Consider the following 72089-nt stretch of genomic DNA (forward strand, 5'->3'; position numbering starts at 1 on the left):
TTGGGTGAATGGGCACTACTGGAGCCCTCGCCAGCTCCGGTATTATCCGGGTTGGTGTTAAGTAATCTATATAACTCTGCCTTCCTGGCAGTGGCAGGGTAGGGAATATTCCTGCGTCTTAATTTGGCCATAATCCTGGGTACAGGCTGGCATTGTCCCCTCCCTGAGATGGAGAGATGGACCTTGCAGGAGTACTGGGAATGGAGACATCCTCATTAACTTCTGGTAGTTCAGACATGCTAGAATAGGACAGAAGATTCATAAGTAACCAAAGTGATAGCAATGTACTGGCTAGCTTATCTAATGCCAAGTGGCGAAGAAATTATCTACAAATGGGAGAGGGGAGCCCTCACTAGTTGCTAAGTGGCATGAGAGGCTCTAGCTATGTGTTGGCCCAAGGGGATTTTAGAGGCCACTGACATTGTGGTGGGGTGGCGGCCTCTTGGTGAACAGTTAAGCAAAAGACAGCATGGGAGTGACAGGGGAGGCCTTTTCTATACCACTATGCGAGGCGACTAACTATGTGTTGGCTGTTTGGGCGTGAGTACCTCCGAATAGGAGGATGGGTGTTGGCCTTGCGGGAACACTAAGACTTGTCAAGAAGGCCAGAAAATCAACTAGGTTGACTCTGAACCCTATCCGCCAGTAGACCAAAGTCTTACCCTAGTAGGTAGTGCAGGATGGGTAGGGGAAAAGTATAACGACCTCCTGGGTACACCTACCTGAGATGAATAGGGTAGGAAAGCGTAGATGACTTTGAGTAATACCTACGAGAGTAAATAGCCATTATGTAGTACCCATCACGTGACTGTAAATAGTGGTAAGTAGTATGAAACAATATGGGATACCTACCAGTTAATAGACGAGGCTTAAAAATGAACCCGGTGGAGCATAATTGGTAGTATAACCAGTAGTGCCTAGCACCTAGTAACATAAAGGAACAGTTAGATTATCCGAGCAATGAGGGGCAGAATGTGGAATCGTAAGACAAATCCAAAACACTAACCAACGTAATATTGTAGGAATCGAAAGACAGGAGATGATAGTGAATATGCAGAGTGACTTCAATCTGTAATATATAATATGGCCAACATTAGAACTTCAAGAGAGCATAGCTGATTACTAATCGACCAAATTAACAGAACCCACCTAAAGAGTGTGACAATTGAAACCAAAGGCAACCAGAAATTATAAGCCTTGACAACATCAGAGGTACAACAAAAAGGGGTTTCAGGCTCGGCAACCTTTGAAGACATGTTTATAACGTATAAAAAATAGACATAAAATAGCGACAAGGTGCTGCTGAATTTAACTTGTGAAAAACACTTTTATTCGATAAATTGGAATACGTGCAGTACTTCCCTATGACCTCTAGGGGTCATACAGCCTACCAAGCCTATTCGTGTAATTTAACCTAATGGACGCATGGACTCTAGGAATTCCTATAAGTTAAAATAGTGCGTTTGGCAGTAATCATACGAACAGGTCCAAAAGAGGAACAAAGTCGAATCATACGAACGCTCCAGTACAATGAAACACTATGACATCTTTGTTGTGAGAATTGTGAGTATTGTTCGTGCGTGCGAACTAACTGCCGAACAGGTGAGTATGATCCCACAAAAGACAACCGATAGCACATAGAGGGCAACTACCAAAACCGTTTGTTCATATGAAATGTAAACTAAAGACTTTTAGGAAAGCATATAAACAGAGGGAAGTATGTGAAAAAGAGTTGGCCTGTGATGACGTTGTGCGCCTGTGATGGGGGTCAACCAACTCACTGTTACTGTAGCTTCACGACCGTGTGGTAGTGCCCGGAGGAGAGGGTAAAAATCCCGGAGGCCTTGAACGGTAGAAGAACTTGATCCAGGAACGGGCAGACACTCTGAAAACAGGTAAGGTCTCCACGAGGAAAGGAAGCAAGATGGTGGTCTGCTGCAGCCAGAAATCCAGGTATGCAAATCGCCAGACCATCAATGGTAATGAGGAGGGGTCTGGCGGTCCTTAAGTAGGGAAATCATGCCCCTCCCACAACTATTGCTTTTGCTTTTTCTAATATAAAATATTGGTCCTTTCAGAGTAAAACACTTAATTATACAGTGAGCATACACACAAGCTCATTGATACACAGCCTCATAGACAAACAATCTCACTGATATTCATAAGCTCATTGACATAAAAATACAAGGTCACTCACTAGCAGACACACACACACGCAAGCAAACTCACTCACTAGCAGGTACACACAAAGCTTAATGTAGTGGTTCGGGTGTTTATAGCCTGTCCCTGCAGGCTTTTCAATGTAAACACTGACTTTTCATAGAAAAGGCAGTGTTTACATTGCTTCCTAGTGACACCTCTAGTGACAGTCACTCAGACCATATACCATCTAAACAAAATTTTTGTGAAAGTCTCTAAAATATTCAGATTATGTATATATATTTCCTCGTCATCATAAATGCTTTACACCAATTATTGTAAGGAATAGAAATAACTAAATCTTCTTCCCATTTAGTTAAAGCATTGGGTGTATCCGGGATCCCCGTGAGTTTTATCAGATCTATCGCGAGAGAGAAAACCTTCTTTACAGCTAGGCCTGAAAAAATCTTCCTAAACAAATTGCCCCTACCACCAACTAAGGAAATAATATGATCTTTAAGGAAACTCCTAAGATGCAAGTAGTTAAATATTTCTTTAGAGGGTAAGTCCAGCTCCTTCCTAAGAACTTCAAAACTTTTCAGATGCTGTCCGATATATAGATCTTTTATTCTGTAATTAAAAATTTTCTACCAATGCCCTAAATTTATCTCTAACATAAACTGTTCTAAAGAGTGTACAGTAAGATTCTCATGGAATTTTTTTTTTTGATTTTTAAGATATTTTTTATATTTGACCATTCTTTGAGCGTTTGTGATAGGGACAGAACAGACAAGACTGAGATCTTATGCAAATCTTTATTCTGGCTTACTTCTCTCCACAAAAGAAGCTCCAAATTATCCAAACCAATTCTAGCTGACTCAATTTTATACTAGGCTTGTTTTTTTTTACTAGGCAAGCATGGAACTTATTATAAACAGTAAATGAGGTTTGGCGCCTAAATGACGTCATCAGGTAAGGTGCATTTTCAAAATACAAAATAAACTATATATATATATATATATATATATATATATATATATATATATATATATATTAGTAGTCAGGGCAGCTTCCCCTAAAGTTTGAAGTTAAAACGAGGGTTATAAATAGGGTAAAAATTATATTTTCGTTGGTCACGTGATCAGCTTCCATTTTGGAAAACGGACCGATCGTGTGACGTGCCGCTAGGGGTATTGGGAAATGTAGTGTGCAGAAAGGACTGCTACAAATGGCATACTGGTGGGAGGGAGTAAGCAGGGATAGACAGGATGGGCGTGTCGATCGGCTGGGGGCGTGGTTATAATGCCGACGGCCGGGAGGTGTATACAGCTGATGTTGCTGTAGGGGAAGGAGGGGGAATGTGTGTGTAAAGACTTTGTTTTGGCACCACTTACACTTTGGACTTTGTTCATTTTAGCTGCACTTTAGTCAGCTTTGGCACAACTTTCTTCTGTTTTGTCTTGTATATTACCTTTGTTCATAGGGCTTAGAGGGAACCCTATTTTTAGGTTGCTGCCTCCTACTTTAACTATTTATAGGATTGGTCTATTTTAGTGCTGTTTTCTTCTTTTGTACAATCCTATGATGATGAATCCTTTGTTGATCTCAGCCATAGAGGCAGGGCCAGTCGAGGGGAGATCAGCAAGGTGTGAGGGCAAAAAAGGTGAGTAAAAACACTTTTTAAACACACACACACACATATACCATGACACACACCAAGACTCACACACACATACCATGACAGACACAGACAGACCATGGCCATGACACACACCATGACAGACCTACATAATTGCTACCTGTGGGTGACCGGCCAGGGGGTCGTGCGGGGCAGACAGCTGTCTTTGCTGGCAGCCGCAGGGGGAGCTGTGTCTCTGCTCCCCAGCGCGCAGCTTAATGTGACCAGGGCTGGAATATGACATCATATTCCGTCCCCGGTCTCATTAAGTAGCGCGCAAGGGCGAGGAGCAGAGCAGAGCAGAGACAGCACAGCTCCCCCTGCGGCCGCCAGCACAGACAGCTGTCTGCCCGGCCCCAGGTGCCGACGGCCCACCGGGAAATTTGCTGGTGGGCCAGTCGGGCCGTGATGGCAGGTGCTCTGGGCATTTGGTGCCTCTTGAGTTTGGATCCAATGAGTTAAACTACCAGGAAATAACAAGTACTGTGTCTGACTGCCAAGGCTGGTTAACAAGGTTAATGTTATAAAAGTATTTAAACAAATGTAGGTTATTTAGTTCCTCCAATGGCCATGAGAGACTTTACTAACCTACACTAACCTTTCACCTTGCTTCCTTGAGCTTCTGGCATATTTATCTCTAATAAGACAGAAAGGGGTATTTTTAAAAAAAAATTTATATACATGTATAGTGGGTAGGGGGACTGTCTGTGAGGTGGGGGGGGGGGTCTGAATGGTGGGTAGTAGGCTGTAAAAAGGTAAATACCTTTTAGTTTCCTGTTGGTTCGGTAGGCAGCTTTCCAGCAATGTGCGTGCGGGGCAGAGCTTCTGTCTGGGAGGCGGAGCTTCAGTGTGGGGGCGGGGCATGCGGCCAAAATGGTTTTAGACTGTGCAGGGAGACTGACAGGTCTCCCTGCAGCCACTGGCAGCCACACCAGCCCCCAGATCCTCCCTCCTTTATCATAATGATCATTAGGGCTGTCAGCCCAGCCCCAGCTTGCTGCAGCCCACCGGGAAATTTCCCAGTATCCCGGTGGGCCAGTCCGGCCCTGGCTAAACCCTCTCATGGCCAATAGAAAAACTAAATAACCTCAATTTGTTTAAATATGCATAGGGATTTGGGAAGAGCACAGGTAACTGTTTTCTTTGGTTTTTACTGTATGTATTGGGACTGTTGTGTACTATGGTTGTTACTGCTGCCCAGGAGTGATGGGCGTTTGAGCGCAGGATCTGTTTTTTTGTAATTTTATAAGTGTCAAATTCTAAAAAAAATCTGTACTTTTTGTCAAATGAAAATAGTTGCACCCCCAGCACACGTGGCATTGGCAACCCAGACCTCTTTTCCAGGTTGCCTAATATAAATTCTGTACATATTTTACATTTGTAATCAGTGTGCACTGCATATTGACAACAGGTGTAATCTGTTTTTCACCCCATATTCGAGGCAACGCACAACTGGGATGGATTCCCTGTCTGGATAGGAAAAGTCAGGCAGATACCTAGAAATCTAAAAGTTAGGCTCTTCCTAATACTCTATTGGTTATAAAACGGCAATCTGCTCCCATAACCAAAGTTCTCTGCCTATGTCAGGAACATGTATTTTAATGTTATTGTCTCTGTAATTAATTCTGTTGTTTCCCACAACCTATTTAAGACTACCCTGTCAAAGAACCTGGGCACTCGTAATGAGCTGACATCAGCCTGTCATGCTCCTGTGCCTTGCATGTTTCTACTAACTAATTTTTCAGGTCTCAGAATCTCCAGCTCAACTCAGAACTGATTTTCCTCTTACCTCACCAGGAATTCCTTCAGAATCTATAAATTGGATCCTTATACTCACCTTGTTTCCTGCATCTCTCTAATGGACTTCAAATGTTTTTAACTCAGTTGCTGAAAGCTAAGTTAACCTTTTGCACTCCGCTACAGCCAGCCCGTTTAACAGCCTGTACTGTATATTTGTTTTTTTCCACATGGGAATTGTTTTGTGCAGGAATCAATTACATGCGTACATTTTCTATTACTTTCTTAAATTTGAACAATCTGCCAAGAACTTTTTGTTTTCTTACTGCTAATTGGCCAATTAATTTACAAGGTGAAACAATCTATTTTATTTAGCAAGGATTGCTTTCTTTAGTTCAAAAAGGTTCTGATTCAGACTTTCATTTAAAAAATACTTTTTTTTTTTTCCTTTTTCCAATAAAAGTCTCTGAAATTTGATATACCATTTTCCTGCTTGATCTTTAATGAACAAACGTGAATATGACAGCCTACCTTCGTTGGGATAAGATAAGCACTCATTATTTTATTTCGTTCCAGGGGCAAGGTGAGACGACTGAGGCTGGGGAGGGCTCTGCTTCAGGGTTAAGTGAGATCTCCTAGCAGGCCCGGCTCTTCCTTCTACAGGATAGCCCACAAGTTCCTAACCATCCAACACACAGATACACTGGATACATACCCTATAGGGATTTACGGGTTATCCTGTACATGCTTCAGTGGAACGCACTCCAGACACGTATATGCTTTCCTATTTAATAAATATATTTTAAGTTAATTGGCTTGTGTATTTTCTAGGGTTATGTGAGCAGATTGATGTTTTATACCAAAGAGAGGAGTATTAGGAGGAGCTTAACCCCTTAAGGATTCCCTTTTATTCCAGAAGTTTGGTCCTTAAGGGGTTAAAGGACCACTATAGTGCCAGGAAACCATACTCGTTTTCCTGGCACTATAGTGCCCTGAGGCCTCTACTGGGCTGGATGGAGAGGAAGGGGTTAAACTTACCTCTTTCTCCAGCGCCGGGTGGGGAGCTCTCCTCCTCCTCTCCTCCTCTTCGGCTTAATGTGCATGCGCGGCAAGAGCCGTGCGTGCATTCAGCCAGTCCATAGGAAAGCATTCTCAATGCTTTCCTATGGACGCTGGCGTCTTCTCACTGTGATTTTCAATGAGACAGCCACTAGAGGCTGGATTAACCCATTTATAAACATAGCAGTTTCTCTGAAACTGCTATGTTTATAGAAAAAAGGGTTAATCCTAGCTGGACCAGGCACCCAGACCACCTCATTAAGCTGAAGTGGTCCTTTAACGTTTACATTTCTAGGTGTCTGCCAAACTTTTACTGTCCATACAGCAGATATCCTAGTTGTTGTGCACAGCCTCTATTCCTCAGAAAAATTGTCTTGTGTCTCCCTCCCTGCAGCCCTAACGCCTCCTGGTCCCATAGTTTAATATATTTTTTTAAGATTCTCCCATTCCTACTCCCTTTCCACTTGCCAATCAAAAGCTTCTCTGGATCAAGTATTTAACCCCTTAAGGACAGACGACGGATATATTCCGTCATGATTCCCTTTTATTCCAGAAGTTGTGTCATTAAGGGGTTAAGGTTCGTAGAACCCGTTTAAAAGATTACTCCAACCAAAAAAGTTTTAAGATAACACTGTGTTTGGCCACAGTAATGCTTCCTACACTGGTCCCCATACTGATGCCATCCCCCTCACTAGTCACCAGTCACAGGCTGAGAGGAGGACAGGGACAAGATGGAGAGGGGGCATACCACCATTGGCAGTCTGGCACAAGAATGTTCTTGATGTTGGCACCAGACCCCAACTTTGCACAGAATTCACATTAGCTAGCCCAGAACTTTGGCTAATATGTACCGATTTTGTATTTTCAGCTCAATACAGACCTGCAATCCTTAAATGACTAGTGTATCATTTTGATATAGGGTCTTTAAGTGCAGTTTATTATAAAATATATTCTGTAATTTGCCCTTAAGCGGTTAATATATTTGTTTTGGTGCACAGACCGAAAGATCTATTGTCTCTAGAAAAAAAAAAACATTGCCATTTCAGAGAAAAAGCAATATTGACATCTGTTAGACTGTCGGACAGTAGAGGCACTTCCTCATGACAACCTTTGAAAATCTAATGTCTGAATACAAAATAAAACCACTCTCTGCAATCAAAATTTGCCTGTTTTTAATTATGCATTTATTAATTGGGGGATATAAATAAAAACAGCTTGCAAGACCTGCAGATATTTTATCTACTGCCTTCGCAAACCGTCTTCAAACCCCACCCAGACTTTCTGAGGCTGACCAATCACAGACTTCCCCATGCAGCTCAATCAGAAGGCTTTGCTTTGCGCAATTGCTGCCTCTTCAGTTTAGCTCCACTGAGCTAACCAAACCAGGAAGTAGAAGGACTGGTTATCTGCCTGACAGCCAAAGTAGTGTAACCAGTATAATCTATAAAAGTGTCAATTTCTATTGAAATCTGTACTTTTTTTTTTCATTAAGCTGAAGTGGTCTGGGTGCCTATAGTGGTCCTTTAACAACAAAATATTTCCCCTCATGTTATTCATATGTTGTGTATGCATACATAAAGGGTATGAAAGAAAGCCATATTTGTTCTTTAGAAGAAAAAAAATATATATATACTCACATATACTATGAATGGGTGCACTTAACCCCTTAAGGACCGGCCTGTTTTTGCGAGGTTGTACTGTGGGGATATTTATGGGATGATAATATTAACCCTTTAAGTCCGGCGGGCGTATATTTACGTCCTTTTAAAAGCGGCTCTAAACGCCGCAGGACGTAAATATACGCCCGCCGTTTTTTTTTAACTTACCCGGTCGCCGGTGGTCCAACGCCGGCGATCGCGGTTGGGGGGACTCCCAGGGAGCCCCCCCGCGGCAGATCTTCCTCCTCCGGTCCCTCCCGGTCATGTGAGAGTGAGGTCCTTGCGAGGACCTCACAATCACATGGCCGGTATAGCTGGCTCAGGCATTGCCAGCAGGGGGACCAACTGTAATGACAGTTGGTCCCCCTGCTGGCTGAAAATAAAATAAAATAATGTTAAATAAGTGTAAAAAAAATATATATATACTTAGATCATATATATTATATATATATATGATCTAAGTATATATATATATACACATATACACACATACACATACACCGTCTAGGTGTATTTTAATATTAATATATATATAATTATATATATATATATTAATATCAAATTACACGTAGACTGATACTGATTAAATATATATATAATTATTGTTATATATATATATATTTATAAATAATATAAAAAAAATATGTAAATACGTAAAAAAATTAAATAAAAAAATAATTAAAAATAAAATATTAAAAAATATATAGATGTTTTATTTCGTTCTAACTGTATTGTGATATTAATATATATATATTTATATCAAAATACACGTAGAACGAAATAATATATATATCTATATACATAAATATATACGTATATATCACTATATATATACCTATATATAAATAAAAATATAAAAAAATATATATATATATACACATGTATATATATACATATATTAATTCTACACATATATTATGTAATAATTTTACATAATTAGGTATCCTAATTAATTACAATTAGCGGGACCTGCCTGACAACCCATGCCGAAAGTATAGGGAATTTAATTTGCTAGCACTATATTTAACCCTATAACTTTCCAAGACACCATAAAACCTGTACATGGGGGGTACTGTTTTACTCGGGAGACTTCGCTGAACACAAATATTAGTGTTTCAAAACAGTAAAATGTATTACAACGATGATATCGCCAGTAAAAGTGACGTTTTTTGCATTTTTCACGCACAAACAGCACTTACACGGACGATATTACTGCTGCAATACTTTTTACTGTTTTGAAACACAAATATTTGTGTTCAGCGAAGTCTCCCGAGTACAACAGTACCCCTCATGTACAGGTTTTATGGTGTTTTCAAAAATTACAGCGTCAAATATAAGGCTTGTGTTTCATTTTTTTCACATTAAAATTCGCCAGATTGCTTACGTTGCCTTTATGACCCTATGGTAGCCCAAGAATGAAAATTACCCCTATGATGGCATACTATTTGCAATAGTAGACAACCCAAGGTATTGCAAATGGGGTATGTCCAGTCTTTTTTAGTAGCCACTTAGTCACAAACACTGGCCAAAATTGGCGTTTTTTGCATTTTTCACACACAAACAAATACTAACGCTAACTTTGGCCAGTGTTTGTGACCAAATGGCTACTAAAAAAGACTGGACATACCCCATTTGCAATACCTTGGGTCGTCTACTATTGCAAATGGTATGCCATTATGGGTGTAAATTTATTTCCTGGGGTACTATACAGTCTAAAAGGCAACGTAACCAATCTGACGAATTTCAATTTCAAATGTAACACGCTATATTTGACCCTGTAACTTCCCAAAACACCATAAAACCTGTACATAGGGGGTACTGTTTTACACATATGCCTTGGTTTCTTTGCTGTTGGCACAGATTTCCCAGTGTCGTTTTGTTCCCACCATCTTATCTTATTTAGAGCAAATCAATACACCTGGATAAAAACATCGGTATGCTAACACGTGATAATATCACATTAATATTTAATTATTCTTAATTCCACCTGCAGAATGGAATGTTTATAACTATATATTCTTTAGTCAACTAAGATTTCTAAATATTGAAATCTGACCGTGATTTATCCAGTCATATATCCTGCTATTAGATTTTTAATTAATTTAGATTAATTAAATAAAACCAGCATAATTACCAGTTGAGTAGATGTTCTCATCAGATGAGTAGGTAGGTAGGTAAGTGTCAGCATTAATGGTTGCATTAATGGTTGCACTTACAGCATAAAAGATATAAAAAGGCTCATCAATACAATTCTGTCATCCAGTCAAAATGACAGAATTGTATTGATGAGCCTTTTTACATCTTTTATGCTGTAAGTGCAACCATTAAAGCCGATTTATACTTTTTTCAAACAGTGCTATACTATGCTATTTCTCATTTCTTGCATGTAATGTCCACTACTCCAACCACGAGGAATTCATGAAAATCCACACATTTTGATGGACTTGAAAACAACCTCAATTCTGTGAGTGTGACAAAAATAAGGGGCAATTTATTGTATTAACGTTAATCCCCTATGAGCGCATTTTATTTTGTATTTTTTAGGTATAGGTATATCTTGCTTTGTTTCTATGTATATTGAGGATTAAGAGGAATCCTTTTGTTATCCCTGACCAAACAAAGGGAAGTAACTATCCTTTTTATATTGTTTCACATACTGCACCTGGGTGGTCTAAACTTGTATTTTCTAGGTAGGTAGGTGTCAAGGAGTGTTTCTTAAGTTGTGTCCAAGAGAGTTTGAATGTTAGTCCCAGAGTGAATATCTGTCATGGATCTCTCTGCATGTCCGAATCTGAAAGCCCAAAAACTCCAACTCCAACTAACCTCTCTCTTCCCTTTGTCCTAACTTTTAAAGGGCCAGACTCTCTGTACATCATTAGTTGATAAGGCCAATAGGAAACTGAAGGTGTGGTCAACCTGCAGATTGCAATTTAGGTATTTGGTCTATAGTGGGCAGTCTCGCCTCACTAAACCTTCCTATCCAGGAAACAGTTAACTTTTCCTGATGACGATTTTGACGTCATTTGGCTTATCTATATGACTACCTATAACTTAAATTTACTTGTCAGTTCAAAGCGTTTCTTTGGATTTTCTCCAGACAGTGCGTCGACAATTCCTGTTGTAATTTCTAAAATTGACAGTTTAAACTAAATTTCACCTTTAACCTTGTAAATTTAGAAAGTAAAATGAATTACTAAACTTCTCTATCACTAATGTCTGTGTTTAGAATTATTTCTATTCCATTAACATTTAGATAGAGCATTCCATCCCCCTGCTTCATTGCTTATCACTTGGCTTGTTTATATAATGCATTCCTTAGCTCAGGCTCAGTGGTTAGTTACAGAAAGGATAGACATTTTATGTATCTTTGTTAGCCTGAAATCCAAAATGGAGTCTGCTCTGTTCTGAGTGACTCAGGCAATATACACTTTTCATTTCTATCATAGCACAAAATGTCTGCCAATATAAATATCCTGACAGTACGTTAAGGACCAGGCCTCTTTTTACACTTTTGTGGTGTTTGTGTGTAACGGATCACCTGGCACCCCGACTTGGTACCTCCGTTAAAGGATGCTCCTAGTGCTTCCTGAGGACTCCAAGCACTCTGGCAGACACCATAATCACCGAATCCAAGAAACCTTTAAATTCTTCCAAGTGTATGAATGCTGTAGACCATTGAATAGGAACCATACGAATAGGCTTGTACCCCTAGCAGTCAACTGGAACAGCATACAATAAATCCTTCCCCCAATAATGAGACGACACATCACTTTGAGGTTAAAACAGGAACTCTGGACTGTCTCATCCAGCCTGGCTTTTATTACAATAATACACATACAGGCCACACCCAGGGGGAGGCATAAAATAACCAATCACATACATGGTTCAGCCCACACATCCCCTCCCCTCAGATAACATTAAACCCAATTATCCGGTACACCTTTTCAGCCAAGTTCTGGATGTACCCCAAAAACAGGGGGTACACCTTTAAATCCAGCATCGCTGGATAGCCCTTATTCAGGGGGGAAACATATCCAAAATTCAAGTCATTCGGATGAACAGTTCGGGAGATATGGGGTTCCAAAGATTTGACCGACCGCATGGGTAAAGTATCCGAAAACAGTTCCATGCATTTTGGCCCTGCGGTCGGTCACAAACAGGCGAATTGCCTGTGTTATAGAGCCTGGAGAGGGATTGAATGAATTCCCTTGTTTGAGGGGTTCTTTCTACCGAACGGCGGGCCATTCGGTAGTTTTTATACGAATTTCTGGAAGTATGGAGGTAATTAGCGGTGTTTGCCTAGTCAAGTGTCCGATTTTAGTTCCAGACACTCGACGGCAAAACACCGCTGTTCGGTAGTTTAAGATGGCCGCCGCCACGTGTTTGTTTCCCGAATGGCGGCCACCCAGAGGACAAAGAATACATTACACTGATTGCCAATTACCCGTTTGCAACATTGTTGCAAACTGTAATTGGAGGCACACTTATTCCTGGGTGGTCTGGTTGTTCGGTAGTTTCACTCAATATAATGAATGGAGTGATTCTACCGAACAATCAGGTGAATGCTGCATACATATCCTAGGTTAAGCTTAACACACAAATACACATATAATATTACAGGCAGTACACTAGAATATGTAGCACAGTCTTAAAGGGACAGTAGTCCCAAAAGTCCCAATATGTCCATAGATGCTGTTAAAAGGGCCAGTAGCAGCAATATACAGTACAATATGCCCCAAATAACCCAGGGGCCATAGTCAGTAGGTAGGAGGCTAGCAAACAGGCTTCTCCAGGGCCCAGTGGCGAGGTTGGTTTCGCCACATTTCTCCCCTTTTCCAAACATACTAACAGGGTACCTGACCTCTTGCCGGTCAGTGCCCTTGTTAGTCCAGCAGCCCACCCACAAAACAGAAACAGCAGTACAGTCCACCCACAATGAATGGTTACTACACCTGAGTAATGGAAAAACTTGTCCAGGTGCCTCACCCCGGCTGTGTGGGGGACTGGTAGGCTGTTTTGGTGGGTTGCTGAGTGGGCAGAGACCAGCGGTACTCTGCCCTGGTGCCAGCACTACTACAGGAGTAGTCTGGTTGGAGCCTGGTTGCTGGAGACCGACTGTCTCCCCTTTAGCTGCGCAGCTCTGCTGCTGGAGACCGACTGTCTCCCCTTGAGTTACACCGCTCTGCTGCTGGAGACCGACTGTCTCCCCTTTAGTTACACAGCTCTGCTGCTGGAGACAGACTGTCTCCCCTTTGGCTAAACAGCCCTGTTGTGGGGGGGCAGGACCGACCGTCCCTACCCCCTGTGCTGGAAGTGCAGAGACCACGGTCCCATCTGCACAGGTGTGGGGCTTACAGTCTCCCCCTGGTACATTAAGCTGCCGCTGGGGAGAGGTGGTAACCAGCTCCTCTCCCATTAGAACACTCTGCCCATTGATGATCCGCCGCTGGGGAGAGGTGGTAACCATCTCCTCTCCCATTAGAACACTCTGCCCATTGATGATCTGCCGCTGGGGAGAGGAGGTAACAATCTCCTCTCCCATGCCTACTTTCAGTTTTTGTGGAGGAAGACCGACTGTCTCTCCTCCCAATTCAGTGTCCTGCTGCTGGGGAACGGAGACTGGGCTCTCTATTCCCAAAAAATCACGCTGCTGCTGGGGGGTAGGACCAACTACCTCTGCCCCCTGTAACTCAGCCTGCCGCTGGGGAGGGAGGACGCTGCTCTCCTCTCCCTGCACTTCACACTGCCTTCCCGGCATATCACTCTGCTGCTGGGGGGTAGGACCAACTACCTCTGTCCCCTGTAACTCAGCCTGCCGCTGGGGAATGGAGACTGGGCTCCCAATTCCCTGCAATTCACACTGCCGCTGGGGAATGGAGACTGGGCTCCCAATTCCCAACAAATCACACTGCCGCTGGGGAGGGAGGACGGCCCCTTCAGCTCCCTGTAACTTGGGCGCAGAGACCACGGTCCCATCTGCGCTGGTGAGGGGTTTACTGTCTCCCCTTGGTGGGTTAGGTTGTCGGTGGGGAGAGGGGGTAACAAACTCCTCTCCCTTACACACCTTCAACCGCTGGGGAGAGGGGATAACAGGCTCCTCTCCCTGCACCGTAGACTGCCGCTGGGGAGCAAGAACGGCACTTTCAGCTCCCTGTAACGCACACTGCCGCTGGGTTCTGGGCCGACTGCCCAGCATCCCTGTAGGGCCGGTAGAGAGACCGCAGTCCCATCTCCACCTGCCATCTGTGGGTCTTCCCAGGACCAATCCGTGAGGCCCCTCAACATTTGTGAGTAAGGGCCACCTGCTTCCCCACCTGGCAACTCTGGCTGCTGCTGGGGATCTGGGCCGGCTGCCCAGCATCCCGGTGGGCCCGGTGGAGAGACCTTGGTCCCATCTCTACCTGCCTGTTGTGGTTCCTCACAGGACCAGTCTATGAGGACCCCCACTTCGGGTTCCTCCCGCCGCCTCAGGGAAAGACGGCTAACCTCCTCGGATGCAGCCTCTACTCGGCTGCTGTAACGCTCCTGCTGCTGAGCATACTTCCTCTCTTTCGCCAACCGGAATTCTCGGTCCAGCCTTGTGTTTCGCTCGGCCATGACCTGGTTCCAGATCACCCGGCGTGTCTCCATGGGTATATCATCCCCATACTCGGCCACTCGCTGCCTCACCTCGGCCAGCCAATCATCTCCAGAGCCAGAACCTTCCATACTAGTCTGCTCCCAGGGGCGCTGCACGACTGCTAGTGTTGCCCTCAATTTGTAAATCCAAACGTACTGTGTCTCCGAGCTGCTTTACCTCGCACTAGGACGCCATCCCACCGCTTGCCACCAATGTAACGGATCACCTGGCACCCCGACTTGGTACCTCCGTTAAAGGATGCTCCTAGTGCTTCCTGAGGACTCCAAGCACTCTGGCAGACACCATAATCACCGAATCCAAGAAACCTTTAAATTCTTCCAAGCGTATGAATGCTGTAGACCATTGAATAGGAACCATACGAATAGGCTTGTACCCCTAGCAGTCAACTGGAACAGCATACAATAAATCCTTCCCCCAATAATGAGACGACACATCACTTTGAGGTTAAAACAGGAACTCTGGACTGTCTCATCCAGCCTGGCTTTTATTACAATAATACACATACAGGCCACACCCAGGGGGAGGCATAAAATAACCAATCACATACATGGTTCAGCCCACACATCCCCTCCCCTCAGATAACATTAAACCCAATTATCCGGTACACCTTTTCAGCCAAGTTCTGGATGTACCCCAAAAACAGGGGGTACACCTTTAAATCCAGCATCGCTGGATAGCCCTTATTCAGGGGGGAAACATATCCAAAATTCAAGTCATTCGGATGAACAGTTCGGGAGATATGGGGTTCCAAAGATTTGACCGACCGCATGGGTAAAGTATCCGAAAACAGTTCCATGCATTTTGGCCCTGCGGTCGGTCACAAACAAGGGAATGAAAACAGGCGAATTGCCTGTGTTATAGAGCCTGGAGAGGGATTGAATGAATTCCCTTGTTTGAGGGGTTCTTTCTACCGAACGGCGGGCCATTCGGTAGTTTTTATACGAATTTCTGGAAGTATGGAGGTCTCAGCGGTGTTTGCCTAGTCAAGTGTCCGATTTTAGTTCCAGACACTCGACGGCAAAACACCGCTGTTCGGTAGTTTAAGATGGCCGCCGCCACGTGTTTGTTTCCCGAATGGCGGCCACCCAGAGGACAAAGAATACATTACACTGATTGCCAATTACCCGTTTGCAACATTGTTGCAAACTGTAATTGGAGGCACACTTATTCCTGGGTGGTCTGGTTGTTCGGTAGTTTCACTCAATATAATGAATGGAGTGATTCTACCGAACAATCAGGTGAATGCTGCATACATATCCCAGGTTAAGCTTAACACACAAATACACATATAATATTACAGGCAGTACACTAGAATATGTAGCACAGTCTTAAAGGGACAGTAGTCCCAAAAGTCCCAATATGTCCATAGATGCTGTTAAAAGGGCCAGTAGCAGCAATATACAGTACAATATGCCCCAAATAACCCAGGGGCCATAGTCAGTAGGTAGGAGGCTAGCAAACAGGCTTCTCCAGGGCCCAGTGGCGAGGTTGGTTTCGCCACATTGTGTTTAGCTGTAATTTTCTGCTCTCTCATTTACTGTTCCCAGACAAATTATATATTGCTTTTTTCAGGACAAAAGTGGCTTTCTTTACATACCATTATTTATATAATCACATGTAATTTAATTAAATTTTTTTTAAAAAATATGATGAAAAATTTAAAAAAATACATGTCTTGACTTTTACTTGAAAAATCTTTTACTCACCTACAAAAGCTAATGAAAAAAACTGCTAAATAGATTCAAAATTTTGTCCTGAGTTTAAAAATACCCAGTGTTTACATGCTTTTTTTGCAAGTTACAGGGCTATAAGTAAACGTAGGATATTGCGGTTTCAAAACATACATTTTTAAAATGTATCAATAGTGACATTGTAACACTATTATCTGTCATAAATCTCTGGGAAAAAAAAACACATGTATATATATTTTTTTTAAGGTAGACAACCCAGGGAATTAATCTAAGGCTATTTTGACACTTTCTATGCAGCCATTTTACCACCAGTCTTTGCCAAACTTTGCATAGGTAGTTTGTTTTTTTTTTCCACATACATTGCAATTCAGTTATAAATTCACAGACCCTGTTATGTGTTGCTGCCAAAAAAACACACTAATATGTGTTCAGCAACATCTCCCGAGTACAGTGATACCACCCATGCATAGGCTTGTCGGGTTGTTTGGGGGCTAAAAGGCCACATTTGGCAGGTGCGCATATCCATTTTCCAACTTGGAATTTTGACATGTAGTCAACCTGCGCACATGTCCTATTTGGGACATTTGTAAGGCCGGCCAATGTATTTTACCCCCATCAAACCATATATTTGTGAAAAGTAGACACCCTAGGGTATTTCAAATGGTGGTATTCTAACACTTTCCATGCACTAATTCTACCACCAGACTTTGTCAAACTTTTAGGTAGTAATTTTTTTCTGGGTTTTTATATATATATATATATATATATATATATATATATTATTATTTTTTTTTTACCTAGATTAGGTGTTTTTAAAAAAACTTTTAAAAACTAATAAAATCTGTCAACATTGAAGTTGCTGTTTAGTAGATAGGAGAGTGCGCTGGATCTTGTGTATTGTTTATTGTATAATATGGCCCCCAGCAGCACCCCATTTAAGCATGTTCAGGTGAGTGCAACCATCCCCCATGTTTCATATATATATATATATATATATATATATATATATTTGGGAGTCTAGCACCTTGGTTTTGCACCCCTCCCTGTTATAGGTGCCTCATCTCAGGTCCCTATTTAGCCTTGTACTGCAGAGAGCCTCAGATGGAATTTTTTCCCAAGTAAGTGGGTTAATCTCATAAGAGCAGACATTAGGCTGTGAGAGTAGGACCTGCCAAAGATGGGGTACATTGACGTTGTGGCAGGCTTATGCAATGTATGATCATATAATGTAACTAAATCCCCATTATTATTTTTGCCTAGATTAGGTGTTTTTAAAAAAACTTTTAAAAACTAATAAAATCTGTCAACATTGAAGCTGCTGTTTAGTAGATAGGAGAGTGCGCTGGATCTTGTGTATTGTTTAATGTATCTTTATAGCCTGAAATCCAAAATGGAATTTGCTCTGTTCGGAGTGACTCAGGCAATATACACTTTTCATTTCTATCATAGCACAAAATGTCTGCCGATATAAATATCCTGACAGTACGTTAAGGACCAGGCCTCTTTTTACACTTTTGTGGTGTTTGTGTTTAGCTGTAATTTTCTGCTCTCTCATTTACTGTTCCCAGACAAATTATATATTGGGTTTTTTTCAGGACAAAGGGGGCTTTCTTTACATTCCATTATTTATATAATCACATGTAATTTAATTAAATTTTTTTTAAAAAATATGATGAAAAATTGAAAAAAATACATGTCTTGACTTTTACTTGAAAAATCTTTTACTCCCCTACAAAAGCTAATGAAAAAAAACTGCTAAATAGATTCAAAATGTTGTCCTGAGTTTAAAAATACCCAGTGTTTACATGCTTTTTTTTGCAAGCTATAGGGCTATAAGTAAACATAGGATATTGCGGTTTCAAAACATAAATTTCTAAAATTTATCAATAGTGACATTGTAACACTATTATCTGTCATAAATCTCTGTAAAAAAACATGTATATATTTTTTTTAAGGTAGACAACCCAGGGAATTAATCTAAGGCTATTTTGACACTTTCTATGCAGCCATTTTACCACCAGTCTTTGCCAAACTTTGCATAGGTAGTTTGTTTTTTATTCCACATACATTGCAATTCAGTTATAAATTCACAGACCCTGTTATGTGTTGCTGCCAAAAAAACACACTAATATGTGTTCAGTAACATCTCCCGAGTACAGTGATACCACCCATGCATAGGCTTGTCGGGTTGTTTGGGGGCTAAAAGGCCACATTTAGCAGGTGCGCATATCCATTTTCCAACTTGGAATTTTGACATGTAGTCAACCTGTGCACATGTCCTATTTGGGACATTTGTAAAGCCGGCCAATGTATTTTACACCATCAAACCATATATTTTTGAAAAGTAGACACCCTAGGGTATTTCAAATGGTGGTATTCTAACACTTTCCATGCGCTAATTCTACCACCAGACTTTGTCAAACTTTTAGGTAGTAATTTTTTTCTGGGTTTTTTTTTTCACACACATTGTACTTTAGGCATGAATTAACAGATAGTGTTATGTGTCACTGCCAAACAACAACCCAATTTGTGTTTTAACATCATTTCCCCAACCATTGTGCTAAAATATTTTCAGAGAACCTGCATGGTGATAATTTGTGAATTCTGCGTTTTGATTTTAGCCACCAGGTTATATGTTACTGCCAGAAAACATCCCAGTTTTTTTTCTGCAGTCCCCTGAGTACACCTATGGCCCCCACATGCATTGGTTTGCCACGATTTTACAGTAACACATTTTGGACTTGCCCATTTTGGCTGAATATAGTTTGCTTGCTTTGCTAGGCACATGTCGAGTGTGGTGCATTTCTCCATCCCCCAAGGTGAATTTATGGTTTGAAAGTATATATTTGTATAAAGTACACATCCAAGGTTTTAACTTCTTTTCCCCAACTATTTTACCCCTTAATATTCAGAGAAGAGTGTGGTGGTGGTAATTTTTGAATTCTGTTTTTTATACACACTTTGATTTTAGATTTCGGCCACAATACCTTTTAGACCAAATGTGCAGGTATTAAATGCACCTTTAGCAGCAATCTCTTAACTAACTCCTGCAAAAAGAATCTGACTGGAGATTTGTGGAAAGGAAACTAACTAAAATGTTCTGCTTTCAAAAGAAACAAAAAAAAATTCAGGAACAAGTTTTACAAAAAGGTATGCTCTGTGTGGTAGAGCTTAAAACATGTTCCAATACATAATCCGGGTTTTGAAGGGCAATCGAGACAGTGAAAGGGGATGTCTGTCCTTTTCCCTTTTTTGTAACAGACCCGACAACATTTCTGGGGATTTGCAGTAAGGGGGATCTTAAAATTATAATGTGTAGCACCAATTCTTGATTCCTCTGGCACCGTTGTTGGAACTTCAACAGAACCATCTCCATAAATGATTGTTGAAATCACTTTTAGTTGAAATTGGAGAAAGATGGTTCTTCCAGGATTCATTTTTAAAAAAAGTATAAACGAATTGTGGGTTGCTACTTGCATCAGATAGATAGCCACCTTTTTGTAAAATAAGATATGGCTGCATGAGCTGATCAGCCAAATCTACACCCCCCCCCCCCCCCCATGTGCCTGTTATAAGCCCTGACTCAAACAGGTTTGGAACTTACTCTGCCTCGGACAGTGACGTCTGCCATGCTTTCATCATGGATGGTGGTTAGCACGTTAACATCCTTCCTGTCCTTAAATTTAATTGCAAGCACTTCAGCTTTGCGCAGAGGTTTGCATTGACTTTTTTTAATTTGGCCTCTGAGAGGTCTGGGGAAATCTTTGGAGTTTTTTCTAACAGTGCCGCAGGCCAGTGTCCGCAAACTATAAAGCGATTTAAACAAACGGACACTACTATAGAAATTGCCAACATATTGAACAAGGGGTCAGTAGGTCCCAAACTATTTTCCCACTTGTCCCCAGAGAGTCAGGACAGCCAGGAGGGTCCAGTTGACCATCTTTCCCCTCATATACACGAAAGGCAAACGTATAGCCACTTTCGCTCTCGCACAATTTGTAAAACTTGACGCCATACCTAGCGTGCTTTGAGTGAATGTACTGTTTGAACCCCAATCTCCCTTTATCTTTCATAAGGGATTCTTCAACAGATACATTTTGCTGGGGAGTATAAAAGTCAGAAAATCTTTGCTGCAGATGGTCTATTAGTGGGCATATTTTGTGAAGCCTGTCATATTGGGGGTGATCTCTGGGGTGACAGAGTATTATCATTGAAATGCAAGTATCGCAGCACCAACTCATATCTTGCTCTAGACATTGTTTGGGAGTATATAGGACTAGAACAGATTGGGTTGGTGCTCCAGTAAGAGCGGATTGAGGGCTTCTTTATTATCCCCATGAGCATGGTAAGAGCCCAGAATTTTTTGAGTTCAGGGACATCTGTGGGATGCCAAGAATGCTCCCTGACTACATAGCTACCTGGATTTGCATAAAAAAAATTGGGTAGCAAATAGATGGTATCCTCCAAAAATAACTCCATATATTGCACAGCGGAGAAGTCTTGCACAGTGACATTATTGCCTGCGTTGGCACTAAAAGGGGGGGATGTTGGGCTCAACTTACTGTGGAGGTACCCAGTCCTCCTCCACATTCGACGTAGCAGATGAAGCACAGCTTCTCTTTGCAGCCGGCTCACAGACAGATGACATGTCGCTAAACTGACCTGGGTCAAAATCAGACACAGTGTCAGTGTCGTCAAGAGTCTGATGCCAAGAAGGCATATGCCTCCTCTAAGCTATTCATGCACTGCATGTTTCACCAAGACAAAACTAACAAATTGCTAATAAAGTTTTTTTTTTAAAACAGACTAAAACAGACTTTAGCGGCAATCCCTAAACTAACTCCTGCAAAGAGAATCTAATGGAGATTTGGGGGTAGGAAACTGACTAACTAAAGTTTGACGCTTATAAAAAGTCTAAAACACAATAAAACACCCTAATAGACACTAAAGCAGCTTTTTGACAAGAAAAAAACCCTTAAGGGCAAAAAAAAATTAAAATAATTACAGACCGTACTAATGCACTGTAATAGGACTTGTCAGGGAAGGGGTTAAAATTGATTTTTTTTTTTTTTTTTTAACTTTACCGGTTTTGACACTTCTAGCAACTCTTAACACTGGCAACAAACTATCCGCTCTGATCTCTGTCTCTCTCGCCTCACAAAACGCTACAGAGGAGAGAGAGGCAGAGATCAGTGTCAAAGTGAGTGTTTGTAACACCCACTTTGACATCAGCCAATTGTGAGCGATCGTGAATCGCTCACACGCCGCAATTGGCTGTTACTATCTGCCCGGCCTCCCAGGCAGATAGTAACAGGATTTCGTCGGAAGCGATCTCTGATCGCTCCTGCCACCCGTTTTCCGTTATGACTGTTCAGGACCGTCACCGGTCCTCAACGGTATGTCACCGATGACTGTCCTGAACAGTCATCGGTCGGCAAGGGGTTAAAGAAAGAATTAAATTATGTAGGGACAAACCACAAAAGGGACCAAAAAAAAATAAATTTAAAAAAGGCCTTCGTATGGGGAAGACCCCGACAGATGACTGCTGGAGGGGATGTGGCCAAAAAGGCACATACCTCCACATGTGGTGGGAATGCCCCAGGGTACAAAACTTTTGGAGGGATACCAAATCTCTAATATCACGACTACTCCCTGACGCACCAACCCTGAACCCATGGACATACCTCCTCAACAGGCCCCTAGATAACTGGACAAAACGCGAGCAAAAGTTTCTACATAAGATAACACTGGCGGCGAGGAGAGCATTAGCTCTCACGTGGCTAAAGGCAGAAACACCCCCACAGAGTGCAGTCATAGCAAACATAAAAGACGTGTACCTCATGGACAGATTAACGGCCACAGTCCGCGGTACCACGTCAAAATTTGAAAAGATGTGGCAAGCCTGTGGCTGCTCACTGTAAAATAAAATTACATAAATTACAATAAAGGGGGGCGGACCTATTGTCTCCCCCGTCCCCCACCCTGAGCGGCCATTAAGATAATGAGGGGGGGAGGACGACCTACTGTCCTCCCCCCAGGCCCTCACTCCTGAGCAGTGGGGGCCCTAGATAAGAATGGTGGGGGGAGGGGACCTACCATCCTCCCCCCTGGCCCTAAAACAAAAAACAATAAGAGGGGGGGGAGACCTACTGTCCCGCACGGCCCCCACCCCTGAGCGGCGGGTGGGGGCCCTAAATGAAAATCCCCCCCCCCCCAATCAAGGTGACTAGGGGTCCCAAGCCCCTAGTCACCCCCCCACCCAAATCAAACTATCCCCTACCTACCCCCCTCACCCTAAAAATAGTGAGGGGGGAATAAAATAACTAACCTTTATAAAAAAAAAAAAAAAAAAAAAAATTACCATTTGACGTCTTCTTTTTTCTAAAATCTTTATTTTTCAGCCCCCAAAAAGGCCAAATAAAAAGCCATCATACCCGTCGAACTTAAAATAAAAGAAAAACCTGAGGAAAAAGAAAAAACCAGAGCGCAAAAAAAATAATCCATCTTCACCCATGGAGGGGTGAAGCCAATCAGAGTGCTCTTTGTCATTTTACACAGCGTGGGAAAGTTCTTTGGAATTTTCCCACGCTGTGTAAAATGACACAGAGCACTGTGATTGGATTGCTTGAAATCCATCCAATCACAGTGCTCTGTATCATTTTACACAGCGTAGGAAAATTCCAAAGAACTTGGTGTGTGTCCCCTATCGTTATTTAAGGCCCCCACCCACTGCTCAGGGGTGGGGGCCAGGGGGAGAGGACAGTAGGTCCCCCCCCCTTATTGTTTTTTTAGGGCCCTGGGGGGAGGACAGTAGGTTATTGTTATGTAGGGGGCCCCCACCAGCCGCGCAAAGGGGGAGGGGTGGTGAGGTTAGTTTTTTTTTTTTTTTTTACAGTGAGCAGCCACAGGCTCGAAACTCCGATCCTATTCATTGCCACAGGCTGCTCACTGCTTACTAGACATGCCCCTACTCGTGGTATAGCGAGTAGGGGCATATTATTTACTAATACTAAGTAATCTTTACTTAGTATTAGTAAATTTGGCTGATAGACCAATGTAGGTCTTTCAGCCTTTTAGTAGATAACTCCCTAATTCCCACAGTATCAGGGAGCTATCTACTAAGCGGCTGCAAGATGCAGCCGCAGCAATGAATAGGATCGGAGTTTCATTCATTCGAATGAAATTGCGATCCGAACAAAGTGACGAATTGCGTTCTAAAAGAAACGAACATACTGTTCTCATTCAGTTAGAACGCAATTCGGCAGTTTCGTCTAAAATGACAGGAAGCATCGCGGGAACACAGAGGAAAGGTAAGAATTATGGGAAAATTGCTCTGACCAGCAGAAATTAAGCACACTTTGCTCCTCCGCTGATCAGAGCTGGTCAAGCGGAGGAATCCTCCATAAGGCAAAGAGTCCCTACTTTGCCTTATGATTTCAAAGAAAACTAAAGAAGACAGGAAGAAACAGAGAACAGATCCTGAGAGAGGGGGAGAAGAGGAAGAGATTGAGGAAAGGTAAGTTCGGCATGACAGTGCCGCTTTAAATGTAAGAGGAGATTAAATAATATCCAGTTTGCCCATACAAACGGTTCTACTAAATATTTTATATTCTTCTTCACACAAACTGCTTTTGAGCTCATTTATTTTCAGCTTTCAATTTTTTTTTATCAATAACTTTATATGAACTTAAACCTGTATTCACGCATTTATAAAATTAAAACGGCATGATGTATGTACAACTCATATGCTAAAGGACTAGAAAACATTGATTAATACAAAGTTGAGTAATTGAGGGTATTTTTAAAATAGGTCAATATTATCTTGTGCACCTGGAAAAAGATGTTAAAAAAAAAAAAAATTATTTTAGCAATCTTTTTCTAATTTATCATTGGACAAAAACACTGTTCTAAATCATAAAAAAAAAAAAAACAAGCCTTTTAACTTTTGAGGTAGTTCAGTAAACAGATTATATAAATCTGTTTTCAAGCGTAACCATTTATAAATCATCCGATTTTGCACACGTTCTTCTAGAGACAATCTCTTCATATTCCTTTTGGGATAGAAGTCCATCTGTAATAGTTTTGCTCTCTTCAAATTTTGGTAACACAACTGCAATGTAACCCTCAGTTGATGGCTATTGGGTGATAAAAAAAGAAAAATAATTCAGCAGTATAAACATATAAAGTGCAATCTCAAAAAGGTATTTACCAGTAACATTTTTACTAGTGAAATTCAAATTTAAGGCCAGAGTAGCCAAACTGACAGCATAGTGACGTTGACTTTTTTTTTCTAGTTTAGCTATTTAATTTTAAATTCACTTTAAATTCTCACTTTGTGTATAGCCCTGTGAGTTATAATTGGCTATTACAAACCTTTGATAAGAAAAAGGAGATACTACGCTTACTTAACTTTATTAAAACTGTTAAGAAAACTGCACTTGGCATGATGTGTGAGGATTTAAAAATTTCATTTTCTCTACATCATCCTCATACACGCAGGGTCCAAGCATAACTTAGAATATGAAATGTGTGCAATTGTCAACGGTCTCTGACACTGCCCTTGCGTACTACAGTTGTATCACTTGTCAGTGTAAAAGAGCATTTAGCTGCATCTTTATTTTCAGAGGGAACTGCCTTGTGCAAATATATCCTGTTTAAGAGAATTAAAACAATTAAAAAAAAAAAATATATATAAATATTACGGATTCAAATACAATCTCCCAGCCAGCAAGATGGACATGCAACACGTCCTTTTTCGGACTTTAATTTTTTTTATTTCACATTTATTTTACCATTAGTATTGGAAGGTTTTAAAAACTGCCAGAGGTTAAACCATATTCTGCAGTGTGTACTCAGAACCCATCAGGATATTTGTTAAAGTATCTGAACCACTATATAATAATAAGTCAATTCATTATAGTAAAACCACTGACTACAATCAGTGCCAGAGGATTTATTACTGTATGTTTTCGAACATTTCTAACCTGTCCATTTAAGATAGTTAAGGTTTAGCCCAGGAGTAGGCAACCTTTGGCTCTCCAGATGTTGTGGACTACATCTCCCATAATACTCACAGCCACAATGCTGACAAAACATCTAGATTGTCAAAGGTTGCCTATGCCTATATTTGCCAAAATACCTCTCTAACTACTCCCATGTTTACATCAGACCAAATGCTAGCCAAGACTAGTTTCCTACTGAAGGACAGCTACCTAAATAAGTTCCCCAAGCAATAGATTACAGCTTACTCACACATGCTGTTAAAAGTATCATGCTTTTTGACCTTGTACCAATATGAAGAATACATGGTAACTAACATATCTGGGTAAAGTGATAAATTACCTTTTCTTGCAACAGTTCTGGGTTTTCAAGGATACGCTCATTTACTTCTAATAAACGACCTCTGATGCAACTAAAAGACCAATGAATGAATTAAATTTTCATAGAAAACCTTCCAAAGCCAGTATAAATATGATAAAGCATTCAATTATTTTTGCTGTCACCAATATTCCATACACCATTGAGAAAAACCAAGACATCTGTCAAAATGTGTTAATGGGACACTATTGTCACCAGAACAACTATAGCTTATTGCATTTGTTCTGGTGAGTAGAATCATTTCCTTCAGGCTTTTTGCAGTAAACACTGTCTTTTCAGAGAAAATGTGGTGTTTACATTACAGCCTAGGGATTCCTCCACTGGCCACTCCTCATATGGCTGCTAGAGGTGCTTCCTGGGGCAGTGCTGCATACTGTGCAGCACTGCCATTCAGTGTATCCACCCTCTGCCTGCAGACACGTAACTTTCCTCATAGAGATGCATTGATTCAACAAATTTATATGAGGAGATGTTGATTGACCAGGGCTGTGTTTGGCTTGTGCTGGCTCTGCCCCCTTGAAAAGCTCAGCCAATCCAATGCTTCCCTATGGGAAAGCATTGTGATTGGTTCAGATCACCACTTCTGATAATGGCAGACCATGGGTAGATCCAGCAGCAGCAGTCTGGAATAAAGTAATATTTTGCTATATTTAGGGGAGCATGAGGTGCTACATAGTGGTTTTAACACTCTATGGTCAGGAATACATGTTTGTGTACCTGACCCCTAGTGTTCCTTTAAGGTTCACATTAAAATTTATAATGTAAATAAAAACACTAGATTTATAATGTAAATAAAAACACTAGAAAACAAACAGATTTTAGGAGTAGTAGAATACTTTAAAAAGAGTGAACGTCTGAGTACTGTAACAGCTACAGAGCGCACAGTTTGACACTTCGCTGTGGTGCCCATGATCAAGAGCCTCTTCACATGAATTTATCTTTCAACATAAGTAAATCAATTCCAGCCGAATTTGGACAGAATTCTTTAGCTGAGAAGGTCAACTGACGATCTCCACCAATTACTTATGTTAGTTGGCGGACAGTGTCCACCAATTAACAAATTTGATTCATGTAATGCAGAAGAGAACTTCTACTGTAAGTGTATTCGTGAAAAAGTGACTAAACTGAGGGGCATCCAGGCAAGTACCAAACTGTGATTCAACTATGGAATGGAGTGAGAGGACTCTTGGCACCATAAACACTATAGTGTGCTGTCTTGGTTTTGGTGCATAGAATTCAGACTATTACTGTTAGAACATACACACTAATCATACCATTGGCACAGGCATTGAATACCTTACCAAAATAAAATGCAACAAAAATAAATAAAATACATCACAAATTTTAACTGGGGACACAGGTAAGGCATGACATGTGTGGTAGCTCTTCTTTTCATAAAAATCAGAACATCTTACCTGTAAATAGTATATTCCTCACCATCAGAACACAATATTCTACATAAAGGAGCAAATTCTGTAAGGAACTGGGCACCCTTAATTAGAAAAGAATGCATGTTAAAAGCAAAATATATTTTACAATGGGTCTTTTTCTAGTTTAGGGCTCCTAATGCAACAGTTTAGGGGAGGGGTAGGCAACCTTCGGCACTCCAAATGTTTTAGACTACATCTTTCGTGATGCTTTGCAAGCATTTTGGTTGTGAGAGCATTATGGAAGATGTAGTCCACAACATCTAAAGTGCGAAAAACACTCCCCTAATGTTAATGGAGATGACATGTTGCATATACAAGTATTCTAAGGGAGACCAGTAGGGCGGCTACGGGAGAGTAAAATATTGTCCATACGCGCATTGCCATCCAAACGCTAATCCAATTTTATGAACTCCTGAAACTGTAGGGGAAGGTTCTGAATTTTAAAATTTAGGGGTCCTGGTTAAAAAAAAAAAAAAGAGAAAGGACACCTCAGACAGGACCCATTAGATGGTGGAAGCTGAATGGGGCTGCAAAATTGGGGCTAAAAACTGCAGCATCGGTGAAATATTGTGTGCCACTTTATACTTTCACCACCTCGATGTATGTAATGCATTCTTATAATCTGGTACGCACAACACCATATAATCTTTCTACGCGCAACAATGGCAAAAACAGAAGTAATTGACATACTGTGTCTACGTAAGTTTTAATGACATATTTAGTGCATTATATAGAGCAGGGTTAGGCAATCTTGGGCCCTCAAGAGGTCTTATGACTGTAAGAGCACTGTGGGAAATGTAGTCCACAACATATCAAGTACTAAAGGTTGCCTAACCCTGATAAAGACAATGGATTAAAATGTTAGTGACTTTAGGTTTCAATTTATTTTGTTTTTTAGATTTATTTTAAAGGGTCCCAAGGTGCACTACTTAGTAGGTCTGGTTACACACCTCTAATCACAAGTCTCTCATACTGCATTATGGGGACTAGTCTTAACCCCAAATCTTCTGTTCTGCCAAGGATAATACACTGATCAGCCACAACATTAAAACCACCTGTCTAAAATCAAGTAGGTCCCCCTCAAAAAAACGCTGTGATGCATCAAAAGCATGGACTCCACAAGAACTCTGAATGAGTCTTGTGGTATCTGGTACCACAACATTAGCAACAAATCCTTCAAGTCCTGCAAGTTGCGAGTTGGGGACTCCATGGATCAGATTTGTTGTTCCAGCACATCCCACATATGCAGATTAAGATGTGGTGAATTTGTAAGCCAAGGCAACACTTTGTCATGTTCCTCAAACCATTCCTGAACATTTTTTGCAGTGTGGCAGGGTGCATTATCCTACTGAAAGAGGCCACTGCCAGAAGGCAACACCAATGCCATGAAAGGGTGTGCATGGTCTGCAACAATCTCTATGTAGTTGGTACCTGTGAAAGTAACATCCACACGATTGCCAGGACCCAAGGTTTCCTAGAAGAACATTGTTCAGTGCATAACACTGCCTTTGCCGACCTGCCATCTTCCCATAGTACATCCTACTGCCATCTCTTCCCAAAGTAAACAGGACACACGCATCTGCCTATCCACAACAAAAACGTGATTCATCAGCCATGGGTACATTCCCCCACGGTCTATTTCTGATGTTCACAACTCCATTAAAAAAGTGCTTTTGGCAATTGACAGGGGTCCTCATGGGCATTCTGAATGGTCTACAGTTACGCAGCAAACTGTGATGCACTGTGTGTTCTGACATAGTCAACATTGCATTTTGCAGCAATCAGAGATACAATCACACAGAAGAGCTACTGTATCAGTCGGGCTTGGGCATCTATGACCCTGAAGCCAGTTCACTGGTTGCCCTTCCTTGCACCACTTTTAGTAGGTGCTAACTACTACTACTACTACCGGGAACACCCCACAAGACTTGTCATATTGGAGATGCTCTGACCCAGTCGTCTAGCCTTCACTATTTGGCCCTGTCAAAGTAACTCAGATCTTTTACCTTGCCCATTTGTTATTGCTTCAAGCACATGAAATTCAAGAACTGTTCACTTGCGGCCTAATATATCCCGTCCCTTGACAGGTGCCGTTATAATTCTAAAATCAATGTTATTCATTCACTTCACCTGTCAGTGCTTTTAATGTTGTAGCTAGACATTGTAGGGTAATTTTTTTTTTTTTTTTTTTTTTTTTAAGGGGACACTCCAGGCACCCAGACCACTTCTGCCCATTGGAGTGGTCTGGGTACCAACTCCCACTACCCTTAACCCTACAAGTGTGATTATTGCAATTTTTATAAGCTACAATAATTACCTTGCAGGGTTAACTCCTCCTCTAGTGGTTGTCTACTAGACAGCCACTAGAGGGCACTTCCTGGTTTCTAGCAAAGGTTTCTAGGACCTCCAGCGTCGCTAAAATCCCCACAGGGAAGCATTGAAAGCATTTTTCAATGCTTTCCTATGGGGAGGTATAATGCGCGTGCGCATTAGGTCTCATCCCGCCAGCGGCCGCGCATGCGAGGGACATAGGCAGTGGTTTCAGGTAAGTCACTGAAGGGGTTTTCACCGCTTCAGCAATATGGGATGGAGGGGTGGAAGGGAGAGGGGACCTGCAGTGCCAGGAAAACTATTTGTCCCTTTAACCCCTTAAGGACACATGACGTGTGTGACATGTCATGATTCCCTTTTATTCCAGAAGTTTGGTCCTTAAGGGGTTAAAGAGCATTTCCAATCTTCATATAAAGGATCGGTCGATAATCACCGGCAGTATCGATAATGAATGGGTGGGTCAGCGCATCCATAAGGAGGCACAGGCCCGGGGGCGGAGGGGGTGTGCCATTTCAAAGTGACTGGCAGGAGGTGGGCGCACAGTGCTCCCTCCTGCCAGGCACTGTGTAGCACAGCCAAGCCGAGCAGTGCGCACCGCGGTACAGAAACTTATGTTTCCTGTACCCGGCCGGACTGAAAGGAAGTGCTGACGGAGAGAGCACTTCCTGTCAGTCCGGCCGGGTACAGGAGACTGAATCTCCTGTACCGTGGTGCGCACTGATCCACTCCCAGGAGACACACCAGGGAGTGGGGGTCAAGGAGGGGCAATAAGGGATGTGAGGGGGGGTGGAAAGGAACACTATGGGGGGAGGGTGGTAAGGAACACTATAGGAGAGAGCGGGGGGGTGAAAAACACTAGGGGGGAGAGAGGAACATTAAGGGAGGACACTAAGGTACAGGAATGGAAAAGGAACACTGGGGTAGGGGGGATATTAAGTGGAATGGGGGGCACCGAGAGACACTAAGAGGGGGCACTAAGAAGGTAAGAGGGAAGGGGTTACTACCGCACATATTTACACAGAAACTCACTGCATCCACTACACAAACACACACTAATCAAATACTCTCACTGCATTCACTACACACACAAATATTCTTAAAAACATAAAAGAAAATCTGAATGGCATGTATATTTTGTGCATTTACCACTTTAAAAAAAAAAGATTTACAAAAAAAAATACCGTAAATGTACAGAACATTGGTAAGCTATTGGCCTGAAAGTTCACAGATTATCAGTATCAGCTCAAAAAAAAATCAAAAAAATCAATATCTGTCGATCCCTACTTCATATAGTCTACTCTAAAATCTGACAGAGTAATGTCGCTGTCATCACTACATACACAGCGCAGTTCATAGTTTAGTGAACCGTGTTACACTTTGCACATGTGTAAGCCACAAATAACATATGCACTGCAGAACAGGGAAACAAATAGACCCTTGCTACATTGAGCTGCATGTTCCAGGCTGTTGCAGGCTGTGTAAACACACAACTCGTAAGGATCTTATGATAGCGAAAAATCATTGACACAAGAAAGTCTGGGAGCGGTCTTATAGCTTCATTGGAGGTTCAAGAAAAAAATCCAACCAAAAAAAGTATGTTTCTAATACAGAACAGATTGCCTTGAATAATATCACATGCTAAAGAACAAAAATGAATGGAAAGTAAGCAATACAAGGGTATGTTACAAAGCTAGGTTGGTTCTTGAAATTAGCTTTTTTTTTGTCCATATCCATGTAACACCTCCTGCAGTTTATTCCATATTTAACTAAACTGACAGAAAGCTCATGATTTCTTTGAAGAACAAATATATTGTTCGTTCTATAGCGGATTATTAGAAAACTAGTGAAAACAATGTGAGGATGGAAACAATTCATAAGCATTTTTTTTATAAACTACACGAAAGTAGATTGAATGTCTCATGAGCTGAAAGAAGAAAAAAAAAAAAAGGCCAAGCCCTCACCCGTTTGGATTTCCCAGACACTTTATTCTGCAGCCTGCTGCAGTTGGGACTGATCTGGTAATTGATGTTCTGAATTGTTTTTCCAGTTTGAAGAAGTGGGTGGCATTCTGCTAGCGTGATAACACAAATTCTGAGGAAAGAAAATTAATACAGAAATTAATTAAACTATGTCTTGGAGGGTCAATTAATGTTTTACAACTCTATTTTGCCCTGAATTCCCAGGCTGGCTTTCTGCACACCACAGCTCATGGTTCAGAGACGGAAAAATAAAATGGTGTAAGTGATTCTTGGGGAATCTGCAAACAAACAGGATTTTAAGTTGGCTAGAGGGCATCAATGTTTTTAACTATACACACACACACACACACACACACAAAAATACACTTTGTTTAAAAATGTAAAAAAAAATAGAAAATGAAATTATATATATATATATATATATATATATATATATATATATATATATATATATACACACACACACACTTATTTATTTTGTGCATGAGCACACACGCAGACAGAAAAAAACACCAATACAGATATGCAATCACAGGTCTTCTTAAATGGAGATTTCTAGTAGTGTTACAACAAAAATATGGATCAACATTTCAAACCCACCGGGGTTATTCACTAAACTTCGAATGCACTATACCGAATAGAGCAAAACCATTCAGACTGAAATTAAACAATGTCTGGATTTTGTAATTCACACCCCAACTGGGCCTAAATTCGGTCTGCATCTCAGCATACCGAATGCCGGACAGCTGAAATCCGAACTGCATGCTGTTACTCCCAGCAAGGAGTCTTCAAATCTGGCCCAGGATTAACCAAAAAAAAACAAAAAAAAACATACATGTTTGCCCATAGGCAGTACCAGCAGCCAACAACCACATTAAAAATAAATAAATAAAATAATAAAATACAAGTTGTACTAAGGTCAATAAGACCTCCATATTACTAGGTATAAGTTACCTCCATATGCCGCACTTGCCATGCGAGAGGTGGTGTCATGTCTGCTAAATGTTTAAAATTAGCAATGCCATTGCTGTCCAGTTGCTGGAAAAAGGGCCCCACCCTTTGTCAATGTTTTTTGGCGGACACTAGGTCTTCCTCCCCTTTAATATTATAATTAGGGCCCCCACTTGTCACTCTCCCATGAATTTTAGAGTAGCCTTCAACCATGTGTCTCCCCACAGTTATTTCACAGGCTCCATCCCCATTTAGTTTTACATGTTTAGGAGACATGCACCACCTGGTACATAGCAACTGGGGGCATATGGAGGGCTACTAAGTGATGTGTACACCCACTACATAATTATCCCTTGCACCACTGATTTTTTTTTACTCCCAACTATTTGTCTGCTGGCTGTTAGTGCAACCAGCGTGCAAGTAGTACTTCACATTATCAATTCACTTGTAAAAAGCAAGTGAATGATAATTTGCAAATGTGCCGGATACATTTAGTTGCTGATAAAGGTCCAATTTCTGTGCCTTATATTGGTTTACATGTGGATATTATGGATTTTCTTAACTCTTCTGCATGAATGAAACAGAATCAGCCTGACTGACAGACTTCTCACGTTGTTTGGAAATCTGTGAATTGCCAATGTGGTCGGAATTCAGTAATTTTTAAGTGAATAATGTTAACCTTGAAAAGGACCCACTGGGATTGAAACACGACTTTGTTACAAACTGTAAATATAACCATTTATTAAAACCTGCGAGTGCATCTCTCCATTCCTTGGATATGCACCCAATCATTTTCTGTAAGAGACCATGCAAGGATGAGTGCTGGGATTGCAAAGTGTACTTGCCCTCTGTAAATAGACATATACTCCATTTCAAGAGCATAAATAATAATCTTTACCATGTGATATCAAAAATTGTATATTATGGTATATGGTATATTACAATATTCAAATTCCCTGCTGCAAGGCGCGATGTCATCCATGACGCCATACAGTTCATGGACCTCTAATGTTAGGTTAGCCTTGACATGTATTTTAATTCAGGACTCTGCATATAGTGATATTAAGAGAGAGATGCAGATTCTACTGCTCCAGCTTCTTTAGCCTACAACTCACTATCAAAAGAGGAGCTAAATTAAATGAGCATTCCAGAACAATAACCACAACAGCCACTGGAGTGGTCATGGTACCAGGAGTGCTCTAGCACCATCCCACAGTAAGTAGTCAAATCATTTTAGTACAGTATGATTACTCACCCAGGTCCCTCTGGCACCAGTCATTTTGAATTATTTTTTTTTTTATAGAATGGTTTACCTGTTTGAATGTTGCAAAATGCAGTGGTCTTCAGAAAGCTTTCCTTTTACATCTGAAAGACAACCGATGCCATAAATGAATAAAAACTATGATATTATACTACAGCAGGTTTAGAAGTAGCAATTGCAGTAAAACTAAAAACCTCAGTTATTTAAATGTGCATAGAGATTTGGTACAGTGCACAAGTCACTTGTCACAATGGCCAAATAAGCAAAACTTTGTGAAGACAATTATTAAGTGTAAAGGCCTCCCTTTGCTTTATATAAAATTATAAATACAATGTCCTCCTTGTATAAAATTACTTTTAAAGTTTTACCTGGAAAGCAATGTGATGCCATCGTGAAGTAAGCCACATGTACTAAGACTGCTTACAAAGCAAGTCATTGTTAATCAGAATATAAACATATAACATTCCTTGCGCTCAGGCTGTGTGCATTCAGCAAGCGTCACCAAATGTAAACATATCGGTAGGTAGGCTTGCACGCACGCTCTTCACAATATTAAAAAAGTTATACTTTATTAAAACAGTTTAAAATTACAGATCAACGTTTCAGTGAAAGTCCCAAATGGGGACTGAAACATCGATCTGTATTTTTAAACTGTTTCAACAAAATATAATTTTTAATATCTTGAAGACCGTGAGTGCAAGCCCACACACAATTATTTATTTTTGGTTAAAACTATTTTTATTAGGATTGTCAAAGATCGTTTACAAATCCCAACAAATTTAGTTGTCATAGTGCATTGCATTGATGATCGTCAATTCGAGACATTGTGTTCATTAGAAAATGACATACATTCCAGCTTCATTTTACTTTTGGAAAACCTTTAACAAATAAAAAATAACTGTGTTATAACCAATGACTCACTATGTGACCATTCGTTGGTGTCCAAGCAAAAGAGCGTACAGATTGGCTAGCTATTCATAAGTCTCAAATTAAATGAACCAAGCTCAAGCAAAAACGTAAATATATAATTCCCAAAACAGTGCCACCTCCGTGACTTACTTTTGGTAGTTCAAAGAATTAGGGTTTTTATTTTTTGAATAATTTGCCATATTGGAAAACATAGTGGCTGGTGGCAGACCAATTCCAACGTTAGACGTGTAACTTGGGATTATGCTAGAATAAAATAATTATGAAAAAAAAAAAAACTTGCTGCATTCAGCAATGTCTCTTGAATGCATCATTGATGTGGTCACATTTCCCTGTGGTCACGTTTTCTTACATGGCACTAAAGGAAAATCCATTCGGTCATGACAAACAAAGGTTTAAACCACTGGTTCACAACTTTTGACAGGGACCCAAATTATGTACATGGCATCAATTTAGTGACCTGTTCTACTGTAAAATGGTTCAGTGATCCATTCTAAAACTGTAATATAAAATGTTATCAAGTAAATTCTTCAAAAAACACTTTCACAAGAGTTTCCTGGTGTTTAATGTGTCTTGACGGCACTCGGGAAGGCTACAATAACAATTATAAAAAAGTTTAATAAACTCATTGCATTCAGAAAAATGGTGCAAAAAAAGGTATTCACAATAGAAACCAGTAGATATACACCACTGTTTTACATCAGGTATAATATCTGACCACCCAAATGTTGCTAAACACCCAGGAGCATAACCATCTGTGGATTCAGAAAGGTTTTGTCCATCAACATCCTGGAAGGCCAGAGTTTGAGGTCCCTGGTTTATCTCTCAAATTACTTTTCTGTATTTTGGTGCCTAATCTAACCAACATGAACCACATATTAAAAAGGTAAACTATAGTCTCTAGAATTAGTACAGATTATTGTAGTGGTTCTGGTGTCTGTACCACGAGCCTGCAGGCCTTTCAATTTAAACGGATGCATTTGTACTCCTGACTCTACAGTGTTATTTTAAGGTGAAAGAGACGATGGTCCCTACCTAAACAAACTTAAAATCTTGAAAACAAAGTTAAAGTGTTGTTCCACAATCCAAACATTTAATGAGTGCGTCAGTCTCTTAGGGACACTGCATGCAACTATATGCTGGTCAATTTTTGCCTCATTCCTCTTTGACTGGCTAAATTATTCCTAGTCTGTGATCATGTCATAGTTAATTAAGTAAAATAAATAGTTTTTACTTGCCTTATTCCCCAGTGCACCATTCTCACCGTGGACGTCACTTCTCCTCTGGCTGAATTCATCATTACGGATTATGTCAACCAGTCCAATTATTCCCCATGGAAGCATTGGAAGGCTACTGCACACATGCAGCAGTAGTAGTGCTGTGCTAATAAGCAACTCCTCAGAGATGCATTGACTCAATGCATCTTTATGAGGAATGTTTGGCATTTCCATGCATAGTTAGAGATGCCGATTGACCGTCATCTAATCTTTGCAGGACCGCAACCAGGAAGTCCCTTTAAATGCTGTCCGAGTGACAGCCACTAGAGGTGGCATTAGACTGCAATGTAAACTCTCTATTTTCTCGGATAAGGCAGTGTCTACAATGCTGTCTCTGCAGGGACAGTCTCTTCTTTGTCCCAGAACTATAGTCACCAAGACCACTTAATCTGAATTAAGTGGCCTGGGTGCAGAGTCCCTGTCCTTTTAACCCCTTAAGGACCAAACTTCTGGAATAAAAGGGGATCATGACGTGTCACACATGTCATGTGTCCTTAAGGAGTTAACCTTCCAATGTAAAAATTGCAGATTTTGAGAATTGTTGCAGTGTTAAGTCCACCTCAAGAGGTACTTGCGCTGCACTGTCCGTTTAAAGCGTGATCACGTGATACGGAAGCCTCATTGGCAAGTATTGATTCAGTGCTTTCCTATGTGGAATATTTTAAAATAGATGCTCAGCACTTGCTGCACATGTGTATTAGATTCACAATGCTCCTCTGAGAAAAAAGGTCAGTTAAACTTTATTATTTTTACATGTTTAATGTACCAGGGTGAGGGAGGGCAGCAAAATAGGAGTAGGGCATTATAGTGTTAGGAATAGATTGTTCTTACAATTTTTTATTTTTTTTTTTTTAAAGAAAAAGCTGAAAAATTTGGTTGAAATGTTAGAATATCAGCAGTTTTTGTTTTGACTATGTTCAACAGCACAGTGCTTACCTGGCTTGTACCATCTTGTAAAATAACGATCTACAACTGAAGGGAATTCAGGGTGATTTCGACACTCTTCTGCCATCTACAGAGGATACCGCAGTACTGCTACAAATCTATGTTCTGTACCTGCAATAGAAAATGCAACCACAAATGGTAACTGAAAATACATGCCATAGATTGTGCAACCAAGCCCCATATAACCACCTCAAGTTGCAATATTTGACAAATATAAAGGGCATAAATATGCAAGGCTTAGGGTCCATACAGTACTATTTTTAAGCTATATTTACATGGGAACACCACTGATCTTAAACCAGAAATGTATCTACCGGTACCAAAACTTGGCACAGTGGGACAGCAATTAATGGCACTTAAGTACTACTCGGACCTCTGTACAAAGTCTTTAAGGGAGTGAGTGGCACTGGGGGACAGCTTCTTACCACTAGCTTTGCTCCATGATGGCAGCCCTTGGACTGTGGACAGGTAAACAGGTTGAACTGACTAACACAAGCAGATATCACTTTCAGCAAATGTATTTGAAATCTTTAACACCAAGGCATCGAGAAATGCTCAAGGCCAGATTAGTTTCTTTGCTCCACACCAATATGGTATGGATATAGTTTTATATTTAATAGACTACAATTCTGTATTTACTCATGCTTATTTTCTGCATTTGAATCTCTCTTAAGTATTTATGCCATAAACAGGAAACTGTGGAATTATTTTTCCAGTTCTGTTATGTTGTTGTAAAATACACAAATCCCTTGGCAACTCTCAATTTTATTTTTATCATGTAACAGTTCTTGAATTATACTAATCTATAGCATTTAAAACAGCCACCTCACTGGTGATATGACCACTACTAGCAGGGAGGAAGAATTTGTATATGTACTCCAATTTTTCAGGCTGCAAAAAAATAAAATAAGAATAGGAAGTCTATGAATGATTATGGCGGACTAACCGCAGATCTTATCAATTATGTGCAAGAAGATACCACAGACATTTTCAGTTACTGTAAGTGAAGTGAACTGGAAAAAAAAAAAGTTTAAACTCTCAATTCTTTGATCCATATATAAGGTATAAGGGTATAAAGGATATTGCCCAAGATTGCTTGGATTCTGCATTGGCTGATGAATAACTGAAAAAGTAAATGGCTAATGGAACTAGTGCCACAACTTGAAAAACAAATGTAACTGGCTATTTTTTATTGGTCTTTTAAAACTAAGAATAAGAGCCAAAGAAAACAGTATCAAAGTTAAAAAACAAAAACAAAGCCAAAATATGGATATTTTGTAATTTATTTTTTTATTAAACGAAGAGCAACAATAATGTAATCTACTTGAGTCGTTTAACAAAAGGAAAAAATATATAATGCAAGGTAAATATGGCAAAAAGCTTTGTCAATGTTAAGAAAGACCATAAAGGTACATGGAGAGAAAAAAATAAATACATAAGTAAATACAAGTGTAAAGAGAAGAACCAACTGTGGCTGTGAACCACAATTCAGCTGATGGAAACAAAACATTCTTTCAACTTGTACTATTTCTCAAAGCATTACTGGAGTTATTTAGGCATTTGGTTTCATGAAAATGAATTGTTGGGAAGTCTAGTGAATATCAAATTTAAGACCAAAATATCTTATAAGGACCACTCTAGGCACCCAGACCACCTCAGCTTAATGAAGTGGTCAGGGTGCCTGGTCCCTCTAGGATTAACCCTTTTTTTTTTAATAAACATTAAAAACTGCTATGTTTATACTGAGGGTTAATCCAGCCTCCAGAGGCTCTCTCATTGACAGCCGCTAGAGGCGCTTGCGTGCTTCTCACTGTGAAAATCCCAGTGAGAAGACGCCAACGTCCATAGGAAAGCTTTGGAAATGCTTTCCTATGCGACCGGCTGAATGCGCGCGCGGCTCCTGCCGCGCATGCGCATTCAGCCAATGACGTCGCGAGGAAGGAGGAGAGGAGGAGGAAAGCTCCCCGCCCGGCGCTGGAGAAAGGTAATTGTTTAACCCCTTCCTCTCTCCAGAGCCCGGCGGGAGGGGGTCCCTGAGGGTGGGGGCACTCTCAGGGCACTATAGTGCCAGGAAAATGAGTATGTTTTCCTGGCACTATAGTGGTCCTTTAACTGGAAGCATAGCTGACTTGGAGATTTTTTTTTTCCCTGATTCATCTTTTGTAGCCATGAACTTGAAATTCACTTTGAATTCCTGACAGTTCTCACTGTAGTGAATGACTGATTCTCTTACCAATGTGTCAAGACAGTCATGAATGAGTAACTCTGTGTTTAGGATAAATCAGATTTCACTGGAGTTTCTTAGAGAATTGGTGTATTGTGGTATTAGGTAATACTAAGTGACTGCTAAAAGTGAAAAAGCAGGCTTTTTTTTTTAAACTCCCCCCCCCCTTTTTTTTTTATAGATATTTTTTAATCTTTGTTGATTTATGTAAAACCTTATATTTTTCTCCTTGCTGTTTTATTTTATAAACGTATTCATTTTTCTTAGATAGATATATGTGTGGCCCCTGGGGGTCCTAATTTGCAGAGGGGGGACTGTCTGGAAGCACAGATTGGAAATCTGGAGAGGCAAATTGCAACACAGAGAGATTGACAATCTTGAGAGGAGTCTCACTGAGCTCAGTTTAGTGGGAACAGGTAGTGTAGTTGGGGAAGATGAGACAGTTGGTGAACAGGCACATAGCTGGGTAACAGTGGCGCAAGGAAGCAGGGGGAGGGATGAGGTAAGGTTTAGCTAGTACTGATCGTGCAGCCTAACAGATTTGCCCGTTTGAGTGAAGATGTTGGGAACATCAGCTCAGGAGTAGCTGTACTGCAGGAAGCTGTTCCTTCTAACAGCCGTGGGAACAGTTCCTCTAGTACAGGTGGGGATGAAAGTGCAAGAAGTCTAGACAGGTTGGGGTGGCAGGGGACTCTATTATTAAGAGAGTAGATAAGGTAAAGTGCCACTCTGATCGTCTCAACCGGACAGTTTGCGGTCTCCCAAGTGCTCGCGGTTTGCGGTCTCCCAGGTGCCCGCCCAGCACTGGAGAAAGGTAAGTATTTAACCCTTTCCTCTCCCCAGAGCCTGGCGGGAGGGGGTCCCTGAGGGTGGGGGCACCCTCAGGGCACTATAGTACCAGGAAAACGAGTATGTTTTCCTGGCACTATAGTGATCCTTTAAGGATAGAGTACAAAGAGTTGTAATTAATGGTAAATTTTCAGGCTGGACAAAAGTGGTAAGTGGTGTCCCCCAGGGTTCTGTTTTGGGACCACTTCTATTTAACATATTTATAAATGATTTTGAAATAGGCATTAAAAGCTATGTATCAGTGTTTGCAGATGACACAAAACTTTGTAAAGTAATAAAATGGGGGACTGGGCACTAAAATGGCAGATGAAATTTAACGCAGAGAAATGCAAAGTTATGCACTTCGGGTTAAGAATGCACAAGCAAATTACACACTAAATGGTAGTGAATTAGGGATAACCACACACGAGAAGGATTTGGGAATTGTTATAGACAACAAATTAGGCAGCAATATGCAATGTCAGTCTGCAGTTGCTAAAGCCAGTAAGGTTTTGTCATGTATAAATAGGGGCATAAATTCTGGTGATGAAAATATAATTTTGCCTCTTTATAAATCGCTAGTGAGACCACACCTTGAATATGCTGTGCAATTTTGGGCGCCTGTTCTAAAGAAAGATATCATGGCACTAAAGTCCAGAGAATCTACAGAATTGATAAAAGGAATGGAGCCTTTTAGTTATGAAGAAAGGTTAAAAAAAATTAAATCTGTTTAGTTTGGAAAAACGGCGCCTGAGAGGGTTACGATAACTTTATACAAATATATTCGAGGCCAGTACAAACCTTTTTCTGGAAATCTATTCAAAAACAGGGCTATACATAGGACACAAGGTCACACATTTAGGCTAGAAGAAATTAGATTTCATTTAAGGCAAAGAAAAGGTTTTTATACAGTAAGAGCAATAAGGATATGGAATTCTCTGCCTGAAGAGGTGGTTTTGTCAGAGTCTATACAGATGTTTAAACTGCAAATGGATAAATACTTACAAAAACATAACATACATGGATATAATTTCTTATTAGTGGGGTAACAGCTGCTTGATCCAGGGAGACATCTGACTGCTATTTTGGGGTCAAGAAGGATTTTTTTCCTAGTTTGTGGCAAAATTGGAAGCGCTTCAGACTAGGTTTTTTGCCTTCTTTTAGATCAACAGCAACAATATATGTGAGGAAGGCTGAACTTGATGGACGCAAGTCTCTTTTCAGCTATGTAACTATGTAACATATTGACTGGCATAAACTCCTTAGTGAAAAAAACACTGAGGATAAATGGAAACTATTCAAACAAATATTAGAAAGGTTACACAGGGGAGCTAAAGGGAGCTGCTGGGAAGGTAAGTAAGCGCTTGCTGGGCCCCCACTGCACAGTCCCTGCCACAGGACCACCAGGGAATGCCATGGCCCCGCTCCCTGGCCAAGTAAGAACCGATATTGCCTAAAATACCGAATATCGGCCAGACCGATATAAGCGGTCGATTCCTAGATCCAGCCACAAGATATGCGAAGATTTGACTGGCATGGACTGACCCTGGGACTAAACCTAACCTGAAGAGCATTATTCGCTCATTATCCAGTCGCAACCCCTCTGCGCTCGCCACCAGGAGTTACCTGACGTGTAGCAGATCCTGACCAACGATGCTGTGGTTTACATTAATCTGGCACTCTAGTTCTAAACATTATTAATCTTGTGTATCAATCTTGTTTATCTTAATGCATAATTACCAACTCCACCACAGTGCATTTGGTCTGCTTAACCTGGGACCTGCTGTCTAGTCTAACGGGCACTGTACATGTTTCACTCTTTTGGTTTCATAATCATCACCCTTACTAAAAAGCCTGTTATTCAACCTAATTATGCATGATCACCAATATGTCTAGATAGTTAACGATGACAACTCACTATACATACTTTAGACATGTTTGATAAGCCTGTGACTCTGCTACCTAACTTAATGTGTGCAGTAATTATCTATGCCATATGCCCTGTTTAATTATGTTCTTCATTATCCTTGTTACTGCTGTTGTGGCATTACAAAAGTATGTATTAAATGATTGCACCACAAAAATAAAGAATTTTATTTTTTTTAAAGTGGGATTTGTGAAAATTGTGATTTTTGAATTAAAAACCAAAAAGCAGTAACATCAATTTTTTCCTATGGGGAGGGCGTAATAAGATCGCTGTGCATGCACATTAGGCCCTCCCCCCTCCGAGGGAGCTTGTGCTGGAATCGGGTGAGTACATAAAGGACTTTCTATCCTTTTATCTGCCACGGTCGGGGGAAGGGGGGGGTAAGGGAGAGAGATCAGAGCAATATCATGTTAGGAATAGATTTGTCTTCTTAACACTATTGAATCCCTTTCATGCAGTCTTGCAGATAAAACCAGTTTACTTTTTGCGATCCCTACATTCCTAGCGGCTGTCAGACTGTCACTGAGGGCTTTGGATTAAAACAGCTTCAATACTAGTCGATGGTCATGTGTCAAATGCGTCTCTATGAAAGACAATAGATTCAATGCTCTCGCAGAGAACTAATAAATTAGGTGAACACAGATTTCTGCAATGCTTCTCATCGTCAAGCCTGAAGATCTCACAATCGGAGGATCTAGATGCAGCGAAGAGTCTGTCCTGGCACTGGATGACAAGTAAATTAAAGGAACACTAAAGTGTCAGGAATACACCAAATGTGTATTGCTGGCACTATAGGCCTAATATCACCGTTTTAGGTGGCTGGCCTGGCTCTCCTCGCAGTAAAAAGGTGATTTACTTACATTCCCTCCAAACTTGATGATCTCAGCCAATCCAATGCTTTCCCATAAAGAAGCATTGGGAAGCTATTGTACATGTGCAGCAAAATGCAGCGTCAATCAGCATCTCCTCATAGAGATGCATTGAGTCAATGCATCTCTATGAGGAACGTTAAGCAACCTCCATGCAGGTCATTGAACATTTCACTGACCCAGGAATAACCTCTAGTGGCCATCTGAGTGACTGCCACTAGAGGTGTTCATAGGCATTAATGTAAACACTGAAGTTCTGGTGACGATAGAGTCACTTTAAGCACCTTTGGAGAAATACCAGAGGGCATGTGTTCTTGTTTGACATGTGAGTATATGGTAGTTATGAAGAAATGCCTGTCTGCGCAAGTATTAGTATGGAGTTTCTTAGAAGATGTCCAAATGCACATGTGCAAACTAAAATCATCATGAGGTGATTATGTCACCCGTGACAGAACTACTTGCACAATAGACAAGAAGAAATCGTTTCCCCGCCACCGTATTCATTAGAAACAACTGCAGGGAATTTACAAAAGTTAACAGTGGAAGATCAACATTCTGACACCCACAGACGTAACCATAAGAAATAAATCTTTTTGTCTTATGATATGTACTGCATGTGTTAAATTTTAATCAAATCAAAATGCCATCAGTATGAATATTTCAGAAGTATTTTATCTTTATAAAGACACAGAGCCACTTCAAAAGTGCGAGGTGTCATATAGATCCATTTGGGATGAGACTGCTAAAGCAAAGTTCAAAGGGCACTTGACTTTAAGACACTGACTCTAATCCAAAATCCTCCTAAATGCACCGTAGTAATGCATGATTACTGCATACGGTTACAGTGCCTTACCAAACACCATTACAATAACAATACAGCTCACAAAGTAAGGATGCTCATCATTATAAACTTGCCATTATGATATGGTGTTAGTTTCAGTGTGGCAACTTTGTAGCCTAAGTAGAATGAGAGGTTCCCCCCTACTAGACAAGAGATATACACATACATACATACATGCATACATACACACACACACGTAGTTCTTGCTGCAAACATGAAAAAATATTTATTAAAAAAATATTTGTAAGAGTTTGACAGCATACTGTCTAGCAGATAAATCAATTTTCTTGGACTTTCTGAGGTGTCTGAGAGTGCTATGCTTATATGAATAGATAATATATTGCATCACATTCCCCATTTTATAATGCTGCTTAGTTAGCATTATGGCACAAATACACCTTACAAAAATATAAATTATAGCTAGAAGTTAGTTATATTTTGAGATTGTATTCTTTGATCTTACTATTAGACGTGTGTCTCAGACAGAACCATAGCTTGTTACTGTACAGTAAGAGGGGCACGTGAGTGTATTCAACACAACAAAAAAGTTTTTTAAAAAAAACGTTTAAACTATTAGCCTTTGGCTATGCATTGAATGTAATAATGTTACATATAGCGATATAGAAACAGGCAGAACTTATTAAAACAAATAGAAACAAAACATTAAAATTGCTCATTTTCATGCATTGCTCCTATATCCCTGTTGGCACAACAATAAAAAGAACCAATAATAAGAGGTAGAGCCTGACTGCACAAGGAATGACCCTGTGGAAGAGGGAGCAGTAACAATGTTGGAATGCCGCGTTCCATGCCGTTTACCCGGTTTAAGTCGCGCTGCAGGATGGCAGCTCAGGATTCCATGTGACTTCCTGTCTGATGTAACTGACTATACAGCTCGCCGCCAGACAGATACAAGTGCTCTGCAAACAGACCAATGCTGATAGGCGGAGACACAGCAACTCACCAGGAAGTAGATTCAACACAAATAAAACCTGGAACTTAACCGCACGTTCGCTCTAGCTGATTCCACACAGGTTTCCCCCCATGTATCTGTTATCATAAGGAGGATAACAAAGTATATATGTGTTTTGTATCCCTTCTCATTTTTGAATGCGTCCTTTTATTTGGAATTGTCTATGGGCATTCCAACCTGTCATTCCTTTTAGTATGTCCCTATATTTCGTCTCAATTTATTTCCTACTAGTTATATGTAATATTTCAAATATGCTTATAAGAAATGTCATTCCTCTTTTCAAACTTATAATGTTTCAATATCATCCACAGTAAAATCCCAGCTGTATTACAGACTAGAGAGACATATTTCAACACCGCTTACAACTGGAATAATCATCCCATGCTCAACTGGTATTGTGTGTGGGGTAGCAATCAGATTATTAAGTGTATATATCAAATTTAAGGTAAAAATAACCAAACTGGAAAAATTCTCTAATAAACTTTCCATTCTGCTGTTCTGACATTAACTTGAAATTCACCTTGAATTCTCATTTTAGTAACTAACCCTTAATTTAAAAACAAAAATGTAAGTTTTGTAGCGGTGTGTGTTATGTGGGTAGCTGTGAGTGATATGTGGCTGTTTGAGTATATGTAAGTGATACACTTGAGTAGCTGTGAGTGATGTGTGTGGCATTGCGTGATGTGTGTGGGTAGAAGTTACTGATGTGCATCGGTTCATGTATGGGTAGTTGTGAGTGATGTTTGTTTCTGCCTGCTGTGAGCAGTGTGTATTGCTGTGTGTGGATCTGTGAGGAGCATGTAGGCAGATGTGTATGTTGTGAATGGGAAAGTTGGGACGGAGTGATATGAATATGGGCAGGGCTGCCATCAGAAATTTTGGGGCCCCTGACAAAGCACAAGGTCTGGCCCCCCCCCCCTCCTCCCCCCCCCCCGACCCCTCCCCCTCCCTCCTGGGCCCGCCCACGCCCTACCTAGTCCGCTGACAATGATGCGGGACTGAATGTGGTGTGTATGGTGGAAGTGAATTAGAATGTGTGTAATGGATGTAGTGTTTGTGTGCATTAGATACTGTTTGTGCAGTGAATGCAGAGTGTGTTAGTGTAGTGGATGCAGTGTGTATAGTGAACGCAGAGAGTGTTTGAGTAGTGGATGTAGTGTGTGTACAGTGATGTAGTGTGTGTTTGTGTAGTGGATGTAGTGTTTGTATGTACTAGATGAAATCAGGGCCGGCGCCACCTGTAAGGCGACCTAGGCAGCCGCCTAGGGCGCAACTTACCAGGGGGCGCCGGATCCCTGTCCCCGCTGCGCCTCCTCATGCTGCGCCGCCTGAGCGCTTTAGCAAGCCCCAGGCGGCGCAGCACTGCTGCCTGGAGGGCGGCCGGGTTTATGACCGGCAGGAGGGAAGCGCAGAGCGCTCCCTCCTGCCGGTCTCTCCATGTAGCATGGCCGGGCAGCGCGGAACGCGGGACAGGAACCTTTGTTTCCTGTACCCGGCCGCCGGCGGAATGACAGGAAGTGCTCACTCAGTGAGCATTTCCTGTCATTCCGCCGGCGGCCGGGTACAGGAAACAAAGGTTCCTGTCCCGCGTTCCGCACCGCCCGGCCACGCTACATGGGCAGGAGGGGAGGGTAAGGACCACTAAGGGGGGGAGGGGGGTTTAAGGACCACTAAGGGGGGGAAGGGGGGGGGGTTTAAGGACCACTAAGGGAGGGGGGGGGTTTAAGGACCACTAAGGGAGGGGGGGGGAGTTTAAGGACCACGGAGGGGGGGGGGGTTAAGGACCACTAAGGGGGGAGGGGGGGTTAAGGACCACTAAGGGAGAGGGGGGGTATAAGGACCACTAAGGGAGGAGGGGGGTATAAGGACCACTAAGGGAGGGGGGGGGTATAAGGACCACTAAGGGAGGGAGGGGGTATAAGGACCACTAAGGGAGGGAGGGGGTATAAGGACCACTAAGGGAGGGAGGGGGTATAAGGACCACTAAGGGAGGGGGGGGGTATAAGGACCACTAAGGGGGGGGGTATAAGGACCACTAAGGGGGGGGGTATAAGGACCACTAAGGGGGGGGGGGTATAAGGACCACTAAGGGAGGGGGGGGTTTAAGGACCACTAAGGGAGGGGGGGGGGGTTTAAGGACCACGGAGGGGGGGGGTTAAGGACCACTAAGGGGGGAGGGGGGGTTAAGGACCACTAAGGGAGAGGGGGGGTATAAGGACCACTAAGGGAGGAGGGGGGTATAAGGACCACTAAGGGAGGGGGGGGGTATAAGGACCACTAAGGGAGGGAGGGGGTATAAGGACCACTAAGGGAGGGAGGGGGTATAAGGACCACTAAGGGAGGGAGGGGGTATAAGGACCACTAAGGGAGGGGGGGGGTATAAGGACCACTAAGGGGGGGGGGGTATAAGGACCACTAAGGGGGGGGGTATATGGACCACTAAGGGAGGGGGGGTATAAGGACCACTAAGGGAGGGGGGGTATAAGGACCACTAAGGGAGGGGGGATATAAGGACCACTAAGGGAGGGGGGGGTATAAGGACCACTAAGGGAGGGGGGGTATAAGGACCACTAAGGGAGGGGGGGGTATAAGGACCACTAAGGGAGGGGGGGTATAAGGACCACTAAGGGAGGGGGGGTATAAGGACCACTAAGGGGGGGGGTATAAGGACCACTAAGGGAGGGGGGGGTATAAGGACCACTAAGGGAGGGGGGGGGGGTATAAGGACCACTAAGGGAGGGGGGGGGTATAAGGACCACTAAGGGAGGGGGGTATAAGGACCACTAAGGGAGGGGGGGTATAAGGACCACTAAGGGAGGGGGGGTATAAGGACCACTAAGGGGGGTATAAGGACCACTAAGGGAGGGGGGGGTATAAGGACCACTAAGGGTGGGGGGGTATAAGGACCACTAAGGGAGGGGGGGTATAAGGACCACTATGGGAGGGGGGTATAAGGACCACTATGGGAGGGGGGGATAAGGACCACTATGGGAGGGAGGGGGATAAGGACCACTATGGGAGGGGGGGGATAAGGACCACTATGGGAGGGAGGGGGGGGTAAGGACCACTATGGGAGGGGGGGATAAGGACCACTAGGGGAGGGGGGGATAAGGACCACTAGGGGAGGGGGGATAAGGACCACTAGGGGAGGGGAGATAAGGACCACTAAGGGAGGGGGGATAAGGACCACTAAGGGGGGGAAGGACCACCAAAGGGGGGTAAGAAGGGAGGACTACTAAGGAGAGGGGAGGAGGGTGATTACCACTAAGGGGGTGGGGGGAGTAGGGGAATGTCTACTAAGGGGTTTGGGAGAGGGAGGACCACTAAGGGGGGAGTGAGAAGACCACCAAGGGGGACTGCAGAGGGACAGGGGGCCAAGGGAGAGCACTAAGTGACAGAAGGGGAGAACACGGAGGGACAGAAGGGAAGGGGAAATCAATAATTGAGGGGAGAGCACTATGAATTTTTTTTAAAAAAAAGAAAGCTGTTCCCATCTCAGTCCCTATCCTACCCCACAAACCCTCTCTTTTACACTACACACATACACAATGCACCCCCCCACACACACACACAGAAACATACAATGCATTCCTACTCACACACAGACACACCCGAAACACACAATTCATCCCTTACGTTCTCTTACATAATTAATGCACCCCTTACAGACACACACTGCATTCAGTTACATACACAGAAACAAACCTTGCACCCCTTACACACGCACACACACACACCCAGAAACATACAATGCATTCCTTACACGCAAACACACACTACATCCCTTACACAAATTGCACACATAAAACATCCCCAACTCATGGATGGGCCATGTAGGTGGATTTATGGGTGGGCATTGTAGGTGTATGCCCCTTGGGGGCCCAGACCTTGAGCTGTGTAAGGGGCCCTAAAAAATGGAGCTGCTTCCTGTTCGTTAATTGTTGTGAGCACTGTTAAAAACAGTCTCCAGAGAGCCTCTTCTACACCAGACCTGTGGAGCCAGACTGAGCCCATCATCAGCCTCTTGTCCTCATCTGGTGGTAAGTAGGCAATCCAATATATTATTAGTGGCACTAATCTCTAATTTACCTCACATTAAATGGATACTATAGTCACCAGAAGCACTACAGCATAATGTAGTGGTTCTGGTGTCTATAGCCTGTGCCTGTAGGCTTTTTAATGTAAACACACTGTCTTTTCAGATAAGACACTTTGTGAAGACTGGCTTTGGCCCATATGGCAGAGCATATGGGCGGGGCATTGTGATGTCACATGGTGGTCTGGACATATGGGGGGGCAGCAAAAATTTTTTTGCCTAGGGCGGCAAAAATCCTTGCACCGGCCCTGGATGAAATGTGTTTAGTGGATGCAGTGTCTGTAGTTGATGTAGTGTGTGTATTAGACGCAGTGTCTGTGTATAGTGAATGCAGAGTGTTTCAATTTGTGGTGGATGTAGTGTGTGTACTGTGAATACAGGATGTTTGTGTAGTGGATGCTGTGTGTACAGTTAATGCAGAGTGTGTGTCAGTATAGTGAATCCAGAGTGTGTGTTAGTGTGTAATGAATGCAGAGTGTGTGTTAGTGTGTAATGAATGCAGAGTGTGTGTTAGTGTGTAGTGAATGCAGAGTTTGTCAGTGTAATGAATGTAGTGTGTGTGTTAGTGCAGTGAATGCAGAGTGTTTGTAAATGTGTAGTGAATGCAGAGTGTGTGTTAATGTGTAGTGAATGCAGAGGGTGTTTTAGTGTGTAGCGGATGCAGAGTGTGTGTTAGTGTAGTGAATGCAGAGAGTGTTTGAGTAGTGGATGTAGTGTGTGTACAGTGATGTAGTGTGTGTTTGTGTAGTGGATGTAGTGTTTGTATGTACTAGATGAAATGTGTTTAGTGGATGCAGTGTCTGTAGTGGATGAAGTGTGTGTATTAGACACTGTCTGTGTATAGTGAATGCAGAATGTTTCAATTTGTGGTGGATGTAGTGTGTGTACTGTGAATACAGGATGTTTGTGTAGTGGATGCTGTGTGTACAGTTGATGCAGAGTGTATGTTAGTGTAGTGAATGCAGAGTGTGTGTCAGTATAGTGAATCCAGAGTGTGTGCATAGTTTAGTGAATGCAGAGTGTGTGTTAGTGTGTAATAAATGCAGAGTGTGTGTTAGTGTGTAATAAATGCAGAGTGTGTGTTAGGGTGTAGTGAATGCAGAGTGTGTCAGTGTAATGAATGTAGTGTGTGTGTAAATTTGTAGGGAATGCAGAGTGTGTGTTAATGTGTAGTGAATGCAGAGAGTGTGTTAATGTGTAGTGAATGCAGAGAGTGTGTTAGTGTAGTGAATGCAGATAGTGTGTTAGTGTAGTGAATGCAGAGAGTGTGTTAGTGTAGTGAATGCAGAGAGTGTGTTAATGTGTAGTGAATGCAGAGAGTGTGTTAGTGTGTAGCGGATGCAGAGTCTGTGTTAGTGCAGTGAATGCAGAGTGTTAATGTGTAGTGAATGCAGAGAGTGTGTTAGTGTGTAGCGGATGCAGAGTGTGTGTTAGTGTAGTGAATGCAGAGTGTGTTAGTGTGTAGCGGATGCAGAGTGTGTGTTAGTGTAGTGAATGCAGAGTGTGGTAATGTGTAGCGAATGCAGAGTGTGTGTCAGTATAGTGGATGCAGTGAGTGTGTTAGTGTGTAGTGTATGCAGAGTGCATGTTGTATTAGTGAATGCAGTGTGTGTATTGTATTAGTGTATGCACTGTGTGTGTTAGTGTATGCAGTGTGTGTTGTATTAGTGTATGCAGTGTGTGTTGTGTCAGTGTATGCAGAGTGTGTTCTGTCAGTGTATGCAGAGTGTGTTGTGTTAGTGTATGCAGAGTGTGTGTTGTGTTAGTGTATGCAGTGTGTGTTGTGTTAGTGTATGCAGTGTGTGTTGTGTTGGTATATGCAGTGTGTGTGTTGTGTTGGTATATGCAGTGTGTGTGTTGTGTCAGTGTATGTCGTGTGTGTGTTGTGTTAGTGTGTATGTAGTGTGTGTGTGTTGTGTCAGTGTATGTAGTGTGTGTGTTGTGTCAGTGTATGCAGTGTGTGTGTGTGTGTGTGTTGTGTCAGTGTATGTAGTGTGTGTGTGTGTGTTGTGTCAGTGTATGTGTTGTGTCAGTGTATGTAGTGTGTGTGTGTTGTGTCAGTGTATGCAGTGTGTGTGTGTTGTGTTAGTGTATGTAGTGTGTGTTGTGTCAGTGTATGTAGTGTGTGTGTGTGTGTTGTGTCAGTGTATGTAGTGTCAGTGTATGTAGTGTGTGTGTGTTGTGTCAGTGTATGCAGTGTGTGTGTGTGTTGTGGTAGTGTGTGTGAGTTGTGGCAGTGTATGTAGTGTGTGTGTGTGTTGTGTCAGTGTATGTAGTGTGTGTGTGTTGTGTCAGTGTATGTAGTGTGTGTGTGTGTTGTGTCAGTGTATGCAGTGTGTGTGTTTTGTCAGTGTATGTAGTGTGTGTGTGTGTGTTGTGTTAGTGTATATAGTGTGTGTGTTGTGTCAGTGTATGTAGTGTGTGTGTGTGTGTTGTGTCAGTGTATGTAGTGTGTGTGTGTGTGTGTGTGTTGTGTCAGTGTATGTAGTGTGTGTGTGTTGTGTCAGTGTATGCAGTGTGTGTGTGTGTGTTGTGGCAGTGTATGTAGTGTGTGTGAGTTGTGTCAGTGTATGTAGTGTGTGTGTGTGTGTTGTGTCAGTGTATGTAGTGTGTGTGTGTTGTGTCAGTGTATGTAGTGTGTGTGTGTGTGTTGTGTCAGTGTATGCAGTGTGTGTGTTTTGTCAGTGTATGTAGTGTGTGTGTGTGTGTGTTGTGTTAGTGTATATAGTGTGTGTGTTGTGTCAGTGTATGTAGTGTGTGTGTGTGTGTTGTGTCAGTGTATGTAGTGTGTGTGTGTGTGTTGTGTCAGTGTATGTAGTGTGTGTGTGTGTGTGTTGTGTCAGTGTATGTAGTGTGTGTGTGTGTAAATGTCCAATAAGGAGGGGGAGGGGGGGCATTTTAACATTATTTTAAAAAAAACATTTTTTTAATTAATTAAATTGTTTTTCCCCCCTCCCTGCTTACCTGTGTCTAGGGAGGGGGGAGATTCCATCCCTGGTGGTCCGGCGGCATGGTGGGGCCCCCCGGCTTCCTGTTACCGCAGAGGGGGCCCAGGCAGCACACTGCCTCTTCTCCTCTTCTCTCCTCCAATAACTCTCGCAAGACCCGCGGAGCGTTGCCATGGCAACCGGGTCTCGCGAGAGTTATTAGCAGGGAGGAAAAGAGAAGAGGCTGTGTGCTGCCTGGGCCCCCTCTGCGGTAACAGGAAGCCGGGGGGCCCACGGCTGCACACATAGATAGCGATATTCGCTATCTATGTGTGCAGGGAGGGAAAGTGGGGCCCGGGACTGCCAGAGCAGTCCGGGCCCCCCAGGGCCGCCGGGCCCGTGACAACTGTCACGGTTGTCACCCCCTGATGGCGGCCCTGAATATGGGGAGAAGAAGGCATGTGTGAGAGTGATACGAGGAATGATAGGAGGATGAGGTGGGAGGGAAGGGCAGGGGTGATTGGAGGATGGTTACATAGGGAGGGATGGCTGGGAATTATAGAAAAAAGGGATGGGTGGGAGTGATAGGAGCATGGAGAGTGAGTGATGTCTGAGAGTGATAGAGGAATGGGTGCGGGCGATAGGAGGAGGAGGAGAATGTGGAGGGAGGGATGGGTTTGGAGTGACAGGAAGGCGGTGAAAGCTAGGGGGGAATGATGGGAAGATGGATAGGGCCACCCTGCAACAATATATAGGGCATTTGTTGTCTGCATTAGGGTGTGCCAAGGCACACCCACTGTGCACACTTGTAAGCATTAGCACATCATTAGGTGTGCTTGAGCTGCACAAACTGCTCTAGTCATTTAGCCAATGGTCAGTTCTTCAATGTGTGAGACTAGATTTAGCTTGCTGGTAGTGGTAAACAACTCTGAATGGGACATAGAAGAATGCCATTTTGTTATTGATCCTTGCGTAAGACCAGATTACCAATATACAGTTAAAAGATTTTATGGTAACTTGTAAGAAATTTTGAAAAGTTAGTTTATGTAATCTTATATTATGCAAAACAATCTGCATATAAACACCATATTGTCACTTGCAATATACAAGTAAACGGAAGGCAAACACATTACCACACAGATCTACAATCAGACCTACAACACAAAACCAAACCTATGCCAGACTAAAGGTCCAGCACACAATTCCTATATGTCTAGCCATTAATGCCAATAAGACAATATTTATAAACAAAAAAACACATTGATCAACCAGGAAAAATAACACATAATTCTACACAAATACAGTCAAATACAACGTAAAAAAAAACACACCAACTAAACCATCAGGCAATGGACTCTACTTCCCTCCTAGGCTGAAAGTAATGGAAGCCATGTTAAAGGGTAGGATTGTTGAACATCTAAAATCACATGGATTTCAAGATCAGAGACAGCATGGGTTTACTTCAGGGAGAGCATACCAAACTAATCCAATGGATTTCTTTGATTGGGTAACTGAAATAATAGATCAGAGTGGTGCAGTAGACTTTGCTTACCTAGATTTCAGTAAGGCTTTTGACACTGTTGCACATAGAAGGCTTATCAATTAACTGCAATCTTTAAGTTTGGATTCCAATATTGTTGAATGGGTAAGGCAGTGGCTGAGTGACAGGCAACAGAGGGTTGTAGTCAATGGAGTATATTCAAAACATGGGCTTGTCAACAGTGGGGTACCTCAGGGATCTGTACTTGGACCCATTCTCTTTAATATTTTTATTAGTGATATTGCAGAAGGTCTTGATGGTAAGGTATGTCTTTTTGCTGATGATACTAAGATATGTAACAGGGTTGATGTTCCAGGAGGGATAAGCCAAATGGCAAATGATTTAGGTAAACTAGAAAAATGGTCAGAGTTGTGGCAACTGACATTTAATGTGGATAAGTGCAAGATAATGCATCTTGGACATAAAAACCCAAGGGCAGATTACAGAATATTTGATAGAGTCCTAACCTCAACATCTGAGGAAAGGGATATAGGGGTAATTATTTCTGATGACTTAAAGGTAGACAGACAATGTAATTATTCTAGCAGGAAATGCTAACAGAATGCTTGGTTGTATAGGGAGAGGCATTAGCAGTAGAAAGAGGGAAGTGCTCATGCCATTGTACAGAAGTGATGAGACCTCACTTGGAGTATTGTACGCAGTACTGGAGACCATATATCTCTTGAAGGATATTAATACTTTAGAGAGAGTTCAGAGAAGGGCTACTAAACTGGTTCATGGATTGCAGGATAAAACTTACCAGGAAAGGTTAAAGGATCTTAACATGTATAGCTTGGAGGAAAGACGAGACAGGGGGGATATGATAGAAACTTTTAAATACATAAAGGGGATCAACACAGTAAAGGAGGAGACTATATTTAAAAGAAGAAAAACTACCACAATGAGAGGACATAGTCTTAAATTACAGGGGCAAAGGTTTAAAAATAATATCAGGAAGAATTACTTTACTGAGAGGGTAGTGGATGCATGGAATAGGCTTCCAGCTGAAGTGGTAGAGGATAACACGGTAAAGGATTTTTTTTTTTTTTTTTTTTTTTTTTTTAAATTCTTTATTTTTGCGTGCATGAGAGATATAAATATGGTACAACAAATGCATCACATGAGAGTATAACAGGTTACAATTGTAGTTGTTTGATGCATTCAGTCGGATTCAGCACAATTTTTTGTTACTGGTGTGTACTCCTAGGTATAGTGTGTGGTTTTGTAGGAGTGCAGATGAGTTAGTATTTCGCGGGTTTGTTACCTAGGTGTTGGGTTGTAGTGGATATCTGGGCCCAACTAAGCTGTTAACTTATTGAGTGAGGTTGTAGCGCGTTTCGGGGGCCTGGCTTGGTTCAGTGAGAGTTGTGTCGTCGGTTGGTGAGTCACATGAGTAGTCCTAGTGAGTGTTTCTATGCCCCTTGGGGGTTTAGTGGGTCAGTGTCGGTGTAGACTACTCGTGAGGGGTGGCGGCCCTAACCGTGGGGCTGTCGGGGGGGGTGTGTGTCGTCCGGAGCTGCGGATACCATATGCTGGTATTGCGGTTGTGTGTCTGCGTCGGCCGTTACCGCTAGTATGTGCTAACCAGGTGCATTAAACTTTGTGGTTATAGGGCGTGGAGGGTAGGGAGAAAACATAATACATGAAGCCTTAAACATGGCAAAGTAGTGTCGCCGTTGAGCGGACAGGAGCAGGAGACTTCTCCCCCCCTGTCCGTCAGGTGGCTTGTGCATTGGTTCTCTGTCTTCTTGGTACAAATGTTTCTGAGGTCGCTGGGTTCCAGTCGTGGGTTGTGCCCCGGGCAGGCAGGTTCTGTAGGCCCAACTGTGTGAGAAGTTCAGAAGCCTCAGTCCCAGAGGTGAGTTTATGTGTTGCCCCCTGATGGGTGACAAGTAAGGAGCGTGGGTTTCCCCACCTGTATGGTATTCCCGCCGTGCGTAATAGGCTGGTGAGTTCAGTTAGCGATTTCCTCCATTGGAGAGTGGCCTTGGATAAGTCCTGGTAAAAGGTCAGTTGGGCTTCTTCAAAATCAAGCGGGGTTTTGCCCTTGAGCGCGCTCATGATGTGCCCTTTATCTTGGGGTAGGACGCAGCGAATGATGACGTCTCCAGCTAGTGTTGCTGCTGCTCTGGGTGGGGTAGGCAGTCGGTAGATCCCTGCGAAGGTGAGCTTCTTCGTTACTGCCAAAGGGAGTAGAGATTGTGTGAGTCGCCTCACGTAGTGCGGTAGGTCGTCATTGCTAACCGAGGCCGGGATTCCTCTTATTTTGATATGGTTACGCCGGCTTTTGTCCTCCTGTACTGCTAGTTGGATTGCCATGTGCTGGTGGTCTTGTTGTAGTTGGTGGAGTGAGTTTTGCAGTGTGGAGATTTCTCCCTGGATTGTTTTGACTTGTCCCTCTGTGTTGGTCACTTTTTCTGTGATCTGCTGCATGCTCATTTTGAGCGCTGGTAAGTCTGCTGCCAGCAGGCTTTGGATATCTTGCAGCATGGTCTGCATCTGCTGCAGATCCTGTTTGGTGGCTGGGTTTGCAGCTCCTAGCAGGGGTGTGGGTTTGAGGGTCATAGCCTGGGTGGGTTGCTGGGTTTTCTCTGTTTCCCCTGTTTCCCCTTGGGTGTTTTGGGCTGGAGGGGGATCTGCCTGTGGAAGGTCAGGGCCCTGTTCGGCCGCCATTTTGGCTGGGGTGTGTTTTTGCAGCATTACCCCTATGTCTGGCTGTGCTGTACCTTGCTGTGGTTTTTGCGATCTGCGCCCCATCTCCTTGTGGATGTGATCGAGGTCCTGCAGTGGATCGTCGCTGTAGTCTCCCAGGCTTTCTCCGCCCCACAGGTACTCCAGGCCGCGGTAGTTTGGTGTGAGGTAGGCCCGGTTTTTGGATTTGGGCTTTGCCTGCCTCGGTGTGTACCGAAATGGCATCGGGTTGTGCAGGATGGTCTCCCCTATTGTGTGCCGGTAGTTTTTCGCCTGGATGGCGTGTGGTTTGGCAGATATGCCGCGGATTGTGTGCTGTTTGCACGGAGCTGCCTGTAATGGCGTCCGGCTCGTTTCGCCGCGAAGCTCCACCCCCCCTTTCGCCGCGAAGCTCCGCCCCCCCCACGGTAAAGGATTTTAATGATAAGGCTAGAGACTAATTAAAAGTATTTAGAAAATTGGGCAGACAAGATGGTCCGAATGGTTTTTATCTGCCCTCACATTCTATGTTTCTATGAAAGTTATAAAGGAAAAATATCACAGCTGCATAATTACCACCAAATGTAGACAAGTAGGTTGTCAATATTGTTCCTCAATAAATTCATCTTTTTCTTCCTCTGCTTTCCTTCTTTTGAGAGATTTCCCTGCCTGGAATAGCCCTTCCCAAACACTGCTTCCCTCAGATCTCCTCTCCTCCTGAAATTTCCTCTCATTTGCTTTATCTTTTATTTAGATTTTCTATTTGAAGTTCACTCTCAGGCATCCGGTGACACAGACATGTTGCCAGTTCATTTTTTTTTTAATAGCAAAATCCAATTATAAGGCCCAAATCTCTCCAAACACATTGCAGTGATTCAAAGCTAATTCATCACGATTTTGTTCTTCAGATATGAAACAGACTTCTGGTACAGGCCAAGACAGTTTGCATTAAAAGCTTTGGAGACATACTGACAAAACACATTCATATGTGCTTCATAGCTGATACCAGATCATCTGCATTTTTTCAAAATATGCTTACACACTCAATTGCCTACATTTGTGATGACTTGAGGTTCCCCTGTCACCCTCTGAGGTCTTTGCATAATTTGCAAAGACCCCCAAAAGTGACATCACCATCTGGTGGCCCAGGGTGGCAAGTTATACTTTCCTGAACCTGTCCCTCTGGTCCTCTTCAGCTCCTGGTGCTTCAGCTGCCAAAAGCCTAAGTCAGTGCTGTACTCCTGCACATGCAGTAGAGTACAACACTCAGGACTATGGAGGATCCTACAAGATCATGGAATCCTCCATAGAGAGAGCCCTTTCCCCTCAGTTGTCACTAGTGATGCCTGTGGGCTTAACTCCACCTTTTTGTCAAGCAGACAAAAAATACAACTTGTTCTTAGTGTATCTTTTGATTTGGTTGGATTTTCAGATAATAAATAGGTGTTTGTGATGGTTTGATGCTTGGTGGATTTATTACTGTAACGTTACTGTGTTTGACGTTATGAAACACTGCACGGATATTGTGATAACTTGATTTATTTGTGCAAGTTTAATTGAAATAAGTATTTTTATGTATAGATCTTCTTGGGTTAATGGTTTGCCTGATGTTAACATACTTCTATATCACCCAAAAATACTAATACACAATCTGACATTCTTTATAATAATATACATTTATTCTACTCCAAAAGCAAACAATCATATAAAGATGGTATTTTTGAATGACATTACAGAGAGAGAGATCTTGATGTAGTCGTCTTTGTATCAGCAAGTCAGGGACACACCCGGAGAGAAGAGTGAAGATCGAAGAGAATGTGGTCTTTTGTCCACTGTTCTTTTATAGACAAAATTACATCTTAACTTTTAAATTAAACTCTGGTCGTATAAGGACACTATCCCCAATCACACATTCCAGACTTCTCATCGTACATAATAGAAAATTGCCACCTCTTCCATACCTAATATCTATATGAATAGCAATGTAGAATACATAATATGATATATTCTAACTAAACCCTGGCAGGTACAGAGACAATGTGCATTTGAAACTGAATTGTCTCATGTAGCTGGTGAATACATTTCATCAGACCCCTTGCACATGTAAGGAAGGACCACATCTGTGTATATAGGGGAAAAGACACAAATGTAATTATTGTATTCTGCAACTAAGAGCCTCTTTTGGTACTCTAAATTACCTATTATATTAAATTTGTATGTACATATATTTCAGGACATCAAATTGCCCATTATTCATTTTGTTTTCCATGATCTATGTTTCTTACAAACTGACTGGAGAAAGAAAGTCTTTATAGGAAAATGCCATTGCGTCACTGATCCCAGTGTGAGACCAGGTCACAAATACAGAGTTCTTAAAACTTGTATTTTTTTTTTATTTTTTTTTATCTATTAAGAAAAATATGTCTAATTATTTTTTTTGGGGGGGTTGTTGTGGATTCTTTTCTGCAAACCAATAAGTTTGAATGACTATCTGTTCCTGTCCAAATTAAAAATAATAAAGTTGCGTGCACGCAGAAGTAAATTCACACTGAGACACAGGGTTCAGGTTAATGAAAGAACTTCGGAATGGTTTTAATAGCCCAACTAAAAAAAATGGGTGCGCAGACCCTTTTAAAGGCATTATTACATCACTGAAGAATTCAAGATAACAACAAGTAAACATTATTAATTGGTTTAGGTGTTAAGTGGTTAGTTAAATGCCCTCCCATCAAGAGGTGGTGACATTCTTGACACGGGAGTGGACACAGGATGTAGGTGCCATCTTGTTAGCACGAGGTGTCCACTCGATGGGAGGGGTGCTTTGGCAGCCATTTTGAGTAGTTGGCATTGTTAGTTTCAAGCTTAGTTTTCAAGGTTTTTTAGTAGATACACATTTTATTATTCAGGTGACACATACTTTATTGAGACCAACATGTCGCTCAGTGGCCACAATGTTTCATTCAACAGGAACACATTGTTCCGCTGACGCACATTTCCTCCTGACAAAGCATTCTCTTAAGCTGATTTCATAAATTCTATAATTCTACAACACTAGTATGAAACTAGGTTTCCAATACATAGTTATTAAAGGTTTTCCTTTTTTGTTAGAGGAAATTCCACAACCAAAATAAACTAAATCAATCAATCACTTTTTAGTACAATATACCCTAAATGAAAACATGCATGCATTTAATGAACACTTTTTCACTGGGGGGTATATCTAAAAACAGCTTGCCAAACTGAAGATATTTTATCTACTGCCTTATTCACTTAGGTCCTCCACTTTTTTTCTAGCTCACATTTCACATTACACACACACACACACACACACACTTTATTCCAGGCTCTTGGTTTTGTTTCTATTTTACATGTTTGAACACTGAACATTGTGATATGCTTATAGATCTTCCACTTTAATTTTTTTTTTCCAGACAAATCATTTTCGTTAGTTTTACATATTATTTATGATTTCTTCCTTTAAGTTTTTACTTTTTTCATCGAAATATATCTCCTGGTGTTGATTTGAAGCTTATACATAGCATGAGTGTTACACTTCCTTTAAAGGACACTCCACTAACCAAATACAAACTTAATATAAATCACTGTTTAGTAGATATTCCCTAAATGAAAACTTGCATGCATTAAATTATGCATTTTGTCATTGGTAGTAAATCTAAAAGCAGCTTGCAATAAACCTGAAGTTCTCTTGTCTGCTGCCTTTACAAACCATCCCCTTCTTCCCCAGTTCAGACTTTCTGTGGCTGGCCAATCACAGACTTCCCAATGCAGCTCAATGAGAAGTATTTGCAAAGCAGGTGCTCTGGACAGTTGCTTGAATCTTGAGTTTAGCTCCACTAAGCTAACCAAACAAGTACCAGTGCCCCTTGTATACGGGGGTAGGTGTAACAAGGTCCACTTATAAAAGTTTCTATTGAAATCTGCACTTTTTGTTAAAAAGAGGACACAAACTAAGGTGCTTTAGGGCTCCAGGTTATCCCTTTAACTCTTTGAAAAAATTCATTTTTTTTGAGGGGGGTACGGGGGGGGGGGGGGTGGAAGAGTGTGTTCAGGTAAGTGAATAAAGGGTTATTTAATGATTTGCATCGCAGAGGGAAGGGGCGCAAGGGCAGAAGAACATATTTGTATTCCTAACACTAAAGTATTCCTTTAAATGTTTGGAAAAAGAAAATCACATTTTATTTAATTTGTTTTTTTTCCAGTGTATTCTGTGCACGTGTAAAAAACAATAATGTTACAGTATTTTTGCTGAATAAAGTTGTGTTAGTTTACACATATACAATCATTCATATCCCTAATTTATTGCAATAGGGAAAACAAACACACCATCATTAATGTTGAATCCTAATCCCAGGAAGAAATTGAGGACAGGCAGGCAGTCCCCCTGCTGGTGAAAAAAGTTACAAAAAAAATAAAGTTAATTAAAAAAAATAAAATATATATATATTATATATATTTATAATGATTGTCTTGCTGTCCTATTTTTGACCCTGAGGAAGGTCCAGGACGGGGACCGAAACGGTCGCTTGTAATGATATTTGAACAAAACTTTTTTGTTTTAAAAGTCCGGAGAGCAGCCTTCCCTTTTGTTTGTTTCTACATATCTTGGAGCTCTGGTGGTGCGCCCGGCATTGGACTGTCTTTCAAGCGTGAGTGCAGGGGATATATCTATTTTTTTTTTTTTTTTTTTTTAAATATATATATATATATATATTTGTATTTATATATATATATATATATATATATATATATATATATACATACATACACACACACACATATACACACACACACAAATATATATTACGTCATACTAAGTGTATTTTTATTAATATATACATATATTAATATAAAAATACACACGTATATAATATATAATAACTATATATATACACACACACATACTGTTATTACTTGGTACTTACTATACACAGTGTACTTACTATACTTGGTGTACTTACTATACACAGGTACTGTTTTACTTGGTAGACTTCGCTGAACATAAATATTAGTGTTTTAAAGCAGGAAAACATATCACAGCGATGATATTGTAGGTGAAAGTGCATTTTTCACACACAAGCGGCACTTTCACTGACAATATCATCGCTGTGATATGTTTTCCTGTTTTGAAACACTAATATTTGTGTTCAGCAAAGACGCCCGAGTATAACAGTACCCCCATGTACCGGTTTTACAGTGTTTTTGAAAGTTACAGGGTCAAATATAGGGCCGTTTTTTCATATTGAAATTTGACAGATTGGTTATGTTGCCTTTGAGAGCGTATGGTAGCTCAGGAATGAGAATTACCCCCATGATGCCATACCATTTGCAAAAGAAGACAACCCAAGGTATTGCAAATGGGGTATGTTCAGTCTTTAGTAGTCACTTAGTCACAAACACTGGCCAAAGTTAGTGTTCATAATTGTTTTTTGCATTTTTAACACACAAACAAATATAAATGCTAATTTTGGCCCCACATTGAATACCCTGGGTTGTCTTCTTTTCAAAAATATATGGTTTTATGGGGGTAAATTACATTGGCCGGCTTTAAAAATGTCCCAAATAGGACATGGGTGTGTGATGACCAGCTGTAAAAATTCCACAATGGAAAACTGGAATGCGCACCCTCCAAATAAGGTCTTTTAGCCCTCAGAGAACCCAACACACCTATACATGGGTGGTATCACTGTACTCAGGTGATATTGCTGAACACTTTTTGGGGTGTTTTTTGGCAGTAACCCTTAAAGTTCTCAGAACATGTATTCTAAATTGGTATGTGTGTAAAAAAAAAAAAATCACCAAATATATATATATTTTTTTATTTGGCATAGATTGGTGGTAAAATGGTTGCATGAAAAGAGTCAAAATACCCCAAGTTTAATACCTTAGGTTGTCGTCTTTAAAAAAAAAAATAATATATACATGTGAAGGGCTATTCAGGGATTCCTGACAAATATCAGTGTAAAAAAAAAAAAAAAAGTTTGGAAATAGCAAAGTGCTACTTGTACTTATAGCCCTATAACTTTCCAAAAAAAGCTTTTAACATTGGGTATTTCTAAACTCAGGACAAAATTTAGAAACTATTTTGCATTGGTGTTTTTTTTGGTGGTTGTAGATGCGTAACAGATTGTGTGGGTCAAAGTTCTAAAAAAAATGTTGTAAAATTTTTTTATCATATTTTATGATCTTTTTATAGTAAATTCTATCATATGATGAAAATAATGGTATCTTTAGAAATACCATTTAAAGGCGAGAAATACGGTATACAATATGTGTGGGTACAGTAAATGAGTTTGAGGAAAGCTACAGCTAAACGCAAACACCGCAGAAATGTAAAAACAGCCCTGGTCCTTAACGGTAAGAAAATTGAAAAGAGGTCTGGTCACTAAGGGGATAACATTGGTCAGGAAGCTGAAAGATCTACTCTATGTTCGTCTGAGTGAACTAGTTGCTAATTGCCCTGAATATATGCAAGTTTCCCTGTGATCCTAGGATTAGGGGAAATACGGCACTCCGATTCAAGAGTCTGACATATAATTACATTGCAGGGTTAACTCCACCTTTAGTGGCTGTCTACTAGACAGCCCTGTAACTTTCTACTAGACAGCCACTAGAGGGCACTTCCGTGTCCATAGTACAGGAAATCTGTGCTAGAGCGTCGCTGGACGTCCTCACGCTGTGTGAGGACCTCCAACATCGCTCAATTCCCCATAGGAAAGCATTTTCAATGCTTTCCTATGGAGAGCTCTAATGCGCATCATTGCCGCGCATGCGCATTAGGTTTCCAAAGCCGGCGGGTGGGATCAGTCTCGCCCACTGGCTGACGTAATCACTGGGAGGAGTGCCTGCGAGCAGAAACCAACGCCGAGGGACATTGGTGGGGTCTCAGGTAAGTGACCTGAAGGGGTTTTCACCCCTTCAGCTACCGGGGATGGGGGGTGGGAGGGAGAGGGGACCTGCAGTGCCAGGAAAACAGATTGTTTTCCTGGCACTGGAGAGGCCCTTTAATGCTGTTTGCAGTTTGGGGGAAGAAAGTGAATCAGCAAGCAGCGGGAAACAGTAGTGCCTATGATATGCTCAAAGCTTACCTGTGAATGTGCTTTCCCTCTTACTGACGACCCTCTGAGCTACTTGGATGAGATGAGGAGTGAGTGGCCTGCTCCGGTCCAGCAGCTTTTGTCATGTTTACCAACCACTGTCCAAAGTGAGCAAGTATTTTCTGTTATAGTGACTTATCATGTTAAAGTGCAATAACACAAACCACGTAGACTGTAGCCTTATGGGATAATCGCTATTTTGTATCCTGTTTTCTCTGTTGTTGATTTCATTTTTAAACCCACGAGTGGGTAATAAAGGAAAATAAGAATTTTTATTTTAATTGAACCTCTGAGTTGCTGTTTATCTTCAGTTTATATATTTTTGTGTGGACTGACCACCAACAATGTGTCTGTGGGTGTATGTGTGTAAGGTAGTGGCTTGCATTGTGTTCTGTGTAAGGTAGGCTGCTTATGGTATTTGTATGTTGTGTTTATGGTGAGGCCGTGTTTCAAGTGTTGATGGTCTCTATCTATAGGAGGTGACTGATAGGGTGATCAGGGGTGACTGTAGCAGGGTGAGGGGGGGTTGAATGTGACAGGGTTAGAGGTGTAAGTGTGGCGGAGTGAGTGTGACAGCTGTGGGGGTGAGTGTGGCAGAGGAGTGAGTATGATCAGGTGAGTGTGGCATGTGTGAGGGTGGTGCTGTAGCATAGCCCTAGTCCTGGCAGGGACTTTTCTCCGCTGGATCAACAAGAGTGCAATCAGGAACAAGAAAATACCAAGTAAATAGCCCACCTCCTCCCCAGCAACAGGATGACACACAGAATTATATTGATCCAGCATGCAGGGGCGGATCCAGAGCCTAATCTCGGGAGGTGCACTGGTAATGGGGTGATAGGGGCTGTTATGGGGAAACAGCGGCTGTAATTGAGGAATTAGGGGCTAGGAGCTCTATTGGCGGACAGGGGCTATAGTGGGGGAATGGATGCAATTGGGGATAGGGGCTGCAATTGGGTGAGAGAGGCTGTAGTGGGGGTAGCGACTATAGTAAGGGAATAGGGGCTGTAATGGGGTGATATGGGCTGAAGTTAGGATGAATGGGGCTGTAGGGTGGGGGTATGGGCTGAAGTTGGGATGCATGGGGCTGTAGGGTGGGGGGATATGGGCTGCATATAGGGAGTAGGGACTGTAGTGTGGGATAGGGGCTGCAGTGAGGAGTAAGGGACTGTGGTAGAAGGGTTAGGGACTGTAGTATGGGTGTTAGGGGATGTAGTGGGGGAAAGGGACTGTGGTGGGGGAGTAGGAACTGCATTAGGAAATTAGGGATTGAAGTGGGGATAGGAGCTACATTTGGAGGGTTGGGACTATAGTGGGGGACAGATGCTACATTTGGAGAGTATGGACTGTAATGGGGGTAGGGGCTGCCATAGGGGGTAAAAGCAGCAGTGGGGATAAGGGGCTGTAGTAGAGATAGGGGCTGCAGTGGGGAATAGGGGCTGCTGTTTGGTTAAAAGGGCTGTAGTAGAGGGACTGCAATTGGGGGCTGCAGTAAAATGTAAGGAGCTTTAATAGGGGTGTTAGGGGCTGAAGTAAAGGGCTTTAGTTGGGGGTGTTAGTGGCTGTACTAAGGGGCTTTAGTAGGGGAGGTTAGGGTCTGTAGTAAGGACTTTAGTAGGGGTTAGGGGCAGGAGTAAGGGACATTAGTAGAGGAGGTTAGGGGCTGTAGTAAGGATTAAGGGGCTTTAGTAGGGGGTTAGGGACTGTAATCCGGGTTTAGGGATGTAGTAATGGGCTTTAGTAAGTGAGGTTATGGGCTGTAGTGGGGTTAGGGGTGTAGTAAGGAGTAAGGGGATTTTGTAGGGGTGTTAGGGGCTGTAGTGGGGGGTTATGGTGTAGTAAGGAGTAGGGGCATTAGAAGGGGTGCTAGGGGCTGTAGTGGGAGGTTAGGGGTGTAGTAAGGAGTAAGGGGCATTAGAAGGGGGTGTTAAGGGCTGTAGTGGGGGGTTAGGGGTGTAGTAAGGAGTAAGGGGATTAGAAGGGGATGTTAGGGGTTGTAGGGGGGTTTAGGGGTGTAGTAAGGAGTAAGGGGCATTCGAAGGGGGTGTTAGGGGTGTAGTAAGGAGTTAGAAGGGGGTGTTATGGGCTGTAGGGGGGGTTAGGGGTGTAGTAAGGAGTAAGGGGCATTAGAAGGGGTGTTAGGGGCTGTAGTGGAGGGTTAGGGTGTAGTAAGGAGTAGGGGCATTAGAAGGGGTGCTAGGGGCTGTAGTGGGAGGTTAGGGGTGTAGTAAGGGGCATTTGAAGGGGATGTTAGGGGCTGTAGTGGGGGGTTAGGGGTGTAGTAAGGAGATTAGAAGGGGGTGTTGGGGCTGTATGGGGGGTTAGGGGTTGTCGCGATACCTTACCTGACCTCCTTGGACCCACGCAGCACAGCATCCTCCTTCACTGAGCGGCAAGGCACTTCTGACGTCGGCCGCTCACTCAGCTCGGAATTTCTAGGTTCGGCGCATGCGCGCCACTGCCGTCGGCTTGAAGCCGACAAGGTCCTGATGCGGCCACGCCCCCGGACCTTTTGGGGGCGTGGTTTTAAGGCTACACACACCACACTATAAAAGGGCTGCCCTGACAGCAGTAAGACGCCCTAGTGTGGTTCTTGCTGGTTCCCCTAGTGCTACTTTCTGTGATATTTGTATTCTACCCTGGTATTTGACTTTTGGCTTCTCTATTCGACTACTCTAGTTCCCTGTACTTTGGCTTGCTTATCGTTATCCCGTCTTCTGTTATCCCTTGACCTCTGGCTATCCCATTTGACTACTCTAACGTGAGTCCGGCCATTCTAAGGTCCGGTATACGTTCTATAGTTAGGTTACACTCTGCGAGAAGGGGTCACTGTCGTGACATTACACTAGGGCCATGGACCCTGCAGGTGTTAACCCTCTTGGGCTTGGTACTGACAATAGGTTTGAGGAACTGGACCATCGTATGGACCAGATCGCTCTCGCCGTACAGACGTTAATTACTGCTTATCTCCAGCCGGAGGAGCAGACTCCTAGTCAGAGACCCCAGGAACATCCCATGGAAGTGCTACCTACAGGCACTTCCAATCAGGCTACAGCGCCTCTCCGGTATGGGGGTGATCCTAAGGGATGCAGGGGGTTCTTGAACCAGATAAGCATCTATTTTGAACTCCATCCTAGAGCGTACCCTACCGATAGGGCTAAGATTGGGTATGTTATCACCCTGTTAGTAGATAGGGCCTTAACCTGGGCTAATCCCTTGTGGGAAAATGACAACCCAATTGTCTTTAATTATATAAACTTTGTTGCAGCTTTCAGGAGAACTTTTGATCCCCCAGGCAGAAAGACTAACGCTGCCAAATCCTTGTTACGTTTAAGACAAGGTACCCTTTCTCTAGTAGACTAGGTACCTAAAGTAGTTCCGTACTTTAGCTGCAGAAGTCAGATGGAACGAACAAGCTTTCGTGGATGTGTTCCTGAATGGAGTGTCTGACAGAATCTTAGATGAAGTGGCCACAAGAGATTTACCAGACACTCTAGAGGAATTGATAACATATTTGGCTCATATTGACGAACGCCTTAGGTATAGGCAGAATACCAGAGAGAGACCTAGGAGGGTGCCGGAACGTCTTGCTCTGACTTATCCCTCGTCAGAAACCCCAACAGTTACCCCTCCAGAACCCATGCAATTAGGGGCTACAAGATTGTCTGAGACAGAGAGACAATACCGTAGGAGGGAAGGTTTATGTTTATATTGTGGCAGGAAGGGACATACACAAGTGAATTGTCCTAGCCGGCCGGAAAACTCTCGCACCTAAGTCCGCAGGGGGGACAGGCCTTGGGTGTTATGTGTATGTCCTCCTTCAATGATAAAAAAGATCTCCGGCTTCTTCTACCTATTACTCTAGAATGGGAGGGAAAGAAAGTATCCACCCTTGCTTTAATTGATTTTGGGGCTGCCGAGAATTTTGTGGATCACTTGTTCGGGCAGAAAAATAATCTCCCATTCCAAAGAAAATCTGCACCCTTGGCCGTTGAGGCCATAGATGGTAGACCACTGTCGATACCTCTTATTACCCAGGAAACCATTCCCCTAGTATTATCTACAGGTCTCCTTCATAGGGAGGTTATCACCCTGCAACAGATAACATCCCCTATTTTTCCTGTAATACTTGGGTTTCCTTGGTTAGCCCAGCATAATCCTTCGATTGACTGGGAGAAGAGGGAGATTCTTAAATGGGGAGAATCTTGTCACAGTAAATGCATTACTCCGATCAAACCAGTGGGTTTGATCAATATACCTACTATGGAACCATTGACCACCCAAATACCCAACCAATATATTGATCTTAAAGATGTCTTTGAACCTAAAGAGGCAGAAAGATTACCTCCTCATCGTCCCTATGATTGTTCTATTGAATTGTTGCCCGGCACTATGCCTCCACCAGGTACAGTTTATCCCCTGTCGATAGCCGAGAATAAAGTATTGGAGGAATACATTGCTGAGAACTTAAAGAAGGGGTTTATCACTAAATCTTCATCGCCTGCGGGCGCTGGGTTTTTCTTTGTATCTAAGAAAGAGGGGGATTTAAGACCCTGTATTGATTACAGAGGGTTAAATAAGATTACTATACGTAATGTTTATCCTATCCCCTTAGTGACTGAACTATTTGACAGGTTGAAAGGAGCTACTGTCTTTTCTAAACTGGATTTGCGGGGAGCATATAATTTAATCAGAATAAAAGAGGGGCATGAATGGAAGACTGCTTTTAATACTCGTTATGGTCATTATGAGTATCGAGTTATGCCCTTCGGGTTATGCAACGCCCCAGCAGTCTTACAGGACTTCATTAACAATGTGTTACGAGACTTTTTACAAATGTTTGTAATAGTATACTTAGATGATATCCTGATTTACTCTAAAAACATGAACGAACACTATGAACATGTCAGATTGGTTCTTTCAAAGTTATTAGAGAATGGTCTCTATTGTAAATTGGAGAAATGTTTGTTCCACAAGGAAGAAGTGCATTTCCTGGGATACATCATTTCTAGTACGGGTTTCCAAATGGAGCCGAAAAAGTTAGAGGCCATTCAGCAATGGCCCTTACCAGTTGGACTTAAAGCAATCCAACGCTTCTTGGGGTTTGCCAATTACTATAGGAAATTCATTAACCCCTTAAGGACACATGACATGTCTGACATGTCATGATTCCCTTTTATTCCAGAAGTTTGGTCCTTAAGGGGTTAAAGGATTTTCTTCTATAACAGCCCCTATTACTGCTATGACTAAGAAGGGAAGGAATCACAGGGAATGGTGCCCAGAAGCTAAGAGAGCTTTTGATTCATTAAAAGAAGCCTTTTCTTCAGCGCCAGTATTACGGCATCCTGATCCTTCCCGTCCTTTTATACTGGAGGTAGATGCATCTGAGTCAGGGATAGGAGCGATACTATCTCAAAGACCTTCGGATGATCAACCATTGCACCCATGTGGATTTTTCTCTAAGAAATTAACAGAAACTGAGAAAAGATACGATATAGGGGAGAGAGAGTTGTTGGCAATTATTTCTGCTCTTAAAGAATGTCGATACTTGCTTGAAGGGTCACCCATCCCTGTTACCATTTTTACAGACCATAAAAACCTCTCTTACTTCAGTGAAGCCAAGAAAATGTCTGACAGACAAGTACGTTGGTCTCTATATCTCAATCGTTTCAATTATATTGTTACATATAGGCCGGGGTCAAAAAATATTAAGGCTGATGCCCTATCCCGCCAATATGAACCTTTTACATTGATGTAGAATTATTAAAAAATCTTATTGTACTTATATTGAATTGCTGCTCTAACTCTGTATTAACCTGATACTGTGACAAATCCTCCATTTTGTCCTCATAACCTGACTTCTCCATATGAAAACTACATTACATGACAGTATTTCTCAGCACATCTAATACAATAGACAAAGACTGTATTCTCCATAAGGATATGACTAACCCAGGAACTGTTGAATTTCCCCTAACTCGCAACATAGTATAATTTAAAGGCCATGAGAACACAGTAGTAATGAAATGTTCTATTCATAAGAGACCTTGCACCTAACCACGAGATTTGACATCACCGACCGAGTAAAATGACGCTCAAGACCCCTTGTCCCCCACCCGTGTCCAAAAAAGTACCACCTCTTGGTGGGTGGACACGGAACTAACCACTTAGTTTTTGATCCAATTAATTATATTGATAGGTGGACACTAATCCAGACACTTAACAATTAATCCAATTAATGATGTTTATTCACTGATATCTTGATAATCAATGATGACGAAAATGTCTCTTAAAAGGGCCTGCGCGCCCTCTGATTCTGGACTTGCCAATAAATTTCCTCGAAGTTATTTTAACCTGAACTCCGTGTGTCAGACTGAATTACTTCAGCGTATATACGCAATTCAATTCTCTTTAATTTGGACAGGAACAGATAGACACTTAAACATTTTGGTTTACTGAAAAAGTACCATAACAACATCCTCCAACGAAGTTATGTCCTCTTTAATCCCTAAGAATCGTATTGTCGCCACTGTCTATGCTAGAGTCTCATCGGGATTAATAGAGGAACTATCTACGTTCCAAGATCGCACTACCTTGACTGTTCCACAAGGAAAACTATATGTGCCATTGGCCTATCGGGACAGAGTACTATCCCTCATGCATGATTCAAAAATGGCAGGGCATCAAGGGATACATAAAACCACATCATTGCTGGTGGAACGGTTCTGGTGGCCTTCCTACAAGAAGGATGTTCGTGAGTTTGTCCTTGCTTGTGGTATTTGTTCCGCTACTAAATCCCCTAAGGGTCGTCCTTTAGGTCTCCTTATGCCCTTGCCTATTCCGGAGACTCCGTGGTCGAGTATTGCCATGGATTTTGTAGTAGACCTACCTCCTTCTAAGAACCACACTGTCATATTAACGATAATTGACAGATTCTCCAAGATGTCTCATTTGGTCCCTCTTTATAAATTACCTACCTCTTCTGAACTGGCTTCTATATTTATAAGGGAGGTTGTCCGCTTACATGGGGTACCCCATGATATTGTCTCTGAAAGGGGCCCTCAATTTATTTCTCGTTTCTGGAAAGCGTTTTGTGGACAGTTGGGTATCAACCTTAACCTTTCCTCTTCTTATCATCCCCAATCAAATGGTGTTACGGAAAGGATGAACCAATGCCTGGAACAATACATCCGCTGTTTCACTTCGGTTCATCAAGATGACTGGGCGGAGTTGTTACCATGGGCAGAATTTGCTCACAACCATCATGTCCATGAATCCACTTTACACAGCCCTTTTTTTTATCAATTATGGGTTTAACCCTACTACTCTACCAAGTTCCGTCCCTTCTACGGGAGTGCCAAGTGTGGATGACACTGTCCGGAATATGAGGGAGACTTGGCTAGGGGTTAAACAAATCTTGACTCAAAGGGCTAGTGTGTACAAAGCTAATGCGGACAGGCATCGGAGACCTGCCCCCACGTTCATGGTCGGGGATAAAGTGTGGTTAAGTACCCGAAACATTAAACTTAAGGTCCCGTCTATGAAATTTGCTCCCAGATTCATTGGCCCGTTTCAGGTTCTCAAACGTGTCAACCCTGTTTGTTACAGTCTTCGTTTACCCTCTAATATGAAAATACCGAATTCGTTTCATGTCTCACTTCTCAAGCCATTAATTTGTAATCGGTTTACTCGTAGTACCTCTCCTCCTCTTCCTGAAGTTGTGGAGAGACAAAAAGAATATGAAGTGAGGTCTATTTTGGGTTCTCGTTTTTCTAGGGGTAAACTTCAATACCTTTTAGACTGGAAGGGTTATGGTCCTGAGGATCGTTCGTGGGTGGACGCTTCTGATGTTCACGCCCCTCGCCTGGTTCGTTTGTTTGAAAGGAGGCGTTCTAACCGCCCTGAGGGCGGTCCTTGTGGGTGGGGTACTGTCACGATACCTTACCTGACCTCCTCGGACCCACGCAGCACAGCATCCTCCTTCACTGAGCGGCAAGGCACTTCTGACGCCGGCCGCTCACTCAGCTCGGAATTTCTAGGTTCGGCACATGCGCGCCACTGCCGTCGGCTTGAAGCCGACAAGGTCCTGACGCGGCCACGCCCCCGGACCTTTTGGGGGCGTGGTTTTAAGGCTACACACACCACACTATAAAAGGGCTGCCCTGACAGCAGTAAGACGCCCTAGTGTGGTTCTTGCTGGTTCCCCTAGTGCTACTTTCTGTGATATTTGTATTCTACCCTGGTATTTGACTTTTGGCTTCTCTATTCGACTACTCTACTCTCTGGTTCCCTGTACTTTGGCTTGCTTATCGTTATCCCGTCTTCTGTTATCCCTTGACCTCTGGCTATCCCATTTGACTACTCTAACGTGAGTCCGGCCATTCTAAGGTCCGGTATACGTTCTATAGTTAGGTTACACTCTGCGAGAAGGGGTCACTGTCGTGACAGGGGTGTAGTAAGGAGTAAGGGGATTAGAAGGGAATGTTAGGGGTTGTAGGGGGGTTTAGGGGTGTAGTAAGGAGTAAGGGGCATTAGAAGGGGATGTTAGGGACTGTAGGGGGGTTAGAGGTGTAGTAAGGAGTAAGGGGCATTAGAAGGGGGTGTTAGGGGTGTAGTAAGGAGTAAGGGGGTGTAGTAAGGAGTAAGGGGATTAGAAGGGGATGTTAGGGGTTATAGGGGCATAGTAAGGAGTAAGGGACGTTAGAAGGGGATGTTAGGGGCTGTAGGGGGGGTTAGAGGTGTAGTAAGGAGTAAGGGGATTAGAAGGGAATTTTAGGGGTTGTAGGGGGGTTTAGGGGTGTAGTAAGAAGTAAGGGGCATTAGAAGGGGATGTTGGGGACTGTAGGGGGGTTAGAGGTGTAGTAAGGAGTAAGGAGCATTAGAAGGGGGTGTTAGGGGTGTAGTAAGGAGTAAGGGGGTGTAGTAAGGAGTAAGGGGGTGTAGTAAGAAGTAAGGGGATTAGAAGGGGATGTTAGGGGTTGTATGGGCATAGTAAGGAGTA

General features: G+C 42.2%; 1 protein-coding gene across 1 annotated transcript; it reads right to left on the reverse strand.

The window, feature by feature from the left end:
* Nucleotides 1-24515: 24515 nt before the first annotated feature.
* On the reverse strand, nucleotides 24516-44701 carry ABITRAM (actin binding transcription modulator). Its single transcript, XM_063450570.1, has 7 exons — nucleotides 44590-44701; nucleotides 37073-37192; nucleotides 33985-34036; nucleotides 31703-31832; nucleotides 27396-27472; nucleotides 25945-26014; nucleotides 24516-24737 (listed from the first exon to the last, which is right to left on the reverse strand). Exons 2-7 carry the CDS (start codon nucleotides 37146-37148, stop codon nucleotides 24600-24602), a joined length of 543 nt encoding a protein of 180 aa, XP_063306640.1. The 5' UTR covers nucleotides 37149-37192; nucleotides 44590-44701; the 3' UTR covers nucleotides 24516-24599.
* Between the last annotated feature and the right edge of the window lie 27388 nt (nucleotides 44702-72089).

Source organism: Pelobates fuscus, chromosome 4, assembly GCF_036172605.1.
Source record: "Pelobates fuscus isolate aPelFus1 chromosome 4, aPelFus1.pri, whole genome shotgun sequence".
Lineage (NCBI taxonomy): Eukaryota > Metazoa > Chordata > Amphibia > Anura > Pelobatidae > Pelobates > Pelobates fuscus.

What these genes read in the sequence shown, in the direction of transcription:
- ABITRAM (XM_063450570.1), bottom strand. Translation starts at nt 37,148, where the DNA reads ATGGCAGAAGAGTGTCGAAATCACCCTGAATTCCCTTCAGTTGTAGAT. An exon ending in TACAAGATGGTACAAGCCAG is followed by an intron (nt 34,037 to 37,072) that starts GTAAGCACTGTG and finishes GTTGTCTTTCAG; the next exon opens with ATGTAAAAGGAAAGCTTTCT. An exon ending in TGTCTGGGAAATCCAAACGG is followed by an intron (nt 27,473 to 31,702) that starts GTGAGGGCTTGG and finishes TTTCTAATTAAG; the next exon opens with GGTGCCCAGTTCCTTACAGA.